At 39.5% G+C, this 72,089-nt stretch overlaps 5 protein-coding genes and 3 pseudogenes across 5 annotated transcripts; 3 read left to right on the forward strand and 5 right to left on the reverse strand.

Moving 5' to 3' along the window:
* Positions 1 to 890: 890 nt before the first annotated feature.
* Positions 891 to 1,916, reverse strand: LOC132107209 (trace amine-associated receptor 13c-like). Its single transcript, XM_059513449.1, has one exon. It carries the CDS (start codon positions 1,914 to 1,916, stop codon positions 891 to 893), a length of 1,026 nt encoding a protein of 341 aa, XP_059369432.1.
* Positions 1,917 to 9,212: 7,296 nt separating this feature from the next.
* LOC132107382 (trace amine-associated receptor 13c-like) lies at positions 9,213 to 18,275 on the reverse strand (annotated as a pseudogene).
* A 5,502-nt stretch (positions 18,276 to 23,777) lies between these two features.
* On the reverse strand, positions 23,778 to 26,928 carry LOC132107383 (trace amine-associated receptor 13c-like; annotated as a pseudogene).
* Positions 26,929 to 27,254: 326 nt separating this feature from the next.
* LOC132107384 (trace amine-associated receptor 13c-like) lies at positions 27,255 to 29,218 on the reverse strand (annotated as a pseudogene).
* Positions 29,219 to 31,773: 2,555 nt separating this feature from the next.
* taar10 (trace amine-associated receptor 10) lies at positions 31,774 to 32,817 on the forward strand. The gene has a single exon (XM_059513450.1). It carries the CDS (start codon positions 31,774 to 31,776, stop codon positions 32,815 to 32,817), a length of 1,044 nt encoding a protein of 347 aa, XP_059369433.1.
* A 13,875-nt stretch (positions 32,818 to 46,692) lies between these two features.
* Positions 46,693 to 47,703, forward strand: LOC132107211 (trace amine-associated receptor 1-like). Its single transcript, XM_059513451.1, has one exon. The coding sequence runs from the start codon at positions 46,693 to 46,695 to the stop codon at positions 47,701 to 47,703; it is 1,011 nt and encodes a 336-aa protein (XP_059369434.1).
* Positions 47,704 to 54,271: 6,568 nt separating this feature from the next.
* Positions 54,272 to 55,290, forward strand: LOC132107212 (trace amine-associated receptor 1-like). The gene has a single exon (XM_059513452.1). It carries the CDS (start codon positions 54,272 to 54,274, stop codon positions 55,280 to 55,282), a length of 1,011 nt encoding a protein of 336 aa, XP_059369435.1. The 3' UTR covers positions 55,283 to 55,290.
* A 7,221-nt stretch (positions 55,291 to 62,511) lies between these two features.
* taar11 (trace amine-associated receptor 11) lies at positions 62,512 to 63,495 on the reverse strand. The gene has a single exon (XM_059513605.1). It carries the CDS (start codon positions 63,493 to 63,495, stop codon positions 62,512 to 62,514), a length of 984 nt encoding a protein of 327 aa, XP_059369588.1.
* Between the last annotated feature and the right edge of the window lie 8,594 nt (positions 63,496 to 72,089).

Genomic DNA, 72,089 nt, shown 5'->3' on the forward strand with positions numbered 1-72,089 from the left:
GGTGACTTAACTGTTACTTTTAACCTTTCCTGTATAATAAATGAAATGAAATGAAATGAACTTCACTACATTTGAAAGACATATATCGTACTTTTCACTACACTATATTTCTATCAAGGTCGTCAAATAGAAAGTTGTTACTTTTTACTTGTAGCTTTGAATTGGTGGGTGACCCTTATGAAACAAAAATATATTGCAGTATATTGGAAAATATCATGTAATATATTAGGCATATATTATTATATATGGGATTTAATATTTATTTTTTCCAATATATTGCAATATATTAAAAGCGGCAATCATTTGTATATTTTGCAATATATTATATAATATATGTATCATCAATATATTATTAAATGTATTCAAATATATAATATATTAGAAAATAAAAAGGGAAAATAATATATTACAATATATCAAAATATATTTTAAGAAATATATTGGTAAATATATTTTCCTTTCGTAAGGGGATTTTTCTTCTTTTCTTAAACATGACTTTTTTTTTTAGGTACTGCAAGTATTATATACAACAATAATAAAACTGTGCATAGGTACTTTTACCTAAGTAAAAATCAGTCTTTACAACTTTCACTTGTAATGGAGTAATATTGGACCAGTATTATCTGTACTTTTACTCAAGTAATGGAATTGTGTACTTTTTCCACCTCTGTACATTTGCACTTGACACATTCACTAACTAAACTAAGATTGACTGCTTTTGTTTTTGATTTTCCAAAAATCATGTAGACCTATTTTGCCAGGATACAACGTCAGATAAATCATCTTTTAATTTTGCACTAATAAAACACCCGGTATTTACACTGTTCTTTGTTAATTTTGTTGTAAATCATTTCAGTAAGTATAAAAATATGGACTGTTGAAATATTAAATCAAACTGTGAATACATTGATATCAGATGAGTTTGGTTCAAAAATTCTCCTCGTTACAATGAGAGAAAGGGTTTTCCTAAACCATGGGTAGAAAAAGCCATATATGATGGGGTTTATGGTGGAGTTAATGTAGCCTAACCAGACAAACACTTCAAAGAGAGCAAGTGGGGGGGAAAAGTTGATGTAAGGATCCATCACAGAGTTTATAAAAAATGGCAACCAGCAAATGATAAAAGCACCAACGACCACACCGAGAGTTTTTGCTGCTTTTCGTTCAGATCGTCGAGAGCTTTTAAACACATTTTCATTATCATGCTGGTTTGCCTCACTGATTGTTCTTACATGTTTTTTTGCAACTACGAAAATCCTAACATACAGTCCAAACATGACAGAACAAGGAAAGAAAAAAGTTATTAACGTGTCTAAAACAGACCATAATTTACTGAAAAGCAGACTGCAATGTCCTATACAATATATTGATTCTATATATTCCTCCAGTCCTTCCTCATTAGCTTTTGAGTACAGCAGACCATATGAATAGACTGCAATCATAGTCCAACTTATCATTACCATGACCCATGCAATAGGTATGGTTATTCTTGTAGGATACTGAAGTGGATAACAAACAGCCTGATGTCGATCAATAGCAATACAAACAAGATGCAAAATAGACACTGATGTGAGAAACAAGTCAAAAGTGGAGTGCAGCAAACAGAAGGCATCTCCATAATACCAGCAGCCATCCACAGAACGGATCATACTGAAAGGCATGACCACCAGTCCAAGCAGCAGATCTGCTAGAGCCAGAGACATCACCAGGATGTTAGTGGGAGTCTGGAGCTGTTTGAAGTGCGCAATGGAAATGATGACCACCAAATTTCCTAGAATGGTGACACTCATCGCAGACACCAATACAAGATACACCACAGTCTGTGTGTAAACATGATGTGTCCCTTTAAAACAAGAGTTGTTCACTGCAGGAAAACAAAACTGAGTGGGATCGTATTCTTGTGATGATAAATCCATCCTGCCTGTCGTGTTTTTTTGTCTCTGAAAAGTCAAATCTAGTAAGTTCCACTTGGACTAGTTAGGCCCTTAAATACACTTGCTATTTTCCGACCCTCCCACAGCATTACAGGGTAGCAAATATAAATACACGAGAGGACGCAGTTTCACCAGGGAACCCAAAGACCAGGAGAAAAAGCTGAGACATTTATTCCTTCACTGTAAGAGTTGTCAGAAAACTGTGATTTTGGTGCTAACAGAAATGAGAACATTAGAGACAGATTAGTTGTAGGAATTAGAGACAAAGGACCTGTCAAAAATATTACACCTAATTAAAGATCTCACTCTGGATGTCGTGGTACAAATGGTAAGACAAGCTGAAGAAGTTACTCACCAAGTCAGCCAGCAGGGGGATCCAATGTGCAGCATTCAAGACATCAGGTGACCTAAACAGCGTACTGGCTACAGGTCTGAGTACAGCCAAAGTCCTTTCAGGCAAGTCGTGCCACTCGGCCGCCATCTTGGCAATGCCTCTGAGCAGCTATTTCAGAATAACAAGACCAGCTCCTATCTAAATGAATGGGCAAAGAGTCAGAACTGCACTTTCACTGGTCACCGGGACATAAAAACAGCATGTATAGAAACAGCAGTGAAATATGATAAAAATCGCTGAAAATTTTTGATGACTTTGCCCCAAAATAAGGTTTAAAATGCCTTTTCCCCCACAGGTTATACTTTTACTACGCATGCGCAAGGGTTCCTCAACTGTGCGCCTACGTCAGTGGAACCAGACGATAGGGTTAAATGTTTTCCCGGCTTGACTGTTAAAAGCAGATGATTGGCTTTCCAGCGGGAGGGGTGGGACATGTGCACACAACTGCCATCTTTGCCGTTACGGGTTTTCCTTATGTAGTTGTATTGAGGATTGAGGAATGGCATGTCTCTTATAAACTGTCTCTAGTACAGCAGAGAGCGCCAAACAGAAAAAAAAAGTAAATACATATTGCAGCCGATGAGCCAAGACAAACCATAAAGAAATGTCCAGCCTTAGGAGCAGCATGCAGGAGATGTCACAAGAAAGGTCATTGGAAACGCATGTGCAAAACTAAATTAGTCCATGAGGTCAAGACAATCTGACTCATTTTACCTTGGATCTGTACAACAGAGAGGAAAAAACACAGACATGGACTGTCAATCTGACAATTGGAAACACACCAGTAGCATTTAAGATAGATACTGGGGCAGATGTGACAATAATTAGTGAACAGACATTTCAAAATCTACAAAAGAAACAAGAACTGTGCAAAGCAAAAGTCACACGTAACAGTCCAGAAGGACAGCTGACATGCAAGGGTCAATTCAGAAGTCACATAAAGTATAAAGAGAAACACTTCGAACTGACCATATATGTCATAAAGTGTCCAACAGTGAATAATCTTCTCAGTGGAAGTGCAGGAGCGAGCATTTCGACACCTAAAAGAAGCTCTTATGAAATTGCCCGTATTGTCATTTTATAATGTAGAGAAGCCAACAATTGTATCTACCGATGCAAGCAGTTATGGCTTGGGAGGAGTGCTACTCCAACAACATGGAGACTGCTGAAAACCTGTTGCATACTGCTCACGAACCCTCACTAGTGCTAAAAGTCATTACGCGCAGATTGAGAAAGAGTGTCTTGCTGAAGTCTGGGCATGCGAAAAAAAAGCAAAAATTTCAGCAAATATCTAAGTGGAATGTAGCATTTTAAACTCATTACAGACCACAAGCCACTGGTTTCTCTGATAAACTGTAAAGATTTGGACAATGTACCGATCAGATGCCAAAGACTTTTACTCAGACTAATGAGATTCAATGTGACAGCTAAGTATGCTCCAGGTAAAACACTTGTTGTAGCAGACACCTTATCGCGAAGCCCACAGAGCAGCACCGTGGACAGCACCACCAACATGGATGTCAGCTGCTATATCAGTGCAGTCATTGAAAGCCTGCCTGCTTCAAAGGGGAAAATAAAAGAAATTATTTACAATTGGATGGCTGGAGCATGCTCGAGATGTACATCCCTTGGTGAGAGACTTTCATGCATTCAAGAGCGAATTGTCCGAGACTGATGGCTTGCTTACTAGAGGAAAGCTTATCATCATACCAGAGTCTCTTCGAGGATAAATTATTGAATGAATACATGAAGGACACTTGGGCTTGACCAAATGTAGGGAGAGAGCAAAGACATCCGTATGGTGGCCAGGACTATCCTCTGAAATAAAACAGAAAATTGAAAAGTGTGAATTCTGCTGTGAATACAGGAAAACACAGACAAAAGAACCGCTGAGCCCAACTCCCTTAACTGATAGACCATGGCAGCACCTGGGGTTAGATTTATGTGAGTACAAAGGGAAAAACTACATTGTACTCTCTGACTATTATTCCAGAAATCTTACACTTATCGAACACCACAGCTGAGCAAGTTGTTATCAAGCTCAAAACAACATTTGCATGATTTGGCATTGCAGAAGTAGTTGTTACGGATAATAGCCCTCAATTCATGAGTGAAACAATTCAGTCATTTAGCCGTGAGTTTGACTTCATGCATGTAACATTAAGCCCACATCACCCCTGAAGCAACGGACATGCAGAGCATGCAGTCCAGTGAGCAAAAGCAATCCTATGGCAAAAACACCCAGTATTAGCATTGCTAAGCTACAGAACAACCCCTTATGCTTCAACTGGAGTGAGCCCAGCAGAGCTTTTGATGGGCCGGAGACTCAGAAATACATTACCAAGTCCGGACACGTTTCGGTCACGACTGCAGAGGGTGGACCCTACTGGGGTAGAGTGGTGTTTACACGCATTACACGGTGCCCATCTCTCATCAGTGCCCTCCTCAGTGCTCCAGGGTGCAGCGGTTTCCAGCGAGCACTGCTCTCAGTTTCTTCCGCCCGCAAGCGTTGCGGTGCTGAGAGGCTTGTTACCCTTTTGGGGGTCTCTAAAACAGTTAGATCAAATGCTGGGAATGGTGTCCTTCCTCAGGCACCGATTTAGCTGCCTCAGTTACACCAGAGGTCAGTCTCGAGAGACTGAATCCCTTAGTAGATTATTTAGCAGCATGTGAACGACTGCCAAATTTATCTCAACGGATCCTGCATATGGCAATAAGGCTATCGCACTCAGTTCACCTGTTACCGCTGAAATTCAACGGGGTTATTCCGAGGTTGGTAGGACCCGAGCAGGCTCTGGTTACGGAACAATAAGTGAATAAGCTATTAGGGAGAAGACATTGGTTCATGAATCAGGGCCCGGTGCTGGGAGCTCCTGCCATGTAACACTAGTGATGGATGCGTCCCTCACTGGCCGGGCCGAGTATGGTTCGCAGGTCTGGTGGCGCTCCACGAAGGCTCTCCGTGGGAGATACTGATCAGGACAGACCTACTCTCACAGGTGCAGGGCACAATAATTCACCCTCGCCCGGAGTTGTGGAAGCTGTGGGTGTGGCCCCTGAGGGGGCACAGCTTGTAGCATCCGGTTACTCAACCGAGGTTGTTGAGACCATCCTCCAATCCAGAGCTCCCTCAACGAGGAAACTGTACACCCTGACGTGGATACTCTTCACCTCATGGTGCAGAGACCGTCAGCTTGACCCAGCTAATTGCCCGGTTGGTACAGTTCTGGAGTTTCTGCAAGCCAGGCTCTCTGCAGGGTTGACCCACTCCACGCTGAAGGTTTACATGGCGGCCATTGCAGCCTAGCATGAAGACACCCCCTAGTTACACGTTTCCTCTGTGGTGCACTGAGGCTGAGACCTCCAGTACAGTCCCGTATTCCCCCATGGGACTTGGTCAGGGTGTTAGAAGCCCTTTGTAAAGCTCCAATTGAGCCAATACAAGACATATCAGACAGACATCTGACCCTCAAAACTACCTTTCTGTTGGCTATCACCTCTCTGAGGAGAGTCTGAGATCTTCAGGCCCTCTCAGTGGCCCCTACTTATCTTGACTTTGTGCCCGGCATGGCCATAGCGTTCATATACCCTCGAGTGGGATATGTTCCTAAGGTTTCCTCTGTCACACCACAACTTGTAGTGCTGCAGGCCTTCTGCCCTCCTCCCTTTCGGTAGCCTGACCAAGAGAAGCTAAACTGTATGTGTCCAGTTCGAGCGCTGGACACATACATCCACAGAGCTGCCCTAAGGAGAAAATCGGACCAATTGCTAGTGTGCTACGGTCCCCCCATAAGGGGCTTTCCTGCATCTAAGCAGACTATTAGTCTTTGGATAGTTGAGACTATCAACACCACCTATGAGTCCTTTGGTCTTCCCCCGCTGTTGGGAGACAAGGCTCACTCTACTCGGGGTATTGCGCTCTCCAAGGCCTTCCTAGTAGGTGTGTCCATGCTGGACATCTGCAACGCTGCAGGGTGGTCCACACCTTCAACCTTTGTAAGATTCTATGGCCTAGATATCCCAGTTACTCCAGGCACTTCAGTTCTCTCGTCCTAAGCTGTGCTCTTTGGATACACACTAGGCAGGGAATTGGTAGTCTGGCAGCATGTGCACCTCATTCCCCATAGCGTTTTTCGACGCAGCTTGAGTTCCCGAAGAGGAACGTCTCTAGGTTATGCCTGTAACCATGGTTCCTCAAGGGAACGAAATGCTGCATCTTGATGCCATACCCCCGGCACCCCTGCCGGCACTTGCTGGTACGTGAAGCTGATGCCTGCTGCGCGGCACGTGCCTTTATAGCTTCCTGGTCACTTACGTCACCCCGCCCATGACGTCATGCTCTTCCATTGGACAGATTACACATGATATTCAGAGTCGTTCATGCTAAATGTGTTCCCCATAAAGTTTTTCTACGCAGCGTCTCGTTCCATCGAGGAACCATGGTAACATGCGTAACCAAGAGACATTTTTGTTGCTTTCACCTCTGATTTCCAGAAGGATTTGAGATTTTTCTGAGATGCCCTTTTCTTTGGCGTGTTGGAAATGGCTTTAGCTTGTCTCAAGGCCACAGAGGGAATTCTTACATACAAAATTAACAAATCTATTGGTTCTAGATTATAACGGATGGAAACTTATGCACATCAGTGTTTTTCTAATTGTCATTTTTGACATGCCTTTACATGAGTGGCTCACAAACAGCATAATAGCAATCAATAGCTACAAGCATGACATTAATGAGTGACACAGACCCAAGAACAGACATAATCACGTGAAAGTGAGAGGATGAGGAAGTTGGTCAGTGTGTGTAGCTGCTTGAAAATCGTTATAGAGATGATGACAAGTTGATTTCCACACAATGTCAGCACAGAGATTGCAGATATGTACAAGAACAAGAACACATTTACACAATTCAAATGAAAGTCAAGTGAACAGCTTGTATTCTAGTGGAAAGGCAGTGAGAGAAAGTCTTCACTGCTTTAAAGCTCAAGGCCCATGTTTATGATATTACTGCAGATCCAGAATCCTAAAGCAGAACCTCACTGTCAGTTTGCTTATATAAAGGCAAATAACAGGTCATGGCCGAGAATTACATTAGCATCAGCTACATAAACAATATTAACGGATGTTTGCAAGAGTTTAATTTTGTTAATGAGCATGTTATCCCCCATTCTACCTTACTCAACTAAACAATCAGTAATAAACTAAACAAATTATGGGAAACATTATAGGACAAAAAAAAAACAACTTAATTTCCAGCGATATCATCGACTTGATTGAACAGATACTATTTGAACTGAATTTGAACTGGATGATGACATCCCTGAATTCAGTGATGAACTGCCTTTATCTGAAAATTGAGTGTATACTACTGTCCTTTTGCACTGAGGCACAATTTTCCTATTTGATACTGTAAATCACTTAGTTTGATCTGAGGTGGATATGTGTTCTGTGGCGCCATTTTAAAATGCAGAAATCTATTTCAACACAGAACTATTAAAATTGATAAGGGATTCCTTGCTCATAAAGGCTTTTATAGACATTTGGTTGAATAATACTGAATGTATAAATGTGTGTGCCTAAAGCATTCCCCTTTTTGAAATGAAATTTTGAAATGATTGGACCATCAGATCAGAATTCCACTCATTTTTTTTAATCATTTGGGAGGCAATATGTATGTAATGTTATACATAAGGCACAGTGTGCCAGAATTACTTATTTTTGCTCATGTTTTTGGGCCTAGTAGGGCCTATATCTATGAATGTTATTTCATGCACCAAAAGACTTCAGCACCAGTGGTGATATACCACAATAGTTCTGACACAATCAGAGAACAATTTCTTTTCTGGAAAACTTATGACTTTAACTTCACTACATTTGAAAGACATATATTGTACTTTTCACTACACTACATTTCTATCAAGGACGTCAAATAGAAAGTTTTTACTTTGTAGCTTGGTGGGTGAATTTTCTTCTTCTCTAAAACATGACTTTTTGTTTAGGTACTGCAAGTATTACATACAACAATAATAAAATGATGCCTAGGTACTTTTACTTACGTAATGTTGTGGAAATTCTAATTCAATAACAATTTGTAGAGACTGAGAATGAAAAACCAAACAGAGTTTTGTCTTTGTATTGCTTTAATTCTCTGCAGAGAATGATCTGGTTTACACACAGCTTCCGAGTCTGTGTGCAAAGAGATAACACACAGACTTACAGCCCACTTTTTATAGAATGTAAAAAGATACATTGAAGGACAGACTAGGACCTTTGAGCCAATCATATTGCTCATTGCACATCACATCATAACACATGCACATCTCATGCACATCTCATCGTAGATGCCTGGTTACTCTCAAAAACTGTCCATCCCTGCTACACAGTTTCCCCTCAAATGTTGTTTTTCAACTTAAAGCAGTTATGTGCACAAGTTACATAAAATAACTCAATGTCCCTATGGGCTATATATACTACCTTATTCATTGTATGTTTAAAAAGATACTTAAATGAGATTGATGCAATCAATGCCAAACTAACAAAACTAAAAATTTCCATGACAGTAAGGAAAAATCTTTACAGTCTTTAAAACTTTCACTTGTAATGGAGTAATATTTGACCAGTATTATCTGTACTTTCACTGAAGTACTGGAATTACATACTTTGTCCACCTCTGTACATTTGCACTTAACACATTCACTAACTAAACTAAGATGGGCTGCTTTTTAGATTTTCTAAATATCATGTAAACCTATTTTGCCAGTCAGAGACACTTAAATCATCTTTTAATTTTGCACAAATAAAACACATGCTATTTACACTGTTCTTTGTTCATTTTGTTGTAAATAATTTCAGTAAATATAAAAATATTGACTTGAAATATTAATTCAAACTGTGAAAACATTGATATCTGATGAGTTTGGTTCAAAAATTCTCCTTGTTACAATGAGAGCAAGGGTTTTCCTAAACCATGGCTAGAAAAAGCCATATATGATGGGGTTTATGGTGGAGTTAATGTAGCCTAACCAGACAAACACTTCAAAGAGAGCAAGTGGGGTGTAAAAGTTGATGAAAGAATCTATAACAAAGTTTAAAAAAAATGGCAACCAGCAAATGATAAAAGCACCAACGACCACACCGAGAGTTTTTGCTGCTTTTCGTTCAGATTGTCGAGAGCTTTTAAACACATTCTCATTACCATGCTGGTTTGCCTCACTGATTGTTCTTACATGTTTTTTTGCAACTACGAAAATCCTAGCATACAGACCAATCATGACGGAACATGGAAAGAAAAAAGTTATTAATGTGTCTAAAACAGACCATAATTTACTGAAAAACAGACTGCAATGTCCTATTGTTACGAACAGAACCCAGGAAAACAGGAGACGAGAGATCCAAACGCAGTGTGGTATTTATTTGGGTAATCCAAATCAGAATCCAACAAGCAGGGGTCAAAACCAGAAATCAATCCAAACATCAAACAAACAGGGACAGGAACGGGAATAGGAACTGGAACAGGAAACTCGGAAGACGAGGAAACTCGGAAGGCGAGGAAACTGGATGACGGAATGAAAGGACTCCATCAAGACAAACAGAAAAAGACCGGTTAATATAGGCAAGGTAATGACTATCAAGTGAAGACACGTGAGTGCAATGAACAGGAGTGCAATTACTGTGATGAAGGGACAAGGCTTTGTGGGAATTGTAGTGCCTATGGTGAGGTGCCTATGGGGAAGTGAGATGTGTCCCTTTTAGACAAGAGTTGTTCACTGCAGGAAAACAAAACTGAGTGGGATCGTATTCTTGTGATAAATCCGTCGTGGTTTCTTCGTCTCTGAAAAGTCAAATCTAAGTTCCAGTTGGACTAGTTAGGCCCTTAAATACACTTCATGCTATTTTCCGACCCTCCCACATCATCACAGGGCAGCAAATGACCAACAAGCACTCATTAAAAAATAAAAATATACACTCTCAGAGGAAAGGTACAAAACTCTCACTGGGGCGGTTACCTTTTAAATGGAACTAAAGGTACTTTTTAGTATGTACCTTTAAGATGAGGCTGTAAAATTCAGTTCCTGAAGGGCCACTGTCCTGCAGAGTTTTGCCAACCCTAATCAAACACACCTGAACCAGCTAATCAAGGGCTGTATCCAAAACTGCATTCTTCCCAACTGTACAAGTGAAAGACAGTATGTGACAAAAGTAGTATGTCACATTCATACTTTATAGAACATATTCTTTTTGCAGTTTTTGAAGTATCTACTTATTCATAAAAGTACCTACCTATTTAAGAGATTGTGATTTGTAATGCAGCCAAGTTTCTTACGATTCTTTGCAACTTCCAGGTGTTTTGAAGCTGGATGGAGTTACACTCTGCAGGACAATGGACCTCCAGGAATGGATTTTGACACTTGCTATATGCCACATACTGTAAATATTATAAACATTTTTACCTTCAGTCTTATTTTTAGCCCTAAGCATTAAAGATGTATTGGGCCGATTCATAAACCTGCCCTTTAAAAACATAGTATATTTAATTTTCTCCACTTTATCAAGGTAAGAGTGTCTGTGCAAACTACAATCTTCAGCCTTATAATCTAATAATAATAAAAACAATCTCTTGAACTGAACACATGAGCAAAAAGATGAGCATGAGCTCTCAGTTTCAGAAAACTAGAACCTATAAAATGCTGTTTTTCTTAGTCTAGCCAGGCCTTTAAATATTCTCCATGCTCTTTTATGACCCTCCCACATCATAAAATGCAGCAAATGACAACCAAGCAGTCATTAAAAATGAAGAAAATATGCAGTTTTAGTTACATCATTTAAATATTCTGGTTTGTCCATTACTCAGTTATTATTTATCTTATAAAAGTACTGGATAATTACAATAGTGTAAACGATTATCTCATGACAAAGATGAAAAATGAATTATTTAAAAAAAAATCTCTGGAAGTGAACACTCATGATCTCAATTGCTGTCATTGTTTTATAAACAAGGCCCAGTTTAATGCTGGATTTAATCATCGTTTGATACAGAAATATAAAGCATTCACAGTGATAAAAGATCCTGGTCATGATTCGGAACTGCAGGCAGTAAGTGAAATGGCATAAAATTTCTGTGTTTCTTGGGAATTGGCGCTCAAGGGCTCATGACTTTAGCTCTGCCCATGGCATGCTTTCCAGGAGCTCAGGCCTAGTCCACACGGACACGGGTATTTTTATAACCGTTTTATAACGAGTTTTTCCTCCTGCGTTTAAAAAAAAAAATCCTGTCCACATGAAAACGCCAAAACATGCTATCAAGCGCTGTCAAGAGCATGCCACACCAGCAGGCGGCGATATAACCCAAATTGTAAAGTCACCTTGGCCAATCAGAAGCAGTCAGCAGCGCACAATCTGACGTCAAACACAGCGGATAACGGCGCACACTCTGACGTCGCAAGGCAAAAACCACGGTTATACTGTCCACACGACAACACTGCAACCGGCGTTTCTGAAAATGCTCACCCTGGCCGTAGTTTTCAAAAATGTTCGGTTTCGGTGCCCTGAAACTGCGTTTTCGTGTGGACGAAAGGCCGAACCCCGTAAAGAAAGTCACGGTTATAAAAATACCCGTGTCCGTGTGGACAGGGCCTCAGTGTGATGAGGACACCCTTCAAACAAATTACTCACTGCCTACACAGACTAGTGAAGGATGGAGGGAACAAAGTCTGGTAGAGTGAGTAACCAGTTGAGAAACTTAATTTGCAATACATTGTGTCTTACAAGTAGGGTAAGATTTGTGGTTAACAGACTGTTGTTCAATGTCAAAGTTAGTCGTTAAAGTAAAGTGAAAGTAAATAAAATGTTATTAAGTGTAAAAAACATTACAACTAGTAAGTCAGCATGCATATAAATTCTGTATATCAGGGAACATGTGATTGTTTAAGAGAGCTTAAGCTAAATCTTTAAAACACAATCTTGTACTAATGTATTTAGAGTAAATATATGTTAATTGTAATAGTTTTGATACAGTTTCTCCTGTAACCTAAAAGGTTATAGCAAATTCTTAAAAGGGGAGGTGATTAGAAGATTGTGGATGTGTCCTTAAGGAAAGCCTGGGAATAGGGGAAAGGGGGGAATGTAACGCGGCGACCAGTGGCGAACTGGGACAGTAAATCAGGCCGGGAATTTGACTCAACCCCGGGCCACCTGTTGCTGCAGTCACCACCACCCAATTCATGTGTCCACCAGACATTGCTAAACTCTTTGGCTCTTTCAGTTGTTTGAATTGGGTTATACTTAAAAAATAAATCAAAATCCTTAGACTGTGGACGGGCAAAATAATCAAGTGAAGTATCAAGAAGTATCAAGGCATTCACTGTCTCGATAATCTTTCCCTTAATCCCCCTCTCTCTCACTCTGCACATTGAGTTTTTCTCTGCAATATGAAATAAGCACTTTCAATAATCTATATTACTTATGCAGCCATCAATTGTATGTCCCAATGATCCCAGTCCTACTACTGATGACCTTATAAATCATAAAAGCACATTTTTTTAACAGTATAGCCAGCATGTTTAGTTTTGCTTATAGCTTAAACTTTACCTGAAGGTTCCTGCTCAGACTCAAAAGCTGAACTGTCTTGTTCAACAGCAGGAGCACTTGCAGCACTAGTGTTGCTGTTGCTTCCTTCGTCACCTTCAAAATAAATAAGCATTGTACACTAGGCTACATATTGTAGGCTAGAAATGTAAAATCAATTTCTGGTCAATTTTGGCACTAATAAAATACGGTATCTTCACATGTAAAAGTTTTTGCTAGTTTGTCATTAAGATGCTCTTTCAAAACATCTATCACTACATTTGTAATACATACACATATATATATATATATATATATATTTTTTTTTTTTTTAATAGATTTTATATATTGTAAGTCGCTTTGAATGAAAGTGTCCGTCTGCCAAATGCTTATGTAAATATTAGGGTGGAACAGTTCAACTTTTTCACAGTTCAGTTTGTTTCACGGTTTTAGAGTCACGGTTTCGGTATAGTTGTGTGTGCTATGTTTATGGAAAAAAATATATATATTATCATATTATTAAGAATATTCTAACTACAAGCAACGGCACAAATAAATACAAAAGTGTAAAGATACAAATAAAATAAACTGACTTTCAGGTTTTTTTTTTAGGTAGGTCTTGCATTAGTTTTTAGGTACAGAAATTAAAGTAATCAAATGTAAAACAGCATTGCATTTTGGACTATAAATTAAAGATTATTCTTTATTAAAGTAAAAAAAGCTTTTTAATCAAGAGCAGTGAGTGATTTCTTGGTTGTTGCTGTTCGATTAATATAAAGAGAATTGAAGAGATTATCACTTGAACAGAATGCACTGATACAGTGTTCGTATTAGTATTGAACAAGAGTGAATGATTTGTAGAGGTATTTTTCATCGCTGTTGTTGTCAAGTCAAGTCACCTTTATTTATATAGCGCTTTAAACAAAATACATTGCGTCAAAGTAACTGAACAACATTCATTAGGAAAACAGTGTGTCAATAATGCAAAATGACAGTTAAAGGCAGTTCATCATTGAATTTAGTGATGTCATCTCTGTTCAGTTCAAATAGTGTCTGTGCATTTATTTGCAACCAAGTCAACGATATCGCTGTAGATGAAGTGACCCCAACTAAGCAAGCCAGAGGCGACAGCGGCAAGGAACCGATACTCCATCGGTGACAGAATGGAGAAAAAAACCTTGGGAGAAACCAGGCTCAGTTGTAATGTCTGGGAATCCAGAATGCGCATGCTTCAACAGAAACCATATATTATTTGAACCCTGTTTGTTTAACGTGTTATTTATAGTAAACAATATTACAGATGCTTTGTCAGATTTAAGTTGAACAGCGGTCCCAGCACGTGTCGAACCGTGTGTGGTGAACTGAACGGTTCGTTTTTTTCAGTGAACCATAGTAAATATAAATTTAATTCTGACCGATCTGCTCCCTTACTGGCGAACATGGCTGGGATTTTGCAGCAACTTGCTGCATCTGTGGCCAGGGCTTTTCTCCTTTCCGTCTCTGCTCCTCCTTTGCGTTTACGCTCCATTTTTGCGATTTTCTAAGATTTTCTAAGACTAGCCAATTAGGCAGTGCTTCGCTAATGTTTGGTCATGTGGTGGTGTCATTTTCACTCCGCGATCGCCTCATTTGTACATTCATAAGACCGTCAATAAATTCGCAGTTGCATACCAGCCTATTGCACGTCAGCCTGATCGACTGCACAGCGGCAGCCGGCAGGCCAGGATGACCGTCAGGCCAACGGGGAATGTCCCGGTGCTCCCGATGGCCAGTCTGCCCCTGGTGAGGACGGACAAAAAGCACTGGTGTATCTGAGCATCTGTTCTTTAGTTGTTATCGTTATTAAAGTAAAGTAAGATTCATTGTCTGTCTCCTTTCTTGACAGCTGTCTCAAAATATAAGACATAGGTCGCATCCGAAATAGGCGAAAAACAGTATGCGAAGCCAGTAGTATGTCCGAATTCTTAGTATTCGAAAAACAGTAGGCGAAATGTACCCAGATGGCCTACTACTTCCGCATTACACATTGTAAACTGATGAGACTATTTTGTAAATTGAGTTTAAAAATATGTTTAATAATCATTATCGATCAGAGGCTGTGCCTCAGCTTGTTAAGGCTGCTTTCTACAGACGGCTCGTTAAGTAATTTAATGAGATAAAGTTAAAAAAATTTAACGAGTTAATTTACATTTTACTAGTGTTGATAAAAATTGTTGGATAACTTAACTTAATAGGTGCCTCAGTTTGATCATAAATCATCAGTAATGTGTAAATCCTGTTCTGATGTTACAGAGACTGATGAAACCCTACTCACTGGAAAGCATAATTCAGTAAGTATATAAATTAAATTTAATCTTAACTACACACACTCTTTACATGTATTTATGTTAGGATCATCACTGATTTATGCTGTTTTTTTTTATTATAATATGAATTTCCAGGTATTTCCAGTTGCTATTTTGTCAGTTGCAAAGTGCTTAATAGCAAATAACTTTTGTAGCAGTTGTGCACACTGATTTTGCAGCAGTTTCCAGTTGTTTTTTAAACAAGCAACATCTGAACATCTGAAAAATGTTGTCTTGAGAATGGGTGCCACACTTTAGAGTGCCACACTTTATTCTCTTTATTTATTAATTTATTTTTCATTTCTACATGGATAAGAGCACAAAGCTTCAGACAAAACCACATTAACATTTTCATAAAGTAGTATAATAGAGCTTAAAGCAACACCAAAAGGGAATTTCTTAAGACGTTTCTATAATAATGTCAGGAAAATAAACTTCAGCAGCTTCAGTTCCGTAACTGTATGTGTACAAGATGAGGACTTTAAATTTGGGTATCAAAAATGAGTGGAAAACAGTGGAAATCTAAAATTTACCCCAGGGATACAGTAAATAAATAACTAATAACTTAAATAACTAATATATGTATATCTCGATTTGACAGTCTTAAAATTACCTTCATAACTTACAGAAGCTTAAACAATAGCACTATGAGAACATGAAGTGATTTGCAGAGTCTTAACCTGTTCAATTGTCCTACAGGTAATCCTGCTCTTGAAGAGCTGCACACGGTCATCTGGTGTGACACAGCTGTGCTCAGATTGTCCCACACATGCTCTCCTGTGCTGGCTTCTGTGTTTTGAGGTTCCAGTGTATCATCGTCATGATCCTCTACAATTTGTGGATCCGCAATGTCCTCATTCAGAAGACGGAGGTTGTGGAGCACTACACAGCATGCAACAACATCTGGCACAAAGACAGGACTCACTTCCAGGGCCTTGAAGAAGAAGAAGATGGAGCACAGCTTGTCTTCATCATCCTGAAGGCTCTCTCAACAATGTTCTGTGCACGAGCATCATTGGTGTTGAATCAAACCTGTGCAGGATTCTGTTCAGGCTCTCTGTATGGAGTGATGAGGCAGATGTGTGCACTCAAACAAGGATACCCACCATCTCCCAGGATGTGTTATCCTGCAGGTGGATACAGGCCTCCAGTGTAAATAGGGCTGTTCTTCAGCAACCTGGCATCATACACAGACCCGGGACACTCAACAAACATATCAAGGTACTTCCCCTGGTGGTGACCTGCAACTGAACAGAATGAAACCGCTTCCTGTTGAAATAACATTGGGCTTCACTTGCTGGAGGTTCAATTTGTATGTGACCGCCATCTATTGTGCCAGCTACCAGAAGAAATGCTGCTTCCACTGCCTGTCATCTGTGGTGGAGAAGGCAATCAGCCTCTTCAAAATCCCCATGACTGACCTGCTCATTCTGTGCACAATGTTATGCAGCTCTTGGATGTCAAAGGCCATTGACAGCAGCCTTTATGATGCTGTTCGCAGTCTGTAAATATGTAGTTTTTGTTTTTTAGAATAAAATTTCAATAGGCTACACATTTTTGCTGATATATATATATATATATATATATATATATATGTGTGTGTGTGTGTATATTGTCTATAATGTATATATTATGAATGTATTTATGTATATATTGTGATGTGTGTGTATATATGTGTGTGTGTGTTTCTATGTATATTTCTATAATGTATTTATGTGTATGTGTGTGTGTGTATTTGTCTAAGCATTCTTTCAAGTTTATTAATTAATTTATGTTCCTTTTGTTTCTTTTGTGTAATTTTATTTGTATTTATTTATTACAAAAAATTACTTTATATCCTTACATAAAATCAGGCTATCATTCTGTTCACAGAAGTAGCTGCTGTTATTCTGAGGTAGAAAATTCTTATCGCAGTATGCGATTTCGGACGCAGCTTTACCTCACCAAAAAAAAAAAAAACTATAACTTGTTCTTAAGTTTATTTCACTGCAAACTAGTTAAAAATAAAGTAGATATTAAGTAGCCACATGGGTTAATTATTCAGCATTACGTTAAAGTTCACAAAAACGGTTACAGTTCTCTTCACATTTTAATAAAAACGTTTTAATCACCTAATTATGATGCCTTTATTGTGTATTGTCATTCTAAACGATGTAAAGATCAAAAAGGCCACCAAAGATCTCCAAAGCAAATATAATTTCTGTAACCAATACAGGCATTTTCATATTGACAGGAAATAAGTTCATCTGGTTAGTGGCTATCTGCAGTATTTTTAGGCTTGCAGTATTTGACCTTTTGAACCAGGGCTAAGATATTACATGAATAAAGGGATTGATGTATAAATTTGTTTAAAACCAACTGAGTAATGCAGAAAGGATCACAAGATGACTTCTGAAATTGTTTCATATTAAGCATACTCATATACCAGGGAATGTAGCAAATGAAATGTTCCACTTGAGCTGCGTTGAAAAACACTATGGGGAATGCGTCTAGCGCGAGCGGCTCTGAATATCATGTGTAATCTGTCCAATGGAAGAGCGTGACGTCACGGGCGGGGTAACGTAAGCGACCAGGAAGCTATAAAGGCACGTGCCGCGCAGCCGGCGTCAGCTTCGCACCTTTCAGCAAGCGCTCTGTGTGTGCATGTTATTCTGTCTTGTTAGTCTTATTTATTGTTGTTTATCACTACTAGCTCCTCAAAGAGTAAGCAATAGTCAAAGAGCAAAGCTAAGACGAGACATCTGAAAGGTGAATCCAGATCGCGTTTCAGATTGTGTGTTCCGCGCTATATCACGAGTGGGGATACACACAGTCTTTGTTCGGTTTACCTGGGATCGAAGCATGCTGTTTCGGCTCTTGAGGGAGCTGACTGCCTGCACTGGTACGAGCCAGTGTGGACGCTTCGATCCTTCTCGAGAGGGAGTCTTCGCCAGCGTTTCTCGCGGTGTCAGTCCCGCTTTCGCCGAGGCGGAGTGGAGCGGTGCCTGCATTCGCTGGGTTTGGAGATAGATGTACTGGAGGGTATGGAGACGGGCGCATCCCTATCTCCTACCTCACCCGCCAGATCTGCCCGATCTCTGGGTTCAGAAGCTGCGAGCTGTGTTCCATCCCCCCGAGTAACGGCCTTGACACAACGGCTTTTTTTCACGGTTCCTTCCTCTGTGAACTCGCAGCTGCAACTATTTATCTCAGAGGAGATTAATACTGTTTGTGTGACTAAGCGGCTCGCGCGCTGCCGAGGCAACGCGTGTATTACACCAAACCAGACCGTGTTTACTCATCTGATTGGTTAGCTGCATTTAATTCTGAGGAATTAAATTAGTATTTATCTGACTATGAGAAGTTAGATATGAATTGTATCAACAGGGCATACTCTGTTTACTCGTCTGATTGCATTAAATTCTGAGGAATATAATGACATTAATCTCACTCTGAGAAATTATATATACAGGAAGGGCTGCTGGGCGGGAGCAGCCCTCTCAGTGTATCATCAGAGCGTTGCTGCCCGTGCTGGGTAGCAACGGTCTGAGCCAGGGTTTTCCCAGCTTAAGGGGGATCTGAGGGCCATATTTCAGGCTGGGAGGTCCTCGGCTAAGAAGTCCTGACACGTTTCGGTCACGACTGCAGAGGGCGGCCCCTACTGGGTTAGAGTGGGGTTTACACGCATTACACGGTGCCCATCTCTCCTCAGTGCCCTCGGGAAATTGATCTGGCAACCCTGCCAAAGCTCCAGGGCGCAGCGGTTTCCAGCAAGCACTGCTCTCAGTTTCTTTCTCAGCGTTGCTGAGAGGCTCGTAACCCCTTTGGGGGTCTCTAAAACAATTAGATCGGTTGCTGGGAATGGTGTCCTACCTCAGGCAGCGATTTAGCTGCCTCAGTTACACCAGAGGTCAGTCTCGAGACTCAGTCTCGACTGATTCCCTCAGTAGATTATTTAGCAGCATGTGAACGACTGCCAAATTTATCTCAACGGGTCCTGCATATGGCAATAAGGCTATCGTACTCAGTTCACCTCTTACTGCTGAAATTCAGCGGGGTTATTCCGACGTTGGTCGGATCCGAGCAGACTCTGGTTACGGAACAAGAAGTTAATACCCTATTAGGGAGGAGGCCATTGTGGTGGTCCCTCCTAAGGACAGGGATCTGGGTCTTTACAGCCAGTATTTCACAAGTTCCAAAGAAGGATGGGGGTGGTTGCGTCCGATCATAGATCTGCGTCAGTAAAATCGCTCATTTATGAGGCTGAAGTTCAAAATGCTCACTATAAAGCATGTTGTATCACAAATCAGGTCCGAGGACTGGTTTGTCAAATCAGATCTCATAGACGCATACTTCCATTTCTCCATCCTTCCACAACACAGGAAGTTTCTGAGGTTCGCTTTGTAGGGGCGAAGCGTACCAATATCGTGTACTTCCTTTCGGCCTTGCACTCTCACCCCGCATATAAAATTATATCAACAATTGGTTGATTCTAGTTCAATCAGAGCACATGGCGGTTTGACATCGAGATTACGTTCTTGCACACATGCGGGAGCTGGGTTTGAGACTGAACGCCAAGAAGAGTGTACTTTCTCCAGTTCAGAGAACCACCTATCTAGGCGTAGTGTGGGATTCAACCACGATGCAGTCACGTTTGTCCCCTGCTTGTATAGAGTCGATTCTCATGTCAGTCGAGAGAGTCAAAGAAGGCCAGTCACTCACTGTCAAACAATTTCAGAGATTGTTGGGTCTGATGGCAGCTTCATCCAACGTGATACCTCTTGGCCTGCTGTACATGAGACCCCTACAGTGGTGGCTCAAGACCAAGGGTTTTTCCCCGAGGGGAAATTCACTTCGACTGATCAAGGTCACACGGCGATGCCTACGTGCCTTAGACATGTGGAAGAAACCTTGTTTCTTGAATCAGGGCCCGGTGCTGGGAGTTCCTTGTCGCCGTGTAACACTAGTGACGGATGTGTCCCTCACTGGTTGGGGTGCGGTCATGAGTGGCCACCCTGCCAATGGTCCTGGTCAGACCTGAGAGGTCACTGTAACGCTTTACAACTTCATAATCTCGGGAAGGAGGAGGTGGGAACCGGTGGACATTCAAATAAAACTTTAATGACAAAATAAAGAAAAAACAAAAAAACACAAAACAAAACAAAAAAAAAACAAACAAAAAAACAAACCCAAAATACTCTTTTGTATCCTTCCAATCTCCTCAGTGGGACTCGAGACCGTTGAGTGTCGCAGGTGTCATTCATTTCCAATCACTCCACCAGCCTCGCTCCGTTCCCATGGCTCTCGGCCCCCGCCCCCCCCACTCGTCATATTCCCCCATCGCTCCTCACAGGCTGGGGGGTACCCATGAGACTACGCTCTACTCCTCCCCCCCACTCCCTCCAGGGGGACCGCTCACGGTGACCTGCAGGAATCTGGGGGTAGGACAGACGAGGCGAGAGAAAAGGAGATGGAAGGATGAGGAGTGACAGAGATGAGAGAGGGGAGAGAGGAGAGGAAAAAAATTGTTCCGGTTCCAAGGCGCACTGCCGCCTCGGCCCTCCACCAGCTGGGTGAACTCCTCCGCGGTGCCTGGCGGTGGCACTGGACGGCCCTTGGCGGACGGCATGACAATTCGCCGACGGCTCCTCCGGTTTTGGGCAGCTGGTAGGAGCCCGCCGTTCCTTGCTCCTCCCAATTTCATCTTGGATGGCAGCAGGCTCCGGCTCCCTGGTGAATGGCGCCGACTCCTCCGCTCCCTCATGGATGGCAGCCGCCCCTCCACATCACGGGCGGCTGGCAGCGAGTTTGTCTGTCCCCTGCAACACACTCCAGCCCACCGCCTCGAGCGTGAACCAAACACAAAATAAAATCCAGGCCTGGTGCTCTCTGGTCCTTCACTGTCGTCGCTCCTCTTTTGTATCCTTCCAATCTCCTCCTTGGGACTCCAGACCAGTGAGTGTCGCTCATTTCCAATCACTTAACCAGCCATGCTCTGTTCCCACGGCTCTCGGCCCCGCCCCACTCATCACAGTCACCATGTGTTGGTGTGCACCCTGAGGTGGTAAAGCAGATATGGAGAATTTTTGGCAAAGCTCAAGTGGACCTCTTTGCGACTAAAGAGAAATCACAATGTCCACTTTGGTTCTCTCTAGTTCATCCAGCTCCTTTGGGACAGGACGCAATGGCACAGACCTGGACGAAGCTTCGTCTGTACGCATTTCCCCCTATTGCTCTGCTCACAGGAGTTCTGGCAAGAGTACGCTTGGACGGGGTGCGTCTGTTGCTAGTAGCCCCATTCTGGAACGGGCAGAGTATGGTTCGCAGCACGTGCCTTTATAGCTTCCTGGTCGCTTACATCACCCCGCCCGTGATATCACGCTCTTCCATTGGACAGATTACACATGATATGCAGAGTTGCTCATGCTGGATGCATTCCCCATAACATTTTTCTACGCAGCATCTCGTTTCATCGAGTAACCATGGTTACATGTGTAACCTAGAGACATTTTTGTTGCTTTCACCTCTGATCTCCACAATGATTTGAGATTTTTCTGAGATGCCCTTTTCTTTGACTTGTTGGAAATGGCTTTAGCTTGTCTCAAGGCAACAGAGGGAATTCTTACATACAAAATTAACAAATCTATTGGTTCTAGATTATAACGGATGGAAACTTATGCACATCAGTGTTTTTCTAATTGTCATTTTTGACATACCTGTACATGAGCGGCTCACAAACAGCATAATAGCAATCAATAGCTACAAGCATGACATTAATGAGTGACACAGACCAAAGAACAGACATAATCACGTGAAAGTGAGAGGATGAGGAAGTTGGTCACTGTGTGTAGCTGCTTGAAAATTGTTGAGATGATGACAATTGATTTCCACACACCGTCAGCACAGAGATTGCAGATATGTAGAAGAACAAGAACACATTTGCACAATTCAAATGAAAGTCAAGTGAACAGCTTGTATTCCAGTGGCAAGGCAGCGAGAGAAAGTCTTCACTGCTTTAAAGCTCAAGGCCCATGTTTATGATATTACTGCAGATCCAGAATCCTAAAGCAGAACCTCACTGCCAGTTTGCTTATATAAAGGCAAATAACAGGTCATGGCCGAGAATTACATTAGCATCAGCTATATAAACAATATTAACGGATGTTTGCAAGAGTTTAATTTTGTTAAGGAGACTGTTATCCCCCTATTCTACCTTATTCAAGTAAACAATCAGTAATAGACTAGACCCTTTTGTCTGGTTTTGTGGTCCAGCCAGGGTCACGTATATGCTTGAATGCAATGACTGGAGACTTTCAACTAATAATAGATTACATTTTCTATTTGTTTCTTGACAAACCCTACCAGAACACTTTGGAGGTTATATGGAACATGCATGGGATAATATTTGTCACCTCTAGTTTGTTTAGTTGGGGACACTTAATTTCCAGCGATATCATCGAATTTATTGAACAGATACTATTTGAACTGAATTTGAACTGGATGATGACATCCCTGAATTCAGTGATGAACTGCCTTTATCTGAAAATTGAGTGTTTACTACTGTCCTTTTGCACTGAGGCACTATTTTCCTATTTGATAATGTATATCACTAAGCTTGATCTGAGTTGGATATGTGTTCTGTGGTGCCATTTTAAAATGCAGAAATCTATTTCAACACAGAACTATTAAGTTTGCTAAGGGATTCCTTGCTCATAAAGGCTTTTATAGACATTGGTTGAATAATACTGAATGTATAAACTACTGAATATGTGTGCCTTAAGCATTCCTCTTTTATACGTGACTTAAAATCTTTTATGTCACATAAATTTTTGAAATGATTGGACCATCAAATCAGAATTCAACTCATTGTTTTTATCATTTGGGAGGCAATATGTATTTAATGTTATACATAAGGCACAGTGTGCCAGAATTACTTATTTTTGCTCATGTTTTTGGGCCTAGTAGGGCCTATATCTATGAATGTTATTTCATGCACCAAAAGACTTCAGCACCAGTGGTGATATACCACAATAGTTCTGACACAATCAGAGAACAATTTCTTTTCTGGAAAACTTATGACTTTAACTTCACTACATTTGAAAGACATATATCATACTTTTCACTACACTACATTTCTATCAAGGACGTCAAATAGAAAGTTTTTACTTTGTAGCTTGGTGGGTGAATTTTCTCCTTCTTTAAAACATGACTTTTTTTTTTAGGTACTGCAAGTATTACATACAACAATAATAAAATGATGCCTAGGTACTTTAACTTACGTAAGGAAAAATCTTTACAGTCTTTACAACTTTCACTTGTATTGGAGTAATATTTGACCAGTATTATCTGTACTTTAACTCAAGTAATGGAATTGCATACTTGTCCACCTCTGTACATTTGCACTTAACACATTCACTAACTAAACTAAGATGTATTGCTTTTGTTTTTGATTTTCCAGTGTCAGAGTCACTTAAATCATCTTTTAATTTTGCACAAATAAAACACATGCTATTTACACTGTTCTTTGTTGTAAATGATTTCAGTAAGTATAAAAATATTGACTTAAAATATTAACTCAAACTGTGAAAACAGTTGAGTTGAGTTTGGTTCAAAAATTCTCCTTGTTACAATGAGAGCAAGGGTTTTCCTAAACCATGGGTAGAAAAAGCCATATATGATGGGGTTTATGGTGGAGTTAATGTAGCCTAACCAGACAAACACTTCAAAGAGTGCAAGTGGGGTGTAAAAGTTGATGAAAGAATCTATAACAAAGTTTATAAAAAATGGCAACCAGCAAATTATAAAAGCACCAACGACCACACCGAGAGTTTTTGCTGCTTTTCGTTCAGATCGTCAAGAGGTTTTAAACACATTCTCATTATCATGCTGGTTTGCCTCACTGATTGTTCTTACATGTTTTTTTGCAACTACGAAAATCCTAACATACAGTCCAATCATGACGGAACAAGGAAAGAAAAAAGTTATTAACATGTCTAAAACAGACCATAATTTACTAAAAAACAGACTACAATGTCCTATACAATATATTGATTCTATATATTCCTCCAGTCCTTCCTCATTAGCTTTTGAGTACAGCAGACCATATGAATAGACTGCAATCATAGTCCAACTTATCACCATGACCCATGCAATAGGTATGGTTATTCTTGTAGGATACTGAAGTGGATAACAAACAGCCTGATGTCGAAATACCTTTGGGCATTTCTAGTTTAGGGTCCTGCTCAGTGACAGCTTGTACTTTTTTTTCTGAGAGTGTACAGACTGATTAGTCCAGAAAAAACATTTGGTCGAGTATAAAATAAAACTATGCTGTTTTCGCTGAAATAAATCCTATGAATCAAAATTCAGCACCATGGATCATAACATCTAATGCCGTTTCAACTGCACAGAGAGACAAAAAGGCAAACAAGCCTGTTACATTAAGGGTGGCCAACGTTTGTTCTGGAGAGCCACAGTACTGCAGAATTTAGCTCCAAGCTTGATAAAAATGTACCTGCCCTTAGCTTTCTAATAACTCCTAGACCTTGATTAGTTGGTTCAGGTGTGTTTGAGGTTAGGGTTGAAGCAAAACTCTGCAGGACTGTGGCTCTCCAAGACCATTGTTGGCCACCTCTGTGCTACATAATGTAAATATTATAAACATTTTTACCTTCAGTCTTATTTTTAGCCCTAAACATTAAAGATTTATTGGGCCCAATTCATAAACCTGCCCTTTAAAAACATAGTGTCACCGGGGCGGACTCGGATGACCAACCACCCTAAAAGCTTACTTCCTCAGCAAGGCTGCATACTTCCAGACTCAGACGGTAAGTAAGAAGGCAAGGATTTTCCCCACAGCAATATGTTCCTTCCAGCTCAGCTGTATCACTCTGGGATTCTGACGGTGAGTAGGTATCATAACTTTTCACAAACGTATAAGCAAGGTTTGGGACCGCTTCTCAGCAAAAGCACACCACACTCGTGTTCACCACAAATCCACAGCAATGAATCAATGTCTAACAATAAGGCAAAAGCACTGCAATTCACTCAGTGTAATTCACACGGTAGGGCTGATCAGAGGCTTCAATCCATTCGTTACACTCCCGTGGGGGATATTCAATCCTCAATACCTCTTCAGCACACTCTGAAACACATAGCTTCCCCAACAGTCAGATTTACATTCACTGTATCCTCTTCAAGCTTTTCGAATGTTTGTAAGATGAAATCGATTCACTTATCTTTCTCTCTCCCTTCCCAGCTCAGATCCAATCGATAAATTAGTCCAGCAAATTCCCACCGACGAACTCTGTTCCAGCAGACTTCAATGGGTAGCTTGCACCCCATTGAGGCTTCATCACAGCCCAGTACCCTCCTAATGCAGACAGCTTCAATAGGGAACCTTTTTCCCTGGGGACTTCATCAGGAAACCTGCCCACCCCAATAACTTCCCCGAGCAGGCTTGTGCCCAACTCCCCGAAACTTCTCTGAATAGCCCTTTTATCTTTGGCTTGTAAAGCAGGAAGCCTATGTGAACGCCGCTCCTCTCTCTCTCTCTCTCGCACCTGCAGTGCATTAGCTCTAAACAGGCCAGACAATTTTTCTGCCACACCCGGAACCGGAGTGGGAGGTGTCGCACACTAATCGTTCCCTCGAGAAACTCGTGACTCTTCAAGAGGGTTCCGCTCGCTGAGCGTTTTTGTCACCCGTGACTAGAGGTCTTCACGGGTCCAAAAATTCGTGCCCAAACCCGAAAGAGACCCGTAATGTACTACACCGAACCGACCCGGACCAGTCTAATATTTCAAAAGCTGGACCCGGACCCGTGTAGATCCGAGAAATGCCTACCTGGACCCGACCCGGACCCGTATATTATTTGAAATCTGGACCCGAACCCGCCGGGAAGACACAGACCCGACTTGACCCGACTGTCAAATATTCCACCATAAATTGCTATTACAAGTCAATAAACCTGTTGCGAAAAATACAGCTTTTTGTCTTACCTAATTTAAGGAGCCGTAGTCTCTCTACCTGACTGCCTGGGATGCTTTACAATCCTCCGACAAGAAAGTTATTCATGTTATTCCTCTCGTTATTCCAAGTCCAAGCTGAATCCACTCATTATTTCAGCTTCAAAAGTCCACCTGATGTCACGGTGACGGATGACAAATGCTACTGTGCACATGTACATTCTGACTCGAGTTAATTCGCATAATAACTTCGACTGTTTGCCCTTTTGAACTATAATAACGATCGCTCGTGCAATGCCATGGCCGCTGACGTTATTTATTTGCTATCATCTGATCTCTGTGCTCTCTGCTCTGCATCGAGTCTGAATCTGACTACTAAAACTTTAAGATTATACGGATTTATAATATTATAAAAATGGGAGAAAATGTAAAACGCGGTTTGGCGGTCGAAGTGTCCCTCACTGGTTGCCATAGAAAAATGAAATGCGCTCGAGACTGCACATGCGTGCTAGCTGTATCAACCTAAAATGCTTTGATCACGGCCGGGTGTTCTCCGAGTCCGATGACTCCGATCGCACGGGTATTACACAAAATGTTAAACAGACCCGGGACCCGAGGTAATAGACTCGAACCCGACACGGACCCGGCTGATCATTTAAAATATAGACCCCAACCCGTATGGAACCCGGGTCGGGTCCTGGGTCGACGGGTCTCGGGTGCACTGTGAAGACCTCTACCCGTGACATCAGTATATTTAATTTTCTCCACTTTATCAAGGTAACAGTGTGTCAGCATACCACTTTTGTACACTAAAAACGGAATAAAATATACATTTTAAAAATGTCTGAATCATCAAATCAGAATTCATGTCTTTCCACATTTGGCATGGAATCTATATTTACCATCCAAAGTGTGTCAGAGAACTGACTTTAGATCACCATTTAATTTTGCACAGTTTAAGCATCTGATTTTACACTGTATTTATTTATGTGATTTGCAAAGGTTACAAAGTATCAGTGTGCTGCACACACAGTAAAGACACTGATATCAGAGGAGTTCGGTTCAAATATTCTCATGGGTAGACAAGGCCATATATGATGGGGTTTATGGTGGCGTTAACGTAGCCTAACCAGCCAAATGCATCAAAGAGAACAAAAGGAGTGGAAAAGTTGATATAAGGATCCACTAAAGAGTTTCTAAAAAATGGTAACTTGCAAATAATAAAAGCACCCACGACCACACCAAGAGTTTTTGCTGCTTTTCGTTCAGATCGTCGGGAGCTTTTAAACATATTCTCTTGTTCATGCTGGTTTGCCTCACCGATTGTTCTAATGTGCCTTTTAGCAACTACAAAAATTCTGGCATACAGACCAATCATTTGGAACAAGGCAAGAAATAAGTTAGTAATGTGTCTAAAACTGACCACAATGGATTGAAAAACAAAATACAACTTCCCATACAGTATATTGACTCACAGTATTCTTCCAGTCCTTCCACATTTGCTTTTGAATACACTAAGCCATAAGAATATAATGCAGCTATGCTCCAAATTATCATCACCATGACCCATGCGACAGGTATGGTTATTCTTGTAGGATACTGAATCGGAAAACAAACAGCCTGATGTCGATCAATAGCAATAAAAATTAGATAAGATTTTTTAAACTTTACTTCTTATTCCGTATTATCTAATTAGCAAAATCAGAATGAGACAACTCCAGATGCTCTGAGGTGAAAGTTTTCACTCCTGTAGGGATCAATCAGAGTCAGAGTGTGATTCTTTTGGAGTTTAATGAGGACAGGTGTGAATGTGCCGATAAACAGCAGGATATATTGCAAACATGTTTATCACATTTAATAAGTCCCTCAGCTCACAAACAAATTTAGATGAAGGAGAGATAAATATAACAACCAGTTATTTCCACAACTGGATTTCTCAAGAGTCAGAAATTACACAGGTATGATGTTTCAATGGAGGAATCAAAAAGACATTTGATACTCAGACTGACACACATTCACTGACTGAATGTATTCTTTTTACACACATTAACATTTTCAAAGACAATCAGTCCACTCCTTCAAAGGCAAAGGCCCTTATTTCAATCCTGAATGCACAGAAATATTACATTTTCACACTTTTACATCTTGACAGGAAGCGATGCAGAATATAATTTATGTTCTGCATTGTAAAAAGACTTCAGTGAAATTCACCTAGAGTTTTCTTCAAACATCATATGTCTCATATTTCATCTGAAGGGCTTCACTGACCCTGTTAAAGGGACAGTTCACCCAAAAATGAAAATTTGATGTTCATCTGTTTAGCCCCAGGGTATCCAAGATGTAGGTGACGGTGTTTCTTCAGTAGAACACAAACCAAGATTACTGACACCAATCTCTCAAATGTATCATTGACACTCTGGCTGCATCCGAAAACTGAAAAATGCTGCCTTCATAGGATGCATTCCAAGGTAGGAAGGCATCAAGACTTATAAGTCTGCGATCCACCCTAAAGCAAGCAGAAGAAGATGCCTCACGCTCCTGCTGCTGAGAACGCGCATAGAAGGACGCGCTCAGAAGAACAGAACAGTTTAGACAATGCGTGAATCAGAGGTAAAATAAATAAATAAATAAATACTGTTCAGTTTCTTGCACAAACCGACCGTTTTGTGTTTTTACACATCAATTTATCGTCACGAGCTGCAGGGTTTAATTTGGTTTTGTTTGTGCTTGGTTTTTTTTTTGTATTGTATGTTTTAGCTGGGATTCCATACAATTACATTATATGAGCGATATACTGAAACGGTTGGACTTAAATATCTCAGTCTGTGTTCTACTGAAGAAACAAAGTCACTAACATCTTGGATGCCTTGGGGGTAAATAGATAAACATCAAATTTTCATGTTTGGGTGAATTATCCCTTTAAGCATTTTTTAAGCAAGTATAATTTTAAGGGGAAAATAAGTTGATTTTAAATTTCATGGCATCAACACATCTCAAAAAAGTTGGGACAAGGCCATGTTTACCACTGTGTGACATCTCTTCTTCATTTTATAACAGTCTGCAAACGTCTGGGGACTGAAGAGACAAGTTGCTCAAGTTTAGGAATAGGAATGATGTCCAATTCTTGTCTAATACAGGCTTCTAGTTGCTCAACTGTCGTAGGTCTTCTTTGTCGCATCTTCCTCTTTATGATGCACCAAATGTTTACTATGGGTGAAAGATCTGGACTGCAGGCTGGCCATTTCAGTACCCCGATCCTTCTTCTAAACAGCCATGATGTTTTAATTGATGCAGTATGTGTCTGGCATTGTCATGTTGGAAAATGCAAGGTCTTCCCTGAAGGAGACGACGTCTGGATGGGAGCATATGTTGTTCCAGAACTTTCAGCACTGATGGTGCCTTTCCAGGCAATGTATTTTGGAAGTATTCCTTAGCCCATGTTGTGATTTCCATTACAGTAGCATTCCTGTATGTGATTTTTCAACATTTGATATGTTATTTATATTCTAATGTGAATAAAATATAAGTTTATGAGATTTGTAAATTATTCTATTCCTTTTTTACTCACAATTTGTACAGTGTCCCAACTTTTTTGGAATCGCCTGGGTCTGGACAAAACTATAAAATATACACATAAAATATATTTTAAAATTGTCACACTGTCTGGTCTCTGTTTCCCTGAGTCTCCACTAGTGGTCTCACTTTCCCATAGGCACCTCACCGCAGGCACTACAATTCCCACAAAGCCTCGTCTCTTCATCACAGTAATTGCTCTCCTTTTAATTGCACTCAGGTGTCTTCACTTGATAGTCATTCCCCTGCCTATATTAACGGTCTGTTTCTGTTTGTTTTCATGGAGTCTTTTCTTTCCGTCACCCAGTTTCCTCGCCTTCCGAGTTTCTTGTTCCTATTCCTGTTCCATTCCCTGTTTGTTTGTTTGTTTGGATTGATTTCTGGTTTTGACCCCTGCTTGTTGGATTCTGATTTGGATTTCCCATTAAAACCCACACTGCGTTTGGATCTCTCGTCTCCTGTGTTTCCCTGGGTTCCCGAATGTAAAAGAAGGACTCCATCATGTCGAGATCCAGCGGTGCGGGACTTCATACTCGTTCCCCAGCCAGTATGGTGGAGCGAAGGGAAAAATTCATACAATTAACCACCCTCCACCAAGAGGGCAATGAGGTGGGTGGTATGGCAAAAGTGTTCTGGACCCTGGCGGATGGTATGGGATATAATGATGCGGCCCTAAAGGACATTTTCAACAAAAAGATGTGGTGGTCTTCTGCGCCGCTCTGGTGGGCTTCTGTCTCGACCGCATGGCTCCAATTCCACCTTGCTCTACTCTGGATTCCTACCCTGTCAGTTCAGCCCTGGGCCACTGAACTTTCTGTTCCTTCCTGGACTTGTGTTTTGTTGTTGTTTTGTTTTATTTATTTATTAATTTATTTTTCTTCTCTCTGTTTCCCTCTATGGACCTGGGCCTCCGTCCCTCCCCCTGATCCTCCGCCGGTCCACCTCCCTCCTGGTCTCCTTGTTTTTGTTTTCTTGCACTTCTTGTCTCTGTTTCCCCATATTACCTGGCCCTCCGTCCCTCCCCCTGGTCCTCCGCCACTTCACCTCCCTCCTGGTCTCTGTGTTCCTTGGTCTGGTCTTGTGTTCGGGTGGAGCATCTGGTAGCTGCTCCGTGGAGGAGGGGGTAATGTCACGCTGTCCGGTCTCTGTTTCCCTGAGTCTCCACTAGTGGTCTCACTTCCCCATAGGCACCTCACCGCAGGCACTACAATTCCCACAAAGCCTTGTCCCTTCATCACAGTAATTGCACTCCTGTTAATTGCACTCAGGTGTCTTCACTTGATAGTCATTCACCTGCCTATATTAACCTGTCTGTTTCTGTTTGTTTTAATGGAGTCCTTTCTTTCCGTCACCCAGTTTCCTCGCCTTCCGAGTTTCCTGTTCCTGTTTCATTCCCTGTTTGTTTGGATTGATTTTTGGTTTTGACCCCTGCTTGTTGGATTCTGATTTGGATTACCCATTAAAACCCACACTGCATTTGGATCTCTCATCTCTTGTGTTTCCCTGGGTTCCCGAACGTAATTTAAATAACCAAATATAAATAATAAATACATGATAAAAATCAATCCAAGAAGTCGATCTCTGCTAATTGTAATAACTATCAAATATCTAGGAACATAAAAGCACCAAGATGAAAAAAAATAGTATGTTTAACAGACTACATTCATTGATTTATGTAACTCAGTATCAAAATCGAGGGAAATCTCATAGGAAAAGCTTTTCTGTTGTTGAAAGATGATGGATGTAGTGACAGTAGTGATGCAATGCAGGAGGGGTGAGGATATAAATAAGTGCTTTCTGCATGTTCACTTTTGTAGACAGGTAAGGTCTGTCATCAATGTTTAATGGAGTGATTCATGTTCAAGCTGCAGGGCTTATAATGTTTTTGTGTAGTTAGGGTTAGGGTTGAAATCTAACTATTAGATTGCTGTTAAGATAATAAGAAAAGCAGTGAATTATTTGCTTATAAATAAATGTGTGTTTGTTTGTCTGTTTTGAACAGGCACAACCAGCTGGTCATGGACCTAAACAATTCAACTCAAACAAGGATTGACCGTGGGCCTGTTCTCTGTTTTGAGTCTTCCAACAACTCATGTGAGAGATTCGTCTACCCTTCAGAGATTCAGATTTTGCTTTATTTGTTCTTCAGTGCCATTGCGCTTACCACAGTATGTGGAAACCTGGTGGTTATCATCGCCATCATTCATTTCAAGCAGCTCCACACGCCAACAAACTACCTCACTCTTTCTCTGGCCGTGGCCGATCTGCTCATCGGAGGTTTTGTGATGCCTCCGAGCATGCTGCGATCTGTTGAGACTTGCTGGTACTTGGGAGACGTGTTCTGTAAAATACACAGCAGTGTTGATATTATGTTATGCATCACATCTCTTTTGCACATATCTTTCATCTCAATCGATCGCTATTATGCCGTATGTCATCCGCTTCAGTACCGAAGTAAAATCACACCTCCCATTTCCCTCATTATGATTTCCCTAAGCTGGGGTCTGGCTGCTTTTGTTGGATTTTCTATGGTGTTTCTACAACTCAACATTATGGGTGATGAGGAGTTTTATTTCAGTAATGTAGACTGTAAAGGAGCCTGTATCATCTTTCAAACTGCAGCAGCCAGCACCATTTCTTCATTTCTTGCTTTTGGCCTTCCCGCAATAATTGCTGTCAGCATTTATCTAAAAATTCTCCTTGTTGCACAAAAACAATCAAAGTCTATACAGCATTCAGCACATATGGGCAAGAAAAACTGTGTATCTATTAATAAAAGTGAGGGGAAGGCCACAAAAACACTGGCTATCATCATGGGGGTATTTTTTGTCAGCATCTCACCATTTTTCTTCTGTAATCTAGTAGATCCTTTTCTTGATTACACAATACCACCAACCGTATTTGATGTTTTTTTGTGGATTGGATATATGAATTCTCTGTGTAACCCTTTTGTGTATGCATTCTTTTATAGATGGTTTAGAAAAGCTCTGAGAATCATTCTTTTGGCCAAAATATTTCAAGTAAATTCTTCACAACTTGACTTGATGGAAAGACGTGATTAGGAATGACTCGTGATTAGGAATCTCTTGTAAATAATTTTTATATAAATTTAAGCAAACAGAAATGTCCTGCTTATATGTTTTAATATTTATATAACTATAATTTCATCTCTGCACAGTAAACATGATGCCAAATAACCAGATGACACATGCATTATTTATACTGAGCCACTACCTGAAATGTCTGCAGATAAAAGTTAGACTATATAATCCTTTATAATATGAACAAATTTCAAAGTGCATCACTGTGCATCATTATTCTTTTGACACCCATCCATTACATGCATAACGTTCAGTTTTGCAAGCAACTCACATGTATATTCACAATATTGCTGTCAAGTCTGTCAAGAGTAGAATTTCTTCCTTAAATAAGCAGACTACTTCTCCTTTCAGTGTCAAAGACAATGTTTCTTCCCAAGATACCCTGGAGGAACCTAAAAGTAAAAAATCTGAAAGCATTCAGCCCCTTTCCATTTGTCCCATTTTAAACATATTTAAATGTTTTTCATTTAATACCCTATTACAATACATTCAACAAGCATATGAATCATATGAAAGCCCCCAAAGCACAATTAGACCTATCAATTTTGTGTCTCTGACACTAAAAGGGATAGTTACTGAAAACAAATGTGGTATTATTTACCCACCTTCATCGTTCCTGTTTGCTTTTATATGTTTTTTTGTTTTTAATTTAACTAAGCTTAACATTCTCAGTATCTTTGTGATAATTAAAATTATGTAGCTTTTTCGTAGAGACCCTATATTGAATAATTAAAGCGATAGCATTGGAAAATAATGTTTTTTTTCTTTCCCGTAAGTACTTAAACACTAAGAAGTGCTTCTTATTCTTACCTAAAACTACAAAATGGAAGAAAGAGTTCAAACTGAACACAATATTGCTACTCAAGCTGTGTATGAACATTTTTCTGTATATTTATTTGCTTCTTTTCCATTTTGCATTTACTTGTACTTTTACTTTCAATACTTTAGTATGTTTAAGATATATATAAAAAATATTTTTGTACTTGAGTACAATAAATATCACATACTTTAAGACTTTTTTACTCAAGTAATATTCTTAACGGTGACTTCAACTTCTACAAAAGTCATTTTCTGGTAAGATATCTGGGCCCGGTTCCCCAAAACGTTCTTATCGCTAGTAAGTAGTTAACCTATTCCTTAACCTCTGTCTTAACCTTATGGCACGATTCCCGACACGTTCGTACGCTAAGTATATCTTCTGTAAGTCACACTTTCGTAAGGTTGGTCTGGACCATTCGTAAGCTCTCTCTTAGCGTTGTTTGAGCCCAAGACGCTACTGTACAGCAGTCTTTAGAAATCAGCGCAGTACAAGTCAAACTATGGTACAGGGCCGGCGCTAGCCATTTGGGTGCCCTAAGCACAAATGCTTGGCGGTGCCTCCACCCCCCCCCCCCTACCAACCACCCACCCACCCACCAACCAAAGAAATAACTACGATTCAGAATTTCTTAGTTAGGTTCTCTTTACTTCCAAAATAACTGCTGCAAATGAATAATTCGAACGGAACAATGTAAACACAGAAAGTTAAAAGTGCAAAAAAAGTTTAGTGCAAATAACAGTATAAGTGTATGAATTTTATGAAGTATGAATTTTAAAGTGCACATTTTAAACTGCAAATAACCATGCATAACTGCACAGTAGAAATTACTCAACAGAGGGACTACATCTCTATAAAGAGACCATTCTGCTATTCTATAGAACTATATTAAACATTTTCACTACCATCAGTTGTCGGAGGCCCTACAGAGGCACACGCCTACATTTCCTAGCTGCAAAATCAGCTATCAGGTCATCATATGACAGTTTCTGAGCCACGTCCCCATTGATGCTGATGACAGCCAGACCACTTAAACGTTCTTGCCCCACTGATGAACGCAGGTACGTTTTGATGAGTTTGAGCTTTGAAAAATTTCGCTCAGCAGAGGCAACTGTGACAGGGAGAGTCAGTATATGTTTGTGTACTGTGTATAATTATTTTGTATATATAATTTATATAATTTGTATAATTATTTTGTATATATAATTTATATATACAAAATAATTATACACAGTACACACACATATATCATGTAGACACAAACTTTTATTTTGGATGCGATTAATCGAGATTAATCTTTTCCCAGCCCTAATAATTTGACAACTCAGTGAATATGAAAATATACAAACACTGAGACTGTGGGTTTTTTTTTTCTAATTGCAATTTCACCAACAGATGTCACCCTTGGCCGAACCTCTTGAAAATGACCGCATACCATAGTACAACAATGAAAAATCTTTATCTAAGCGGTCTAATTTGGCAAAATCACATCACGTTCAGTTGCAGGGTTTTTCTAAAGTTCAGACGGAGGCAGATAGACATTGTATTGAAGCGAAAAAATTTCAATAGGGAACGTTCTGCACTAATAGCTATATGCACACATGACACATCTGTAACGTACGGGGAAAATTAGCTTTATTTGTCATTCAAATATGACGATGAGGACCCCAACGATTGGCCTTCCTTTCCTTCTCAAACAAACTGCATCTTTAACAGCCCAAGTTTCACAATTTCCCCGGACCCCGTTAAAATAAAAGACTCAACATGCAGGGCTAAAAGCCCTGGATCTTTTGCACTACTAGCGACGCGGACGCGCCGACGCCCCTGGACATGCATACTACACGCAAGGGCTACAAAACTAACATTTTTATTTAAAACATTGTCTTACCTGCAATCGACACGCGAGCATCATCCCGCTGTCTCTTCTTTTTTCCGCCCCTGACTCTTGGTGCCTTTTCGAGGCCATGTCTGAGGTCGGTGTCTGCCAAATTTGACATTGATTGAGGCATAATCGAACAGACCACTGGGAGGTGGGGAAGGGGGGGCACCAGAGGGAGACTGGCACAGAGATTCACCTTTTTCTCGACTAATTTGGTCTAGGCCTATATTACTTTTGTATTGCTTTTGTATATTAACATGCTTTTAGAAATATTTTATTTGTTATTTATACTAGTAGCCTATTGTGATGATTTTTTCATGACCCAGATTTTTTGGTGCCCCCCCCAAGCACTTGGTGTCCTACGCGCAGTGCGTGATGTGCGTGTGCGGAGCGCCAGCCCTGCTATGGTATGTTGACAATGTTGTGGCTCAACAATGATTTTATGTTATGGACATTTTAAGACTCATAATAAATGATGTTCGCAATGGATACAGGCCTATTTATGAAGTTGACTTTGTGTGGTATCAGAACTAATATGGTGGTAATTAGCCTAGGCTTTTTCGTAATGTAATTAAAGCGAATTGGCAATCACTTTTGATAATTAAAATCTGGCAAACAATTTGGCTCTAAATGGCTAAGATCTATAAATGGGTAAGCATGGTGGTGTCCCATTCCAACGTGTCCTTGTATTCAATCAAAGACAGTGCTGGACGTGGAGCCGTTTAGTCCATGTCAATTTTTTTTTTATTCGGCAAAACTTAAGCCCTTTTGACATTTTGCCTGACGTGGCAATATTAAAAAAAAATTCACCTCCCAAGACAGGTCATTATGGAGCTGCTGGACCATCTCAGACCTGCGCTTGCCAGGCTAACGTGGCGGAATTTTGTTTTAAGCCCTGAAGTCCAGCTGCTTGCAGCGCTAATGTTTTTTGCTACAGGGAGCTTCATCGAGGTCGTGGGAGAGGGCTACGGCCTAATCAAGACCTCTGTGTGGAGGTGCGTCCACACTGTCACCAACGCCCTTCTGCGCCATGCCGGGGATTACATCCTGGTGGATGGCACACTCATGCCTATCGCCAATCCATCAGTGATTGATCAGGCGTAGGTTACTTATCGCGAAAGGGTTACGCGGCCATAAACGTGCAGGTTATAGTGGACCATAGGGGTGTGATCTCTGACCTGGTGGCAAGGTCCAGCAAAACTTCAAGTTCCTCTGACGAGAGGCTTGGTGCCCTTTTTTACGTTGCTTCCCCAGCATATTCTGTATCTAACTTTCTCTCTCGGTTCATTGTAGATAGGTTGCTTTTTATTGAAAACATTAACCAATTGCAATCAATACCGCATTAAACAGAAGTAACTGCAGCTGCTTGCCAATCAATTCTGACTGTAAAGTACCTTACCATTAATATACAAGTGTATTATATAATTTTTATAAATCGTTAAACCCATGTCAAGAAGCGGCACAAGTCGCACGGGAGAAGGAGGGTGGATGATTAGCGAGGGATACCCGGTTCGTCTAACCGACACAACATATCGTGTGAACATATTACTGACCATATGATAATTTAATTTATAGTCTATATTTTACTGATAACTTAAACTATGTTAAATGTTACTGTAATAATTTGAGGAATGACTGTGGCCCTCTTGGCTGGCTGTGAACTCCAGCTGATTAGCACTGACGGGTCCTGGCATCTCTCCTGGGAACCAGAGCAGTCTCATGACTGCCTTTAGATAGAATGGTCTAATGGGGTCACACTTTAAGTCAAGAGTCTATTAATAAGAATCAATAAATATGCCATAAGAGATGCAGAAGATGACAGCAGACACCACAGCATTGTAATGAAGGCAGGAATGGCATAGAGCTGCAGGGTCTTTGCAAGCTAACAAAGTGCAGAGAAATGTATTCCGCATCACAAGGGTGTGCGCAGGGCCCCCATCATTTAAAGCGCTAAAACCAGCTGTCAGATGTTTTTGCGCCACTCCCGGTTGCTGAGCAACGCGGTGAGTTTGACAGCTGCCTGTCAGAGTGACTCAGTCGTTTTTTAGGATTGTAAATCTAGTAAAAGAAATGGACAAATACAAGGAGTGTGTGGACAGTGCACAGTAAAAGAGTACTGCGTGTGCGCAGCTTTCATAATACGATACATACATTTAATTAACTTTTTTTTTTTTATAATTCTGCAATTTTGCGCCCTGTCCAGCAGATGGCGCCCCAGGCGGCCGCCTGTGTCGCCTGTCGGCAAAGCCGGCCCTGGGTGTGCGTGTGTCCCTGTGCACATGTTCCTTTGGCCACACGTCATAGAGCACATCCTGAGTTCCTGCACTGCTCACATCTAAGCACGTGGCGTTCCTGTGTGTTGACCTGAACTTTGTTTATGAAAACTTTAAGGTATCTACTGCATGTAGTGTGATGTGAACGCCCATTACCAACCTGACTGCCAGCCACTGGCGACATGCAGTGACAAAGTCCTTGGCAGTGTGAAAACAAATAAAGTTTTTATGTTTGCAAATGTTCATTTAAACTATGGTTTAGGGAAACTCCAGATATTTGAACTGTTGACTCAAACTTGTGACCATAGTTTGCTAACTATGCTTTTGAGAAAAACACCCCTTCATAACTGATGTATCATTTCTTTATATATCTTTGATTTTAAACTAGATTTTGCATAAATTAGCACCCAATGTTGGCATAAATGTAATGAAGTCAGAGTCTGTTGGATTTACAACACATAAATTCATCCACTTCTCCGTACACTCTAAAAAATGCTGGCCCTGCAAACATGTCCCTATGGGGCCCTTGCTGGCTTTTTGCGGGCACAGTGGGCTAGGGTCAGCCCACACCAAACCTAAACAGGCCCAGTGTGGGCTTGCCCAGGCGATGACTACAACTTTGGGCTCACTGTGGATTTTCTGTGAGCAGACCAGAGATTGTCCACATTAATCTCATGACAGCTCAGTGTAGGCAAGCCCATTCAGGCCCAGAGCGACTTTTGTACCTTTTTGGCCCATGCAAGTTAGTGCAGTCAGACCTATAATGTAACTAGAAGAATACTAACAACCATGACTTGCCAGTCATTAGCCAATCAATTGAACTGGAATGGATCAAATAAAAAATACTTGCGTACCACACACATGTAGTTTCATGTAGGCCTATGTAAATGGTAAATGTTTGAATATATGCTGTCGGTTTACATGGTCTGCTTTATGGTAATTTTACCAAGGGTTTAAATCCTGTGTGTGCTTGTGCATGCTCTTAAAGTGGTGTTTGTATTTGTATATGTACTTGTGTCTAAAGGTTTTTAACCTGACTCGTTGATTGAATGACTGAATGAACACTGCATCAAACTTTCAAAATAAAAAGGGAAAAGTAGTGCAAAAGTGTGTTTAATGAGTGAAACCAGTTGAATAATTCTTGAAGTGGGCTGTCTTTTTCAAGTGGGAGAGTTCTGCACATTGAGAAACTTGCAAAACAGTGAGGATCCACTTGATAGATTATGCTGGGTACACACCAAAATATATTTTTACATCTTACAAAGATTTTCAAAATGTGATAAACTCTTATTGCACCCTTAACGGACCTTCTCCGACCGTCATCAGGTTTTAACTGGACTTCTAATTGTGAACGTGCTTTCTCTGGAACGAAAGACCTTTTGTGTAATGCCCCAATCCTGGCCGCCCTTGACTTTGAACGCCCTTTCCAATTTGAGGTTGACGCGATTATGGTAGGCGCAGGAGCTGTCCTTCTGCAGATGTCAGAAATGAACATCAAGAAACCTGTGTGTTATTTCTTGAAAAAGTTTAAATCGCTGTCAATACAAGTATAGCACTATTGAAAAAGAGGCTCTCGCGTTATTGATGGCATTGAAACATTTCGAGGTTTATCTGGGTGGGTCCACGTTCCCTGTCAAGTTTATACGAACCATAATCCGTTGTTTTTTCTCAATCGCATGTACAATTCAAACACAGGAGTTTAATTTGGAGGTCTTCCATAAGCACGGTACTGAAAACCTGATTGCTGATGCGCTGTCCAGAGCGCACACTGCTGAAAATGTCGAGTAGGTTAAAAGATCAATGTGATGTAGGCTAGCCATTAATCTTTTGGCGAGGGGAGGAGTGTTAGAACGTAATTGTGGTGTCACAAGTGTGTTAACATGTGAATGGTGTATATTTTCTTGTCTCTCTCTTTTTCGCTCCCTGCTCATTAGAGCAACAGGTGCAGCTGCTAAGTGGGCGCAGCTGAAGCATCTCAACGTGCGGATGTAAGCAGTGAGGATTGTCTGTTCGTCGAGCTCACCCTCCTGCTTTGTTAAACTAACGAGTTCTAGTTCACTAACCCTAGCAAACAGGTCTCGTGTTCTTGACGCTTAATTTGCAAGTCTAATTCTCTTAACTTTAGTGCCACCTCAGGATCAAACTCACGTGCAGGTGGTACAGATTCTTTGGTCAAAATACCAAGAGTTATAAACTCAGACAGGATTTCCTTTTTGATATCAGCTTTTAATGCCGAAGATGAAACGGATATTTTAAAACTTTTTTTTAATCGATCTAACTGCTCCACAGATGGAGAGCTAATAAAAGGCTTCAACCTCACTCTCCATATTTCCTCCCCCACCAAAATGGTTTGATATATGGTAAGATAAGAAAAATTTTATTTTTACTCACCGAATTTGAGGTTTCCCCTTTGTTTTCGCCCCCATTATGTTATATGCCACGCGCATCGAGAGCGACACCAAAGAAAAGGGTGTAAATCCTTACCTCCCTTGCTGACCATTAAACAGGGAAAACTATAAGGAAGGAAATAAAAGGGCCAAAAACCTCTATCACAGTTTACTTTGAGTAAATGATGACTATAGTTTGCAAATAGAATTACCAGCCTAATACCACTACCAGTTCTAATTCCTCACCAGGAGTTTTACATGAACTGGGACACAGCACAGCTCTCTCGGGGTTAACACAACACTGTTTTAAGCAGCAGTCATACACACACAATCTACACCAAGGAAGCAGGAGGGTGAGCTCTACGGACAAACAATCCTCACTGCTTATATCCACACGTTGAGATGCTTCAGCTGCGCCCACTTAGCAGCTGCACCTGTTGCTCTAATGAGCGAAAAAGAGACAGACAAGAAAATATACACCACTCACATGTTAACACACTTGTGACACCACAATTACGTTCTAACACGTAACCCCTGTTTCCAGGGCCGGCCCTGACCAATTTGCTGCCCTAGGCAAGATTTTACCTGGCGCCCCATCCATCACAGCCCATTTCACCCTGTCATTGTGTTCATGATTTAGCATATATATATATATATATATATATATGTATATGTGACCTTTGGTTTAATCTGGCCCGGTTTGCCCCATTCTTCCACAGCACTCACACACACTCAGATTGTGGATGATATTGAAATTTATTTCCCTGCACACAGAGTAGTGGAATGAAGAGAATTGTGAGTCACGCTAGTACAGCTCCATCCACAGCAGTTCTCTCTAGCTCTGCTGTTCTCAGTATAACAGTTTACTCACATTGTTGTACTTTAAACAACAAACAAAATTAAAACAATTTTTGAAATGCAATTCCTCCAGGAAATTATACAAACTTTTGCCAATACTCTTTCTAAATGTAATGTTTTGTGATCATATAGTACAAAATCGTAATCATCTATTTTATGGTAACCGTAGAATAAAATTAAATGGAAAACATTAAGTAAAACAACGAATTGAGAGCTCTACAAAATACAGTTTGCAATAAACATTCTAAACAAATGTAAATTCTTAAATGCTTTATGAAAACAATTACCTGCACACAGAGCAGTGGAATGAAGAGAATTGTGAGTCGCGCTAATACAGCTCCATCTGTTCAAGAAATGATTTCAGTTGTTTAGAGAGCACATGGAAAAATGGCGCACATTAAAAGATTGAGTTCGTGCAAACAGAAATAAAACTATCAAACTACCCAGAAATACGAACAGAAAACACACTCTAAAATCAATTAATGTCAACTGTGTGCAATCCCTGACATACATCTTCTAACATTCGATATGAAAGCAATATTTTTTACTTTTAATGTGGAGCTGCAACAGAAACGACTCACCCACAGCAGTTCTCTCTAGCTCTGCTGCAGTTCATTCGAACTCCGTGCGCTATAGCGCCACCAGCGCAACCAATAGGAAGCGCGATCACATTACAGCAGGATTTACTTAAAGAACCCTCTATAATATTTATCCCGTTACATACACCCCCCATAAATCCTGCTTAATGTGGACAAACCATAACAAGAAAAACCAACAGTGAAGAAAGATTAAAAAAAAAAAAAAAAAAAGGGTATGCAACTCTCACTTTAGGTTTTCAATTAATAAAGAAGAGAAGACAAACTGCACATGGAGTATGACTATCAGTCAATCAATGGATTCTTCAATAAGAAGTACCTAGAGACAAAGGAGGCGCCTAACCCCAGTCTGAAAGTAGACTAAAGAGATGCCTGTTACACCTCAAAAATTTCAACATGTAATAACTCAATTGATTTCTAATCTCTTTATCAATTTGTTTCGGTGTTCTCTACTTTGCATTAAATCAAATATAACACTATGTAAAAATGCTTTTAACTAAATAAACGAAAGAACTCACTGTAGAGTCTGAACTGTCTATGTGTTGTTTGTTTATTTCATAAATCAGTCTTTTAGGATGGTTAATGACTCTGCCATGTCTAGTTCGAGTCACTACAGCCTCAACTTGTCTTGGCTGTGAGCACACCACAGATTCCTCATCTTGGATGACTTCATTCATGTCTTGTTCTGCTCGAGTTGAGTTAGAGTGTTGACCTCCTTCTTCAGGCAAATCAACATCACTTGTCACATTTACATCATTTATTTCCTGCAAGTTCCCAGCATCAGTGCTTGCCGAGTCCAGTATCTCTGACACACAATCTGACACGTCAGGTAAGTCTGTACAGTTTGTATGTTTATCCTCCTCATCAAAACCATCAGGATTACTTAATACCCAGTTTGTAGTTCAGTCATCATGATCAACTTCCTGAAGATCAGTTTCATCATTCACGTCATCATCCTTTTGATCAGATTCCTGATGTTCATCAACTGGTAAGAAGTTCACAGATAACAACAGATTTCTATGGACTACCCTCACTTTGTCGGAGTTGATTTCTCGAATCCTGTAAACATTGACATCTGATGTTCTTCTGATCAGGTTCGGACACTCTTAACACACCTCACACCGAGGAAAAATCTGATAAAATAATCTGTAGAACCAAGCTAGAATTGTCGTAAGGGGGGAAATCGCCCCAAAATCAGCCTGATTATCTTTGGTATGTACCCAGCATTATTTGTAGTCCCTTTCAGAGTGTTAAATTAGCTGTATTAACCTGATTGAATGTTTTCTATTGAATAAATCCATTGATTTGAAATCCCTTCGATTACTGTACATTTTTGACAATACAGAAATTAGTTATGTGGTGACTGTATCCATTATTAGTACTTAAAGTAAACATATTAGAACCTAATAGGTACAAAAGTGTTCCTTTTGAAAAGGTTCAACACATGAGTTATTTTGATCTGGTTGGGTTAATGTTTTTACCCAACATTCTGGTTGTTTTATTTAAGTCAACTATTTAAAAAAAAAAAAACAATATATATATATATATATATATATATATATATATAATATATTGCTGCCTTAATATGGGCTGGAAAATTAAAGATCACACACAGAATTACTGGATACAACAGCAATAATCACAAGATGAAAATTTATTAAGCATTTAATTATTAAATTTATTAAGAACACATGGAGAAAATACAAGACAAATTTAATTTATATGGGTGAATATGCATAGTTTACAATATTATATGCATTTAAACTCATTTAACGAGCATTTTAGACATAAAAAAAATGTAACATCTAAAAGTAGCATTTTAATTTAAGTGTATTCAACCGTTCTTTGTAATTGCTTTTTACAAAAATCTTGTGCCGGTATTTTATTTTTATTTGAACTGCGAACTTCAGACTGCGGCCTCGCATTTCACTCATAAAGCAAAGGAAAGATGCTGTGACTGACTTCATAACCTGCCCATTAACAAACAGTACTGAGATTAGAGAACATATTTTAACATCCAATTAAATTAAACGCAATATTATAATAAATAAAATAAAATCAATCTATGTTACAAAAGGCAATTGCTTTTGAAAGGCATTACCATCATGCGAAGTGACTGCTGCTGATGCAGCGTGTCACGATCATCAGCTGGTGTGCCCATGAACTCCAATAGAGGGCACTCCACTCAGGACTCTGGCATTTTGTATTTCCATTCCCAACTCCATTTCCCATAATCCTGTGCTTAGGGCTAATAACCACCAGGTGTTCCCTATTACCACTCTCCTATATAAACTGTGTTTGGACTCTCAATAAGTGCAAAGTCTTGTTTAGTCCTGTCTGGCATTTCTTTCCTAGAAATTTGTTGCATTGAAATTTATTGCAAACCAATTTGCATTGGTTTCCTATTGTTTGTTCCTTCCGTGTTTGACTTTGGATTATTTATAACGACTGTGATTCTCTGCTGCCTGCCCTGACATCTGCTTGTTATTAATTCTGGATATTCCTTGACACGCCTGACGCTGTTACCTGAATTCTGCCTGTCTGACCATTCTCTTTAACAAACTACTGGATATGGATCTGACCGTCTCCGACTCAATGTTACACAGCGGACTGACTCCTTATATTGCATTGTATTTAATAATATAATTACATTGAATAATTTAGCAGACACTTTGATCCAAAGTGACTTACAAATGAGAACAACAGAAGCAATCAGGCCAACGAGAGAAAAACAACAGTATACAAGTGCCACGACAAGTCTCAGTTAATCTAGCACAGAATACATAGCTATGAATGTTTTTTTTTAAACACAGTAAAGACTTTATTAATTAAATAAAACATATCCAAACCTTCATTTTGCACAATTAGTGCACCAAATCAATGATGGTGGTGCTGATAACCGCTCAATCCTATAGTGGACACATAAAGCCCACACTCTGTTTGTAACTCAGCAGCTGAGTTGTTTCGACAGAGACAGGCTCAACCCAGCGTTAAAAATGATCCAGCATCTTAGGTAAAGAAAAACTACCCAGCACCTGGGTAAAAAGATTAAAAATAACCCAATAAAATGACAGAACTGTCACATGTTTGTTCCCGTCCTCCCTGTGCCTGTCCTTGTCATGTGAATTCGTCTCCATTTGAGTCTCATTATCAGTTATCCTCACCTGTCTGCCCCTCGTTATCTGCCCTATTTAGTTCTAGCCCATTCTGTTCTCCTTTGTCTGCTGTTAAATGTCGTAAAGTTCAAATGTTGAAGGTCTTAAATGTCTAAATAAACTCCATCTAAGTATTTTCCAGCGTCTCCTCGTCCCTTCCTGCCTGAGAGACCTTGAAACTGAACCCTGCATTTGGGTAAAAAAAACAACAAACAAGCACCTGGGTGTGTGTATGTATATATATATATATATATATATATATATATATATATATATATATATATAAACCAATACAATGACCCAACAGGCTGAAACCAGGATTTGGGTTACAAAAATAACTGGGAGAACAACAGAGTAAACTTTATTACCCAAATTGCATGTATTCAGGCAATGTTGTAATTACCATACTCACAAGATTACAACTTGTAGAAGTTACATTATTTCATTACAACTTTCTGAGAACTACCATGTGACTGCTGTACCACATGACTGCCACAGATTCCTTTAGGTGCTGTCATGCATTGAATGTGAATGGTTAATATTCACAAAGAAAGCACTAACTGAGACATACTGTATCATTTATCCACTTGAGAAATTAACTCATAGGCAACATGTAATGAGGTGGGAATACGACAGTATCACAGATTAATGAAATTATCTTGTGGGACAGATTAAATAAGGTAGCAGGTCAGTTTTGGCACTCGGGCCCTCTGTTTGATATTGTTGTAGACTGTTCAGAACACTAGGTTTCCTTGGAAACACAAATGCTGTGGGATTTGACAGGAGGGAGGTTGTTATGAAACTGTTGTGGTATAAATTTGTGCTCTCTGCTACTTGAGGGAGCCTTGGTTCACTGTAGAAAGAAAGGTAAGAACACAGAGCAATTTCAGTGTCTGTAGATGAACATGTCTAAATATCATATATAAGTATAATCTATATTAAAAATACAAAACATTATAACTAACAAGATTTCATGGCAAATGTATTATTCTATTTGGGAATTATTCATTTTTTTTATAAACATGGTTTTCTTGGCTTTATGCATAGCAATGCTGTGCATACATTATGTTCTGAACAGGAACGATTCTATGATTATCATTTTAGGGGGGGCTCAGCCCCCAATGAGGTTAATTTTATAATAATAATATAAACAATATATATATAAACAAAATACAATAATTTTAGTCATCTTTATTTATATAGCGATTTTAACAATAATAAAAAATAACAACTAACATGGGTGGTTTACTACAAAATTATTGCAGTATTTCACTGTATTGCTTAGATAGGTATAACATTGGAGTCCTGAACAAGCCAAATACACGTCTTCCTGATCTCGTTCACACACACACACCTGTTTACTGTAGTTACAAAAACTAAATTTTAATGTCTGCTTTTCTAGTACAACCCTCTTTCTTTAGCTCAAGTTTACATCTTTGCACATGCACTGTAATATGTATTATATTGAATGTTACATTTTCAAATGAAAGTGGCAACATGATTGTTTCATAAAGTATGCATTCATATGGGCATAAGTGTTTCATTTTCACTGGAGAAAACAGCTGTGGTGTGATGAGGGGTAAAGGCAGTAGATGGGGAACTTATTGCTCCCCGTGATACTTTGTAAACTATATTTATGTCAAAGAACTGCGCAGTTGGAGATATTATAATAATCTAGCGATAAACACACACATTGTCCCTTGTTTCTTGCTCTGCGCCCCCGCGGTCTGCTTAATGAAGAACGCGCTGAAAGACAGGGAGGAGCTGATGTTAAGTTTCAGTTGAATTCATTCAAGCTTTTATTATATAAAACTGACCATGTTTTAAGTTCACTCTCTTGTTTTAAACAGGGAAGCTCCAGAATTGTGTAAATGGATGGCCAAATCAACATCAGTCAAATAGCAATCTGGGAAAAGCCTTTTCTCTGTTATGAGTTTAATAACAAGTCTTGTCCGAAATTTGTCTATCCTTTGGAATCCCGGATATTGCTCTACATCCTTTGTAGTGTCTCTTCAATTATCACAATCATAGGAAACTTGCTTGTGATCATAACAGTCGTTCATTTCAAGCAGCTTCACACACCGACTAACTACCTCATCCTGTCTCTGGCCGTGGCCGATCTACTTGTTGGAGGATTTGTGATGCCTCCCAGCATGCTGCGCTCCATCGAGACGTGCTGGTATCTGGGAGATTTGTTCTGTAAAATACACAGCAGTCTTGATGTGACATTGTGCACTACATCAATTTTAAATCTTTGTATCATTTCTTTGGACAGATATTATGCCATATGTCACCCCTTTCAATATCACAGTAAAATGACGTCAATTACCACACTAATTATGATTATTATATGCTGGACTGTTTCAGCTGCTCTGGGGTTTGGCATGATCTTCATGGAGCTTAATATTCTTGGTGCTGAAGATTTTTACTATGAAAACATTAAATGTGATGGAAGATGTACACTGTTTCAGAGCAGAGAGGCAGCTACTGTAATGTCATTGTCCTGTTTTTACGTTCCAGCCTTTGTCATGCTCTGCATATACCTGAAAATCTTATTTGTAGCTAAAAGGCAGGTTCAGGCCATCCAGAGTGTGAATTCTGAATTAAAAAAAGAAGGAAAAGCCACTAAAACTTTAGCCATCATCATGGGGGTGTTCCTGGCCTTCTGGAGTCCTTTTTTTCTTTGTAATATTATTGACCCCTTCATCAGTTACTCTGTACCCCCACTGCTATTTGACTTGTTCTATTGGGTCGGATATTACAATTCCACCTGCAATCCCATAGTGTACACCTTTTTTTACAGCTGGTTCAGACATGCATTTAGAATTATTCTATCAAAAGCAATATTTCAGACTAATTCTTCAAGAACTGTATTAATGTAACAATAAAACAATGTACAGTATATGTACATATAACTGTATATGCAAATGCGTTTCTTGATTTCTTTTTTTCTGATAGTGTATATAATTGTATTTTTACATGTCATTTCTTAACTTAACCTTATATTAGTGGAAAAGAAATTTGTGTTTTAAACATATTGTGCTATATATGCCTGTATATATGCTAAATGTAATTCAGGGCCCTTCTGAGTCAACCAGTGTTGATCTTTGCCCCTCTCATGGATCTTTATTAATTAAATGGCAATAAAGTTTAACAGTGTGAAAAAGGCACTAGAATATCTCTCCTCTCCACAAACACACTTTCAGTGCAAACATTCAATCATGCAGACAAGAGACAAAATAAAAAGACTTTGAACCTAAGATATAATTCTAGGCAACTGTACTTTTTTAAACTTTTTGGAATTTTTAAAATCAACTTGGCTGACAAGAGTGCTGAAGCACTACATCTACCTTTATCTTTTCAAGTGATCCAGGCATAGCCAGCAATACAATATTTGCAGATACCTCAAAAAGAAATTTGATATGAGTTAATTCTTTGAGTTTAGCTCATGAAAAATGGGGGCAAAAACAAAAGTGTTGAGTTTATAATTTTGTTCAGTGTAAGTTTCCTCGTCTAGCCCCCTCTGGAACAAGTCGTGCCTCCCCGGCTCACCTCATGCCAGGAACCCCCACAAAACTCGCCAATGGCTCTGACCACCTGCCCAACCCAAGGTATCCCCATATTCTCCTGGGCTCCTCCTTAGTCCTCAGCCCGGGATCGCCGGCCACTCGGAAGTCAAGATGGCTGGTTAAAACATCATTCAGGCCAGCCGGCCACCATGGGCTCAATGCTGATGAACATGGCGCTGCCCCTGGAGTTCATGGCCCCTATGCTCTCTCCAGTATGCGCTCTCCTTCATCTTCGCTGGTCCCGTCCAGCTCCCTATCTTCTCCTGAGTCTCCTGAGTCTCCTTTGCTTCCGCTGGTCCCATCAATCCCTCCTTTGTCTCCAGAGTGCCCCCCAGAACCTACTCCTCCTGAGCGACCCCCAGATTTCCTAGTTCTCCAAGATACATTTTTTTGGAGGCCAGATACCCATGGACAAGCCGGTTAATGCCACGGAGGATCCACCATGTCCTCCCGAGTCTCCTGATCTGCCATGGCAACCTGAACTGCCTGCTCCACCCTGGAGGCTCTCCTGGTCTCTGCCCTGTCCTGCATTAGCCTCCAGGGTGCCCGCCTGATTACCATTACAGTGCGGGACAGACCTTCCTGGAGGGGGCGATATCTGTCATGTGTTGGCTTCTTTTACATTTTGGTTAATTCCCTGTTTTCATTAGTTAATCATTGTTCATTAGTTTCCACCGGTGTTGTATTAATCATCTTATTTGCTCCTTTGTTTCCCGTTCTTTAAAAGGCTTCAGTTTCATTCTGTTCTTTGTGTTGGATTAATGTTTATTTCAATGGTCAATGTGGTTGATGCTGATTACAAATACTCCTACTCCTGCATTTCTACAACCACGACCACCTGAATATATATTAAAATAACAAAAATAAAGCAATTAAAACTTATTTTAAGACCCCCTTTTTTGGCTGTTACTATGGGCTCAGTGCAAAGAATCTTTTCTACAGATAACTGCTCTGCAGCCGAAAAGTGTTCACAGAATACTTTCACCAGGTTTTACAAGTTAACATGCTGTCCTTGGAGTCTCTAGTCACTCTGTGAATCTCTAGCCTCAGTAGTTTTTTTCTAAGTTTTACCATAGTTGCATTGAGCACAGTTAGCTACAGCATGTGCTGTTGACAATTTGAAAGGCTATTTACGTCTTTATTTATGTGCAATTGCTACTTCCGTCTGTGCATTTCATTTCTTATTATGTTGCTGTTCTGCCCTGTGTTCAGTGCAGTCACTTCATTCATTCTGGGTGGATATGTAAATTAGTATGCTTAAGAGCATGACACTTATTGGTCTAGCTCTGCCTACCAGATGTGCGCTTTCTAAGCAGGCATTGTTTTGTACTGTATTGCATTGTATTGTTGTACCCATGCTTGGTGTAGTCTTAGCATTGTTGGCCTGATCTTTGCTGCTTTAGGGGGTGGGGGGGAATTTGATATTGTTCCTGTAGCTATTCTCGCAATGTCCGGTTACTAATATAACCTCGGTTTCCTGAAAGCAGGAACGAGAAATGGCCGTGCTCGCTGCTTGACCAGTAGTTCAGCATTCAGTCTCAGATTTGGATGAAATTAGCCTTTCGCCGGCCCCTCCCCCAAAACGGCCATTGTCCAATCACACATCATAGCAACCGTTACTATGTGAGGCAGTTCCGACAAACTTTGACTCCAAGCAAGATGGTGAAGCGGTGTGCCCACGGCGTTTGTAAATCGGACACTAGAATAGAGTTGTAATCAGGCCTTAAAAGTTAGGCCCGACAGGACCCGAGCCCGACAGATTTCGGCCCGAGCCAGACAAGTAAATTTTGATTGACAGCTTTTTAAAAGCCCGAACCCGTTTACAGCCCGACATTATTCAAATGTACGCACACACACAGCTCTTTTGCCTTTTGTCAAGAATGAGTCATTTATACATGTTTTAACATAATTTATACATGACCAGTGTTGGGCAGTAGCGTCACTACAAGCAGCGAAGCTACTAGTTTAACTACATTCCTCAGTAGCGTGTTCGTAGCTTCGCTGCTTTCTGAATCAAATAGCTTTTCTGTAGCGAAGCTCTTTTTTTACCAAGTAGCGTGGTAGCTTCCACACAATCTACATTTTCGCAAGCATTTCTGAAGCTCAAACTCAAATCGGGAAATACAACTGCTAAGATCACTGATCCTGGATCAGTAAGTGACGCGACGCCGCCACTTCATCTTGTTCTTGTTTACGGTGGATAGCAACCAACCAGCTTTATGATGCATTACCGCCACCTTCTGCTCCGGACGGTACCACTCCTTGGCCAGTCAGGCAAAAAATTACTTGATGAAATGATGGCAGTGGGTGAGGTCAGAGAACAGTTGATCCCGAGGAGCGAGTCTACCGTGGCCGTACCTCGACAAGTACATGACACTGATTCCCAAATATACGACCATCGCAATTCAGTCTTCAATCACAAACTAAGCACTTTCTAGCTATCTTTTTTTCTATCTGTTGGTAGAAAAAAACGTTTTCCCTTGCTAAGAAAATCACATTTCAGCTATGTTGTAAACAAAGGGGAAAATAGCACATGCCCTCGTGCTAAATTAAGAATTTGTGAATTTAAAAACCCCATTAAAGTTTGATTTAAATCACTGATATGATTATATTATTTAATTATAATTTAAATGTAATCAAGATTATATTTTCACATAATGTTCTTTAGGATGATTTAATGTAGAAAAAAGTAAATCAGAAAATAAATCAATTTAGCTGGGTTTCCAAAGACATTCACATTGCATTTTGTTCTGCAAAGGCCTATCTTAAGCATGCCCATGCAAACAGGTGCGTACACATACTTGTGTGTACATTATTACGTGAATTACATGTATTTTGATTGTTTTTGTTGCCAAATTGATAAGGAACACAATACACAATTGAACTAAACAATTACACCTGCCTATCTGTTTGACTGACAGTTTTGAGCACTGAGATAGCATTGACTTGTAATAAAACGTGTTCAACATAAAAATTGCATTTTAAAAGTAGCTTAGATGTAGCAAGCTTCTGTTGATGTAGCTAAGCTTGCTACATTTCCCAGGGGGTAGCTTCAGTGTATTGAAGCTTCATTTACTGTAGAGTAACTGGTAGCTTAGCTCACTACATTTTCCAAGTAGCTTGCCCAACACTATACATGACTAACATAATAGGCCACTTGGTAGTTTAAACAAAGAAATAAAATAAGTCCTCTGTGACATCGTAACATCTCAGAACTCTAAATAGCCCTAGGTATAGACTCATTTAGCCTATAAATAGGCCAACGCACCAATAAAAACGAGTCTTTCTTAAAAATTTTAATTAAGATAAATTCTAAATTAAGATGGGTATTTGGCAATAACGAAATTAATTAAGATAAAGACTTATTTGCTTCGCCATAGCAGCTGAAATTTAATAAAAGAATAATGCCAACATTAGCCTATATAGGCTAGCCTATATGTCTACATTATGCATTTAAGACTCAATTAGTATTTAGTTATCATTTTTAAAACCTTTACTCACCAAGATAATAATAAAAATAGCTACTCGCAATAGACAATAATAGACCATAACATATGAAAGAGAACTTTCACGGCAGTGCAAGAGCATGACTGGTACACAAGGCTGTGCTGGTTGCATTTGAGGTACAGGTCATGGTGTTTCTCAGATTTCGCTTTTTTTTCCCCTCCACGGCATACTGTAACCCCTTTTGCCTCGATCTGGAGGATATCGCGGAGGTATTACTCCAAAAAAAATACTCGGCGAAAGGCTAATTGCCACTCTTGCCGCATTTATACTGCCAGTTACTGCCTTACTGTCAGTATTTGCATGTGATTTGCATAGATGAGCATCAACTGGCCATTTTATTGAACTGGCGTTAGACTATAAGACTTCAGGATTTAGGGAAAAGGGGAGGAGTTTTCCATAGCGATTCTTGCAATTTCTCGTTCTCGCTCTTAGGGAACCAAGGTTAAGTTAGTAATCAGAGACGTTTTCTTCGTTCTCATCAGTATACGTTAAGGCATAGGCCTAACCGAATGTGTTTACTAGGATATACGCCAAGATGCACATTTTGATGTCATTTTGTTTGTATTTGTTCATCCAAGAACAAAAAAGCAAAAGCAGTATTTGCACGCCTTCTTCTCACATAGTGCTCAATAGTTCTGTTAACTACACAGAGCGTCTTATATGCTCACCTTGTGTCTTCTTCAGGCAGTCCTATTATTGAGTCCTGACATGTAAGTTTACATGAGAATGCAAGTGTTGGCGGTAATGCATAGATGGACATTGCATAAAAATGTGGAGAGTGCCTATTTATACTACAGGTATCAATATTTTACACGTGGCATCGATAGCCTACATCAGGGACCAGCAACCTTTTCGGCATGACGTGCCATTTTTTATTTTTATGGTTAACCACTGTGCCAAGTGTGCACAGCCCCCCCCCCCCCCCCCCCACACCCCGATATAATTCTGTATTTAAACGGTACATACACAATTTTTTATTATACGATAAAAAAAAGTTTTTTTAACGTTTAATCAACATTAATGCACTGCTTTAATTGATGAACGTGCACACACAGACACACACACACACACACAACACACACCACTCGCACACAGAGATCTGAGATCGTGCTGTGCAAAAAGTAGCATTCAGAAGCTCATAAACCTATGAGTGTTGTCACGCTACTTTTATTAATCGATACTGAATCGCTACATTATATTTCTCAACAACAAAGGGGCAAAATCGCTTCATTGTCTGCAGAGAGAGACAATTTACCACCCCCCCCCACACTTTCTTTCTCTCAAAATGGCCATATTTCAGAAAATTTTTCATCACTGGATATAGCTTTAGGTCATTTAACATTTCTATGGTAAAACGTATTATTAAAAGTTGACTAATGTTAATTGATTTGCATCTTCATCTTACCTCACTCTCTTTAACGTTAAACTGACGCTTCGCGCTCTGCTTCTGTGAACAGTAAACCCCGCCTACTTTGATCTGATTGGCCATCTCAGTGATTTTGACATTGACGAGTGCTGTTAGACCGAGGCTTTGATCTGAAGCACCTAGTATGTGCAGTGTTTGCACGTGCATCCATGCAAGTTAATTCTCACACTTTAATAGTATTTGTAGCTCCTAACAGGCTGTGTGACTATGAGAAGTTATTACATCAACTGTACGTCATTATACAGTTTTCCTTATTGCTTGCGTGCCAGCGATTATCCCTCTGCATGCCACTGTTGGCACGCGTGCCGTAGGTTGCCAACCCCTGGCCTACATTGTACCGTTAGACATTTGATCGATGTCAATACTGATGGATTGTTACACCCCTAATATTAGTAGCATTAGTAGCTATTTGTCAATAGTTTACTTACATGTAGGCTAACACCAAACTTAATTGCAAATTATTTTCTCATTGTCACTAAAAGATGTCTGAAATAAACATTTTAAAACGTAACATTGTGTTTGGCTTGAATTATAATGAATGTAATGCTCTTTGTCGGAAGTTTTAGGTCAAGACACCCCTGTACCTCATGCCAATGGCGTGCCTGGCAACTAGCCCCCCCCCCTTTTTTTTTTCCTTGAAATGACACTGGTTGCTTTGGAAACACAAACAGTTGTGTTATTTAACAGGGAGGTTGTTATGAAACTCATCTGCTATAAATTTGTGCTCTCTGCTCCATGAGGTGGTTCATTGTAGAAGGAAAGGTAAGAACAAGGATGAGAGTCTGTGACTGGAGTATTATACAAATTAAGATTAACCTGTTTGGTATGATCTAGTGGGATTTTAACATGTAATTTATTCATAGAGATGCATAAACAAACTTTTTTTATATATAAATAACTGACTTTAATCTATTGTTTCAGACAGGGAAGCTCCAGTAAATTTTATAAATGGAAGGCCAAATCAACATCAGTCAAAATGGAATCTGGGAAAAGCCTTTTCTCTGTTATGAGTTTAGTAACAGGTCTTGTCAAAGATTTATCTATCCGTTGGAAATCCGACTATTGCTCTACATCCTTTTTAGCATCTCTTCAATTATCACAATCATAGGAAACCTGCTTGTGATCATAATGGTCGTTCATTTCAAGCAGCTTCACACACCGACTAACTACCTCATCCTGTCTCTGGCCGTGGCCGATCTACTTGTTGGAGGATTTGTGATGCCTCCCAGCATGCTGCGCTCCATCGAGACGTGCTGGTATCTGGGAGATTTGTTCTGTAAAATACACAGCAGTCTTGATGTGACATTGTGCACCGCATCAATTTTAAACCTCTGTATCATATCTTTGGAAAGATATTATGCCATATGTCACCCCTTTGAATATTACAGGAAAATGACATCACTTGCCACACTAATTATGATTATTATCTGCTGGACTGTTTCAGCTGCTCTGGGGTTTGGCATGATGTTCTTGGAGCTTAATATTCTGGGCATTGAGGATTTTTATTATGAAAATGTTGACTGTGATGGAAGATGCTTGGTGTTTCAGAGCAAAGAGGCAGCTACTGTAATGTCATTGACCTGTTTTTACGTTCCTGCTTTTGTCATGCTTTGTGTGTACCTTAAGATCTTACACACAGCTCAACAGCAGGTTCAGGCCATCCAGAGTGTGAATTCTGAATTTAAAAAAGAAGGAAAAGCCACAAAGACATTAGCCATCATCATGGGGGTGTTTCTGACCTTCTGGATACCCTTTTTCATTTGCAATCTTATTGATCCCTTCATCGGTTACTCTGTACCACCACTGCTGTTTGACTTGTTCCTGTGGGTTGGCTATTATAATTCCACCTGCAATCCCATAGTGTATGCCTTCTTTTACAGCTGGTTCAGACATGCTTTCAGAGTCATTCTGTCTGGAAGAATATTTCAGATTAATTCTTCAAGAACAATGCTATTGTAAATGTGAAATCACAGTGCCATATACCTTTAATGAAACATACTGAAACATTCACCATGCACCATGTGTTCATGTTATGTGCTGGCTGTTATTGTATTTTTCTTTGTGCCCAATTCTGCCTCAGCCACAGTTTCCTGATCATCGCTCGATCTAGAACTGACCCACACAACAAAACTGATATAAAAAGTTTTAAATTGAATCTTTATTGACTTGTTTTTTAGTCAAATTATCTCTACTTGTAATAGTTTATCCTGAATAGAAGTAGGGCTTGGCAATATGGCAAAAAAATAATACAATCTTGATTTTCTCCAAACATTTTACAGATCCTTGATTTTGTAAAATTTTTAACTATTCAGCTTGAAAATGTAACTACAACATGATTCAAGTAACTTTTCATTATTAACCCTTTAGTAACAGAAAAATATATTCTAAATGCACCACACAATAAGTTGTAATCATGATGTAAATGTTAATCAAATAATAAACGTTAATGAGGAAACATCAGACAGTTCATTAAACTATTAAAATCTACACTTAGACTGAACTAATAAATTCAAACTGCTCTGTGGAGAGTCTGAATGACACACTGATCCAACAATAACAATTCTGTTCATGATTTCCCCGGTGACTCTTTCTTTCACCTCATATTACCTCCTCTGGAAGGAAGTTTAGGAGATGAGCTGTGACTGAGGGTATGAGGGTCTGTTCCCTCTCTTTCCACATCAGTGCTCTGCTTATGTGACAGTGACAGGCTCGCAGAGTTCTGTGTCCTTTCACAGGACAGCAGCAAAGAGAAGTTACATTAAATAGTGGCACTCAAGCACCTGTGCTCAGCTGAATGTTCGGCCATCTCACAACGCCCTGAAGCCATAGCAGTCAAGACTCCTTATGTGCTCTGGCCTCTAAAAATGAACAAAAAGACTGGTGATTAAATTGAATTACCTACCAAAATAGTTAATGGGTCCTCTAAAAGGATGTTTAAAAAATAGCTTTACAAAGATCACCCACTGTTAAAACCCAAGGTTATACCTGTTTCAAATACTTTCTGTCTGTCTGTCTGTCTGTCTATTGGTAAACATTTTTATAGAATATTTAAATTGTTTTTTATTTTATTATTCCTTATATACATTAAATTCCTTAATAACTGTTAATTACTGTCATGGCCAATATGCTGATTTGGTGCTCAAGAAACCTTTCTTATAATGATCAATATTTAAGATGCTTAATTTTTTTTCATTTTTGTGAAAAATGATACCTGTAACACTTGCCAGCAGAGAGGAGTGAGGAACAAGGAGACAAGGCGTAAACTCACACAATAGTCCTTTAATCCAAAATCCAAAGGATAACACTGGGCAGAGAGGAACACAAATAGCTCAAGGGTTGACATACAATCTCGGACAAGGGAGAATAGCTAACGCATAGCGCAGGCTAGAACTCAAACAGATAGTGATAATGAGGGGAAGAGAGGTGAGGAGGATGAACTAATAATGAAACACACCTGGAAACAGTGAACAATCAAACACACGGGGAAAACTAAGTCACAGAGCACATGGGGAGCAAAAATACAACAATCCTTACATTACCACCCCCTATCTGAAGGCGCGTTCTTGCACCGTAGTAACAACAATGGGAAGGGGTGGATGGGAACTTGGGAAGCGGCTCTGGAGGAGGACGTATACCTGGGAGGGGGCCGGCAGACAAAGACCAAGGAGGTGATGTAGGAGGGAGGAGCCAGGGAGAAAACAGGAGGGACTTGGAGCAGGAGGAGCCAAGCAGGACCCAGGCCACAGCCATGATGGCGAACCCAGGTGGAGCCGATGGAGGGAAGAGCCATGTAGGGGGAATGGCCACCAACTCCAGGCAGCTGACCAACGGTGGCAGAGCAGACAGAGAGCCAATGAGCCAGGGGGCTACAGAGGATCCAAGGGGCCAGGATGGAGCCGAGGGGTCTGCAACCAAGGCAGAGATAGAGATCTGGAGATCCGTGGTGCGAATAAATTATAATGATGTAAATATGATGAATTCTTCTTAGAAGCTGAAAATCAAAGTAAATTAATATTCAGAAACTAGCATGATTCATACATGTGTATGAGTACAATGCTGTAAATATGAATCATCTATGTTTACAAAGTACTGTAGTCTGTAGTCCTTCATCTCTTATATGAATTTTGATATAGAGATACTGTAACTCCATTCTTGTGTCCATATAATGATTAGGCACATAAATATTTTTATATATTAAATATATAATACATCGCAGGACAACAAGTCACTTTTGTGCTTGTCCTTGACTAGTTTACCTGGGAAGCCAGTTGCGATTTTATGAGGACAAACTTTATACTTTACATACAGTGAGAGAGTTAAAGTAACTAAGTATTTTTATCAAATAACATCAATAAAGATTAATAAATACTTTATTAAATTAATTGTTCTAGCATATTAAACAGTACTTATATTTGATATTAGAAATGATTTGGTGTTATATGATTCTGAATTTACAATAGCCAAATTGTAGATACAGTGGGGTGACCCCCAGTTTTCATATCAGATCATATCAAGTCAAGTCAAGTCAAGTCAAGTCAACTTAATTTATATAGCGCTTTAAACAAAATACATTGCGTCAAAGCAACTGAACAACATTTATTAGGAATACAGTGTTTCAATAATGCAAAATGACAGTTAAAGACAGTTCATCATTGAATTCAGTGATGTCATCTCTGTTCAGTTTTAATAGTGTCTTTGCTAGAGGTCTTCACGGGTCCAAAAATTCATGCCCGAACCCGAAAGAGACCCGTAATGTACTACACCGAACCGACCCGGACCCGTCTAATATTTCAAAAGCGGGACCCGGACCCGTGTAGATCCGAGAAATGCCTACCCGGACCCGACCCAGACCTGTCTATTATTTGAAAGCTGGACCCAAACCCGTCGGGAAGACACAGACCCGACTGGACCTGATAACTCGCATAATAACCTCAACTGTTTGCCCTTTTGAACTATAATAACGATCGCTCGTGCAATGCCATGGCCGCTGATGTTATTTATTTGCTAACATCTCTGTGCTCTCTGCTCTGCGTCGAGTCTGAATCTGACCACTAAAACTTTAAGATTAAACGGTTCATTTATATTATTATAAAAATGGAAGAAAATGTAAAGCGCGGTTTGGCGGTCAAAGTGTCCCTCACTGGTTGCCATAGAAACATGAAATGCGATCGAGACTGCACATGCGTGCTAGCTGTATCAACCTAAAATATGCTTTAACGCAATTTGAGCATCATAGAAAACATTCAGTTCACCTCAGATTGTGTTGCTGATTTGAAATATATTAAATATTAGTGTGTCAAGTCTGCAAGCATTATCACCATGCGTGCACTTGCATTAAAGAGAGAGAGAGAGAGAGAGAGAGAGAGAGAGAGAGAGAGAGAGATTTTTTTTGGCTCACTCTTTTCTTTTCCTAATTTTACAAGTTGCAAGTTACAAAAAACACAAGCAGTGTTTGATCACGGCCGGGTGTTCTCTGAGTCCGATGACTCCGATCGCATGGGTATTACATACAATGTTAAACAGTCCCGGGACCCGAGGAAATAGACTCGAACCCGACACGGACCCGGCTAATCATTTAAAATATAGATCCGAACCCGTACGGGTCCCGGGTCGGGTCCCGGGTTGACGGGTCTCGGTGCACTGTGAAGACCTCTAGTCTTTGCATTCATTTGCACTCAAGTCAACGATATCGCTGTAAATGAAGTGACCCCAACTAAGCAAGCGAGAGGTGACAGCGGCAAGGAACCAAAACTCCATCTGTGACAGAATGGAGAAAAAAACCTTGGGAGAAACCAGGCTCAGTTGGGGGGGCAGTTCTCCTCTGACCAGACGAAACCAGCAGTTCAATTCCAGGCTGCAGCAAAGTCAGATTGTGCAGAAGAATCATCTGTTTCCTGTGGTCTTGTCCTGGTGGTCATCTGAGACAAGGTCTTTACAGGGGATCTGTATCTGGGGCTCTAGTTGTCCTGGTCTCCGCTCTCTTTTTAGGGCTGTAGAGGTCCTTTCTAGGTGCTGATCCACCATCTGGTCTGGATAAGTACTGGATCCGGGTGACTGCAATGACCCTCTGATCTAAATACAGACTTAATCTGGTGGCTACTGTGACCTCGGAATATTAGAGAAACAGACTAAATTTAGTGTAGATGCCATTCTTCTAATGATGTAGCAAGTGCATCGGGTGTTATGGTTCTGGTTTACCTAATTAATGCAGCCTAAAAATCCTTTAACGGATTTTGATATTGTTTGTTTATTTATTTATTTCAACAGGGACAATGTGCAAAAAAAAAACATTAATTAAAGATGCTTTGCACCAGATTTAGCTCAAGCTAGTTTCAATCTGAATTACAATACAAAATATACAATATAAAATGTAATTAGTCACTCAAATACAACTATTAATTCATTCATTCAACCATTCTCCATTATATTAGAAACATAATCCGTGCGCACGCTTTCGCAATCCATTCCCACGGATTTGTAAACTGGCACGCATTTGTGGCCCTGCCCCCACCGGCAGATTCATTTCTGTTTATTAAACATTATTTTTCATAGTATCCAACGAGACCACGATCAGCATTCACAAAATAGTCTTCTTTTTAGCGTTTATTTTACATTAATCACCCATAGGATAAGACATAGTCGCCTGTGTTTTATGGCCAAAAAAATAAACGCAAAAAAGAAGAAAATAAGGGTAAAAAGCAATACAGAACAAATAATATGCCGGTTATGTTTTCATTCCTTTTCTCTCTAACTGAATGCAATTTTATTTTTGGCCTAATTATTTAATAATAACATTAACAGTGACGCATGCATCTAACTCCGGCAGGTGGGGTGGGGTGGATGGAGTTTAGTATAATAAAATCTCAAAAATAAGTCTTCATATTAAAGAAAGAATTTCCAAAACTGTCAAAGGTTATTTAGAAATAAAGCAAATCATGAATTATTTTATGACAGACTTTTTTACTGTCTTGTAATAATTTATTTAGCCTACAAATTAAAATTATAAAAATAACTTTTTTATTTTTATCATTATTATATATTATTATACAGGTTATGTATAAGAATCTTTTATCCAAAACAAATTACAAAAGAGGAAAACTAATTTCTCCAGAGTCAGTCACAATGGCAAGTTTATTGTACAATAATAATCAAGTGCTATTATAAGATTATCACAAATTTAACAAGATTTTGATGCACATCTTTCTTATTAAATCTTTGTATTCCACCTCGTACTACACTTGATAGAGAATCTACACTTTGCTGTAGACCCATTCCACATAATAATATTCATTAAAACTGTATGTTAACACGTAGGAGCTTGCTGCATGAATCTGTGAGTACGGTTTACAAATCCATGGGAACGGATTGCGAAAGTGTGCGCGCAGGTTATGAATTCGTGGGTACAGATAAAAAAACCGAGAGTGCGGTTTACAAAATCTGAGCGCTGTTAAACCGAAGGAACAGTTTATGAATTCGTGAGTACGGTTTATAAACTGAGGGGACGGATTGCAAAACCGTCGCCACGGATTGATTGTTTTTTCTCCTACAGGTGACGTGCGGGGCTCCGTAATATCCTCATCCCCTGCCTCGTTCCTCTTTTCGCCCGCAGAAATCTAATCTGTCCCAACCACCGCCGCATTTAGTTTAATCTTAATTTTTTTTTCTTTATTAGCTAACCCTCCTCTTTCAGCCTATGTTTACTGCTCTGGCTCCATTGGTTCTTCTTCCTTGTGTTTTCTGATGGACGCTCTATTCGTTTCCATGTTTTTTCGCGCTGGTTTAACTGCAAACTGCGTGCAGCCAATGGGCATATGAAACGTCATCACGTAGCATTACAGCACAGTGTTCATGGGAAATGTAGGAAATGCTGCCAGGGGGATAAATGACCGAGAACATAGCCTCATGCCATGGATCACCAGCCAAACTGGCTAGTAAGTTTTAATTAACACCCGCCAAAATTAATTTTAACCCGCATTTGGCGGGTTGGCGGGTGTTAATTTAGAACCCTGTTTATAAGTAATAAGCAATATTTTAAAATCTATGCGATGTTTGATGGGGAGCCAGTGCAGTGTTGACAGGACCGGGATAATATGGTCATACTTCCTGGTTCTAGTAAGAACTCTTGCTGCTGCATTTTGGACTAGCTGTAGTTTGCTAATCAAGTTTTACAAATGCTAGAAACGTGGCTTTCTAAGGAAAGATTGCTATGAAATAGCACACCTAGGTTCCTAACTGATGACGAAGAATTAACAGAGCAGCCATCAAGTCTTAGACAGTGTTCTAGATTATTACATGCAGAGTTTTTAGGTCCTATAATTAACACCTCTGTTTTTTCAGAATTTAGCAGTAAGTAACTAATCGTCATCCAGTTTTTTATATCGACTATGCATTCCATTAGTTTTTTAAATTGGTGTGTTTCACCAGGCCGTGAAGAAATATATAGCTGAGTATCATCAGCAAGCATAACAGTGAAAGACATCTCAGCAATATTGTAAGGGCTGTTTATGTCAGTTTATGTTGATTTGTAAGATAATTCTTAAACTTTAAAGTAATATTGTGATGTTTGCATTACAAATTATTCATGATAGTAACATAATTTCTCTGATATCAAAGAAAACTAAGAAAAAGTGCCTCATACATACCACAAATGGGTTTATAGCCAACATAATGAATGATTGGATAGGAGTGGGAGGATATTGTGAATCAAAAGACCTCTGTTGATCTTCAAGGAATGAAAACACACAGAATGTTTTATTTTATGTACTGTATGTCTGATTTGCTTGTCACACATCATTAATGACACAGGTTTGATTCTCAAGAAGTATTAAATTCCTTATATTCTTTATGTGCAGGAAGAAAGGCAGTGGGAACTTTATATCAATAAAGCACACAACAATTATCAAACATTACAGAAACGCAAAAACATTTTATAACAGTGAATATAGTGTATACATGTTCTAAATATTATATAAATGTATTATAGTTTATTATAATTCATATTCATAATTATTATGACTATATTGTGGTTCTAAACGTTATGAACAAAAGCTTGACATACAATGAATAAGACATGGATTTTCCTCTACTGAAACATTAAATGTGGCATTTTTATGGAAGTGAAAATGTTCGACATTTGAATACATTTTTTTTTTTTATGAAATGACACAGCAGAATTTATAATAGGCCTGTTAGCACAATTTATATAGTTTTTCATATAAAAGTTTAGATTTTTCTCTGAACCACCTGTAAAAGAAAGCATAAATCAAGGGATTAAATACTGCATTTAAATAAGCCACCCACATTAGCACCTCATATAATAGTGCTGGTATTGTATGGTTAACAATAGGATCTATGATGTTACACATAAAGTAAGGTGTCCAGCAAGACATAAAAACTCCAATGACAATAGCAAGCGTCTTTGTGGCTTTCATGTCCTTTTTACTAACTGATGATGAGCATGTGGAGTAGTTATTAATAACACGAACATGTCTCAGTGCTATAACAAAAATCCTGCTGTAAATGCTCACAATTATAAACATAGGGAGGAAGTAAAACACAATTGAATATGTCACTCCGATTTCTCTTCCATGCAATGCTAAACACCCTCCCTTGCAAGCAAGATGCAGCTCCTCTGTTGTTCTTCTTTCAATTTTGAACTCTGAGAATATGATGCCAAAGCCGAAAAAGGCAGAGAAGCACCAGCTGACCAGGATCATGAATACACTTACACGTGTGGTCATTCTGCTGTGATATTGGAGTGGTTGACAGACTGCATAGTAACGGTCAATTGAGATAAACGTGAGGTGCAAAACAGATGCATTACACAGCATAAAATCAGTGCCAGAGTGAAACTTGCAGAAAAAGTCTCCAAAGTACCAGCATGTCTCCAAAGAATGTATCATCCTCGGAGGCATAACAAAACTACCCAGGAGCAGATCGGATACAGCCATTGAGACAATCAGGTAGTTGGTGGGTGTGTGGAGCTGCTGGAAAGAGATGATGGTGCAGATGACCCACAGGTTACCAAACACTATCAGTATGATGGTTATAGTAAAGAGCAGGTAGAGAGGAGCACGTAAGACAGGAGAATAGACTGTCTTTATGCATGAGTTGTTCAGGGATGCGAAACAGAGGCCAAAAGACTTTGCTATCCATGGTTGACTCAGATTCATCGTACAGGCACTTTAATACCTAGAATAAGAAAATGCCTTGATTAGCCCTTTCCCCCTACAGTATATTTTAGTTGGAAAATCTAAATATTATAAAGATAATACTGAAGACCCACTGAGACACATATTTACATATTTACAGTACATATCTCATATTTAAAATATTTATCTACAGCAACTTACTTTTATAATGAGGTTAGTATTTGATAAGAGAGTGTCGTATTTGGTTTGTTTTTGTAATCTTACCGCAGTAAGTCTTCCCGTGTCCTCAGAAGATGATTGAGCATTTTTATATTTTGTAGCCTTTTGAATACTTTCACAAAGAGAGTGTATTTTCCTGAGCCAATAAAAAAAGGGCCTCTTGTTGTCATGTGATTACAAGGAAATCTTGATTGGCTTTCATGTCCCAGGATGTTTAAAGGGTAAACCCTATGTGTATCTAGAAGTCATTGTGGCTGGTTTGGTTGTTATGTTAGACACTATTGGTAGATAATGTAAATACTGTATTTTTCCATTGCTGGCAATTGACAAGTTTTCTTCCAAGCAACACTGAGAGATATTTTTTATTATATTATAGTAGATGTTTTGCCAATGATTTCTGATTTGTGAAAGGCTCTTAAAAGCATATATATACAGTATATATTGCAATTTCAGCTGTCTTTAAGACTTGTCGTTGAGTCTTCTTGTGGTACCATCAAACATTCCTTGTAGGTTGAACTTATTTGTTTTGAGTTGTAAATGCCATGTGACCAAATGTGCCATTTGAACCACTTGATATGGTGTAAAACACATTTAATGCATTTCAGAGCAAATTGTTCACTGGTGAAATATCTGGAAGCTTAATGTAATGAAGAATGACAGACTTAGGTTTTGTCTTCAGGCCTTGAGTTGGGGGTATGTCAAAGGGAGAACCATGAAGCTAATTGTTATTGGTTTTAATGAGGTATTTATGTGAATGGTAATAGTACAATTTAGTACTTACATATTTTGTGTATTGTTAATGAAGAATAGCCACAAAGGACAGAAGAAAAACTGAACTAATTTTGCTGGCATGTGGTGACATTTGTACTGCATTTCCCATAATTCTCTGCGGCAGCATGATAATCTTCATGTAGAATGTTGCAAATATATTTAGAAATAGGTTAGATTGCAGCAAAATCATAATTTTTCATCAGAATGTTGTCTAATTTTAAAAGATATGCACATATTTGATATATATATTCTGTATTAAGTTCTATAGATTGTAGTCTGATAATTCACTGAGACAAAAACAATCAGAGCTTCTAGCCTATTATGGCCATATTTCTGAGTTCCTTATATTATTCCAAAGTAAATTGTGTGTTTTCATGGTGAAACAGGAATGGAGCATCTGTACTGATTTCTTAACGTACAGTTATTTGCTTTAGTTATCGATGTGGGCAAACAAAGTCAAGGCTTAATGACTCATGGATACATATATGGACAGATTGATTTGACTTAGCCCCTTCGGCTGTATTTAAAGCTGGTAGAATAAATTAATAGTGGTTTCATTTGCTGGCAGAACAGGGACATATTTGGGACCTGCCATGTTTGCTTACACTACTACTTACTTTACTTACTATCTTCACTGTGACAGGGACTTCTACGCACATAAGCGCACATAAGCAGTGTGGGAGGGTGCCATGTCTTCTTTAGTCATGGTCCAGCAGTGATCTCTTCCTTTGTTTCCTTCTACATTCCTGGCCTTATCATTATTGGCATATATTCTAGAATCTACATGTCGCCCAAAACCAAGTGAGATCTATAAGTCTTCAACTGAGGCAGCTGAGAAGAGTTTATCCACCAGAAGGTGTGCAACAACAGACACAAAAAGCTACGATAATGATTGCTATCATGATTGGAGTTTTCTTGTTTTGCTGGGCTCCTTTTTTCCTCTGTAACATATTGGCTACACAACACCTCCAATGCTGATTGATGCGCTTGTTTGGTTTGGCTATGTCAATTCCATCTTAAATCCTTTCATTTACGCATTCATGCATTCTTGGTTCAGAAAGGCTGTCAGGATTATAGTAACTGGGAAAACATTTTGTCACGCTGTCTAGTCTCTGTTTCCCTGGGTGTCCACTAGTGGGCTCAATTCCCCTTAGGCACTTCACCATAGGCACTAGAATTCCTCTAGTCTGGTCCTGTCTTCACAGTAATTGCACTCCAGTTAATTGCACCAGGTGAAGGCAATCTATTTGTCATTAGCCTCCTTATAAATACCAGTCTTTCCCTGTTGTTTGTATGGAGTCCTTACCCTTTGTATGTCCAGTCTTTTTGCTCCCCGAGATTCTTCCTTCCTCATATTCTGAGTTTCCTTTCCTTTTCCGTTCTTGTTTGTTAGTTTTTGTTTGGACTGCATTCTGGTTTTGACCCTGGCATTTCTGACAACGATTTTGGATTATCCCAATAAAGCATACCTGCGATTGGATCTCTCGTTCTTCTTGTGTTTCACTGGTCACGAATCGTCACACATTTCAAAACAATAGCAGCAGAAAAAAGACTTCTAACCAAGGCCTAATTCAGAAAAACATAGCATACTACCCTTACTCTGAATTAGTTAGACCAATTGCTTTACAAAATGATTAAGCTGCTGGTCAAAACTGTGCAAATGCAACCAAAACCCAGCTCAAAGTTACATTATATATGAAGTGCCTGTATGTGTTTTTATAATAATTTGTGGGCTTGTTTTGTCAGTGTTATGGATGCCTTGATTAATGAGGCCAATAAGAGACTGAAATCAAAATGTGTACATTATAAAACGATCTCATTTCAGAAAAGTAACCATCATGTTTCAAAGTAGGAAAGACACTGAAGCGATAGTTTACCTAAATATGAAAATTATGTAATGTTAATTCCTCACCCTCATGTAGTTCCAAATGTGAAGACCCTGGTTCTTCTTCAGAACACAAGATATTTTTGATGAAATCCGAGAGCTTTCTGACCCTGCAGACAGCAATGCAACTACCACATTTAAGGCCCAGAAAGGTAGTAAGGACAACATTTAAATAGTCCATGTGATATAAGTGGTTCATCTGCAATGTTATGAAGCTACAACAATACTTTTTGTGCACAAAGAAAACAAAAAATAACTTTATTTAACAATTTCTTCTCTTCCATGTCAGTTGTATGCTACAACGTATGCTAGTGGTACTGCTGACGCAGCAGCCAGTGATATATGATATGATATGAATGATAACAAATTGGAAAATAAAAATTAAATAAACAGCTTGTGAACTACATTCAATTTCATATAATCACACTGAATTTTCAGGTATCATTCATTGTAAATATACTTCAGCTCTCCGATGTTGTTACCGTATGTGTTGCTTCAGAAGATTATACTATGCATGTTTTCATTTTTCTAACAGTGCATTCATGGTGTACAGTGGAGATATTTGAGTCAGGACATGTTCTTCTGCTCCAGTGTATTTCTAGCAACACACCTGAGCTGTCATTGTCCAAAACAGATTAAGTGCTCAAAAGAGTAGTGACTGAAGCATCACTGGCCTTTATTGTTTGTGAACAGTGTGATAAAACTGTGTCATCAAGAACCCATATAAACATATATGTTTTTTATTGGCAGGTTTCCTATATTAAATGTACATATATGTACATATATGCACATATGTACATATAATATAGGAAAACAGCCAATTTTATATATGTCACATTTATTAAAAACCTATATCAAAACCTATATTAAAACATATATGTTTATGTAGGTTCTTTCCATGTGGGTGGACTTTTCTTTACTGCAGTGCCGAACCACAGAGTTCGTGAAAACATCTACATCGCTGTAATCAAATGTGTTCTTAAGTGCTGCTTTAACATTGCGGTCAATTTTTGTTGTGTTTATATAGTTATTGAGAGGAAGGCGCGCAGTATATATTTACATATTCTTCCAAATGCCGCTCAGCAGCCTAAGGTTCTCTGGTTAACTGAAGCGTTGTCTTCTTCTTTTAAACTGAATCAGGAGAGCTGTAATAATACAGTCTTGCGCAACAGAGCCACACTGGTCAAACCGCATCATTGCATGCTCTCACATTAGGTAGATACAAGATCAAACCACTACTCAAAAACATTTGCAGACAATTTGTTTTATCTTCGACTTTGTCAATAATGTTGACTAATTGTTTCAGCCCTAGTATATATTATGGGTGTAACGGTACATGTATTCGTACCAGACCGTTTCGGTACAGGGCTTTCGGTACGGTGCACGTGTGTACCGAATGACCGAATGCAATCTTTTGTTCGCGGAACGTAGGTACATTTCCGTGTTTCCAAACGAACATATTAAGTGGCGGAAGTATCCGCGTTCAGTGCGAGCGTCTATGGTTCAGTGCAAATCCCGCCCTGCAACTGATTCTATGGCCGGTTACACACTGGCTGCGTGGCGTGAGCGACGAGCGTGGTGTTTCTGCTGCGTGTCAGTTGTGTGACGGCTGCTTCGAGTTTTCTGTGTCTTTACACACCAGAATCGTGCCTGAAGCGGCGCTGGCGCGCTGCTGCTACTGTAGGTGACATAGAGGGAGACCGCAGACAGACCAGGATCTTGTTTTCACGACAACAATATCTATACTTCATGTTGAGCATAAATATAAATCCTAGGCAAAATAGACTAGACTTTGACAGGTGCAATATGCCAGTGTGTCACCGGCATATTGCAATATGCCAGTGTGTCACCGGCATATTGCACCTGTCAGTTTTGCCGGCCTAAGGTTTTCAAAAGGCATCACGCGAGTGTGAAATCACTACAACTAGGAAAAAAACTATGTTAATTCAAACGCAGCTCACGTCGGAATTTAAACTGACCTTTGCTCTTAATTCCAATCGGTCCAACGCAATAACGAAATCTGAGCAGTTCTAAAAACTGAAACTGTTGATGCTGGAAAAGTGATATATATTTTTTAAATATGAGCAAGCATACAAGCTGGGATTGGTAATGCTGCACTGTAATCATAGTTATTTATTTATATTTTTCATTATATTTTATTATATGATATTGGTTTGAGACTGAGAGTATTTTATTTAGTGTACAACTTTGCAGCAGTATTTTATTTCTTATTCTTTTTTTATTTTATATATATTTTATTAAAAAGTATAATAAGAAAAAGTATTACTTATAAGAATTCACACTTAAATATTTAAATAATAAATATACTATATATATTATACTAAATATTTATATAAATTAATACATGCAGTTATTTATTTTTCATACGGTTTATGTTGTGCATCTGATATGCATATTTTCTTTTTTGTCTCGATTAATTACGGAATTCTTTCATTTTACTTATTAAATGTGCTGTTGGACTCAAAAGTTTGGATTAAAGCACTGATGTGTGCTGTTCATCTCTTGTCTGGCATTTCATATAGGCTAACATCTGTGATAGATATCAGTGGGTGATTATGGGTAAACAGGATGATGTCACACCACGCTTGATGGGTTATTAGGGCTGAAGAGGCTGTTGTTGTGTTCATCCTGATGTAACAGTGTTAATCATGGGACTTCACACATTTGGGTTTTGGGGCATGTTTGAGAGTCATTAAAATGAATTGGTTGTAACAAGTCTCATGGGAAAAACAGAAAAACATTACACCACTACAGAAGAGTGTTTGTTTGAAAGGGGCCTTTTTAGGCCTTATGCATGTGTTTCTATTTCAAAAAATTAAAGGGGTCATATGATGCTTTTTTTTTTAAAGATCATTATTTTGTGTATTTGGTGTAACAGAAGTTAGAAGATAAGGAAGGGCCATAACCATTTGCAGAGGCAGCCTCATGTACAGATTAGCTCCTGGTGCTTGGGGAAGCCCATAGGAAGAGGAAGAGAAAGATGGAAATTAGGGAAGAGGCCAGTATGCTTGTGTTCTTGGGGCATGGCCTAAATTTGCTGTGCCTTGAAAGCTTGAGGACAGCCGGAACTTGATCTGGAAGACAATGTAATTTTAAATGAAGTAGGGAGCTATGAGGAAGAGGAACATGGGCTACAATTGTCAGCAGAGGCAGACTGACATTTAAATCATCTTCTATGTAAGCAGGAGGCCACTGAAAAGAAAAAGTGGTCATTAGAATTTAGAGGAAAAGCCTGAGAGGTTTTGGCCTGAGTTGCAAGCAGAGAGAGCCTCATGCTTCTACAGCTGCTGTGGCCCACAGGGAGGGAGTGGGGTTTGTGACATCCTGAAGAGCCTGTGCAGCCTGCATGGCTAACAGAGGAAGCCTCAAGCTAGCGTCTGCTATGGGAGCTAAAGGCCGCTGAAAAGGAAAAGGATTAGAAGTAACAGGAGGAAAAGACTGAGATGTGAGGGCATGCATTGCCAGCATAAGCAGCTTTGCACTAGCTTCAACTGCAGTAGCTGTAGTCCACAGGGGCTTGTTATATTTGGGGGAAAATGCTGAAGAGCCTGTGTAGCCTGCGCTAGCGTGTGTTACGGGAGCTGGTGACCACTGAAAATACATTTTAGATAGGTTAGAAGTAGCAGGAGGAATTAAGACTTTGACAACATAAAAAAACAAGATAACATGACGGAAAGACATGCTTTTCCTCTTAACCACACAAAAAGCAGTAAGTATTGAAACAGCTACCCAGCCAAGCAGCACATCAGCTGGTAGAGAGGTGCCTACCAGTATGCACAACGCATGCAAATGAAGTGAAGTGAAGTGACATTCAGCCAAGTATGGTGACCCATACTCAGAATTTGTGCCCTGCATTTAACCCATCCGAAATGCATGCGCGCGCACACACACACACACACACACACAGAGGTGGAAAGAGTACAAAAATATTCTAATCAAGTAAAAGTACCATTACATTAATGAAATTTTACTTAAGTACAAGTAAAAGTACCAGTCTAAAAATCAACTCAAGTAAAAGTAAAAAGTAGCTCATTTAAACTTTACTCAGAGTAAAAATTACTTAGTTACATTTTAACAGTGGGAGGGAGTCAAACATGGGACAGGCCAAGGGTGTCAAACTCAGTTCCTGGAGGGCCACAGTCCTGCACAGTTTAGATCTAACCCTAATTAAACACACCTGATCCAGCTAATCTAATCATTTAGGTTTATTTGAAAACTACATGATATGTGTGCTGGAGCAGGGGTAGAACTAAACTCTGCAGGGCTACGGCCCTCCAGGAACTGAGTTTGACACCCCTGGGATAGGTCTATTAATCTCAAACTAGTTGTTTTTAATTAAAGGAATCAGTTATTTAGAATAATAAAACATTTGGGCTGTTACCAGGCAAATCAGTGTCAACAAACTCATCTTTTAATGCAGAGGAAATGCAGAAGATTCATTGGAAGTGGCATTTAGATGTATTAACACTGTTTAGTGCAGGACAAGAATGCATTTAACCTGCAGTTACAAATGCATGAATAATGTTTTGATATACAAGACATAAAATGTTGAATACTCATTTGAAATGATAAGAAATTAATTATTTAAAAAAAAATCAAAAGATACTTTAAATGTGAAATTAAAATGGCCAGTATGTGTCAGCAAGTCACTGTTAATAAGTGAGTCATTGCGACTGAACCGAATCATTTAAACGGCTGATTCATTCAGGAACGAAACAATGTCACGTTGCTCAGAGACGCAAAACTGTGCTTTGGTGGCTGTGTTTGGAATTATTTTCTGTTGTAGAAATAGAGCTAAAAAAGGCAATATGGTGTCTAAAACGCAAGTCTCTTAATTAACTTGTTTACTGAACTGTTATATATATGTATGTATATATTCATGATGATTTTTGGAGGAAAAGACGGCCTTCTTTGTGGGATTTTGATTTAATATATGAAATTATATAAATATGTGAATTTTCTGCCCCTATATCTTACATTTTGTGATCATTCTAAATGCACTTTAGGAGACTGAATCACACACACAGTGAAAGAACGCACTATAAATGCGCGCACATCATTAAAACAAAAAATATGATATTATCGCAGACGATATATATAGCACACTCCGCACCAGTCTTTTTGGCTAATTTGTGCAAAACCTCTTGCTAAAATGTCAAAGCTTCATTTTAACCACCAATGCAACGATGCAATTATTTAGCTTACCTCTACATTCTTGCGAAGGGTTGATGTCTTGTCGAGATTTTATAAGCTGCTAGTTTGGTCTTCCTAGGCAAGTACAGCTTACACTGCATAATAGAGCATACATATGGCCAGGGGTTCACTTCATTTCCTTCGAGTTCAACTTCAGAATATGACGGGGTTTCGTTTTCAGCGGAGTCTGCACCACTAACGCCTGTTTTGACCGTCTGCATCTTTCTTGTGATTTTAGCGCCAGTTTTCCCTCCTGCCCATTATTTACTGCCGTAGTTTCCAGGGAGCGATTGTTTTTTTTTTTTTTTTTTTACTCAGTAATTAATGTGTTTTAAAATGTAGCGATGTACAATACTTTAAACAAAATATACTTAAGTAAAAGTAAAATTACAGATTTAAAAAATTACTTTAAAAAGTATTAGTACACAAAAAAGCTACTCAATTACAGTAACGCGAGTAAAAGTAATTCGTTACTTTCCACCTCTGCACACACACACACACACACACACGGCAGCCATTTATGCTG

Source organism: Carassius carassius, chromosome 27 (genome assembly GCF_963082965.1).
Source record: "Carassius carassius chromosome 27, fCarCar2.1, whole genome shotgun sequence".
Taxonomy (NCBI): Eukaryota; Metazoa; Chordata; class Actinopteri; order Cypriniformes; family Cyprinidae; genus Carassius; species Carassius carassius.

Coding starts and splice junctions, on each gene's coding strand:
- LOC132107211 (XM_059513451.1), top strand. CDS start 46,693: ATGGATGGCCAAATCAACATCAGTCAAATAGCAATCTGGGAAAAGCCT.
- taar10 (XM_059513450.1), top strand. CDS start 31,774: ATGGACCTAAACAATTCAACTCAAACAAGGATTGACCGTGGGCCTGTT.
- LOC132107212 (XM_059513452.1), top strand. CDS start 54,272: ATGGAAGGCCAAATCAACATCAGTCAAAATGGAATCTGGGAAAAGCCT.
- taar11 (XM_059513605.1), bottom strand. CDS start 63,495: ATGAATCTGAGTCAACCATGGATAGCAAAGTCTTTTGGCCTCTGTTTC.
- LOC132107209 (XM_059513449.1), bottom strand. CDS start 1,916: ATGGATTTATCATCACAAGAATACGATCCCACTCAGTTTTGTTTTCCT.